The sequence below is a fragment of the Lonchura striata genome, chromosome 6 (assembly GCF_050655825.1).
Source record: "Lonchura striata isolate lonStrDom1 chromosome 6, ASM5065582v1, whole genome shotgun sequence".
Classification (NCBI taxonomy): Eukaryota; Metazoa; Chordata; class Aves; order Passeriformes; family Estrildidae; genus Lonchura; species Lonchura striata.
This window is the reverse complement of record NC_140708.1, coordinates 1,570,255-1,631,202: the sequence shown is the minus strand read 5'-3', so window position 1 is coordinate 1,631,202 and position 60,948 is coordinate 1,570,255. Positions and strand designations below refer to the sequence as shown.

The 60,948-nt window shown below is 41.6% G+C and overlaps 1 protein-coding gene and 1 long non-coding RNA gene across 2 annotated transcripts; both read right to left on the bottom strand.

Annotated features, from left to right (window-relative positions):
* Positions 1-1,314: 1,314 nt before the first annotated feature.
* Positions 1,315-47,664, bottom strand: LOC144246625 (catenin delta-2-like). Its single transcript, XM_085583773.1, has 4 exons — positions 46,869-47,664; positions 45,859-45,963; positions 16,872-17,187; positions 1,315-15,801 (listed from the first exon to the last, which is right to left on the bottom strand). Exons 1-4 carry the CDS (start codon positions 46,894-46,896, stop codon positions 15,777-15,779), a joined length of 474 nt encoding a protein of 157 aa, XP_085439899.1. The 5' UTR covers positions 46,897-47,664; the 3' UTR covers positions 1,315-15,776.
* A 1,465-nt stretch (positions 47,665-49,129) lies between these two features.
* LOC146766988 (uncharacterized) lies at positions 49,130-52,751 on the bottom strand. The gene is made up of 2 exons (XR_014956358.1): positions 51,439-52,751; positions 49,130-50,259 (listed from the first exon to the last, which is right to left on the bottom strand). It is a non-coding gene; the product is annotated as an uncharacterized LOC146766988 (long non-coding RNA).
* Positions 52,752-60,948: the final 8,197 nt, after the last annotated feature.

Below are 60,948 nucleotides of genomic sequence, written 5' to 3'. Positions count from 1 at the left end.
GAGAAGCTTCTTAGGTCTTTTATCTTGTCAGAAGATCATAACAGCTTACATGAGCCCAGTAAATCGTGAAAATATAATTCTTCTCCTTGTTTTTAATGTCTGGTTGGAAAATACAACATTTCCTGGCTCTTATAGTCTGTCATCACAGAAAGGCACCACACAGATTTTGCATCTGTCAAAGTTTGCAAATGAGCCACACGATGCTGAGCAAAACGTGTGGCAAACAAAGGCAAAAACTGCACTGAAACGTATTTGCTATTAGAAGCTCAGTAGTGCCATGCAAAAACCAGAAACGAGCTATGAACAGTATGAAGTACACTGTCCACTTGTTTCTTCTTGGATGAATGAGGCCATTAAAATACACAACACATGAAGAGAGAAAGAGAGGGAAGTGCTTTGTTGCTGTTCTTCAAGTGGCAGACCAGCACTGGGGAGGAAGGGAGGTTAGAAATAACAAATCTTCAAAAAGGAAACATCAGTCTCATCTCCCTTGAGCTATCAGAAGTGCATTTACCACACTATGTGGCTCTCCTGCCAGCATCCTCCTGAACACCCTGTTGCACTCAGAAGTACCTAAGGAGCCTTTCACTTCCCTCCCTTCAGCATAATGGAAAGGAATTACTTTCTGGTAGAGGAAGAGGATTGGAAGAGCTAAACTTGCAGATCAAAACAAGAGACAAGGTATAATCTCTCTCAAAATTATACCCTGCATACTGTTAAATAACCTGACAAATAAAATGACTACACATAATCTCTTCTACTCTGCTCATAGGTTAGGAACTGTAAGCTCTCCTGGACAATACTCGTCAATCAAACTGAATGGACCAGCACCATCCATGTTACTGTAATATCCTGAAAGTGTGATGTTCCGTGAGCACAACAGAGCAGATTTTCTAATGATAGGATTGGATTTCTTGAAAGACAGGATGGAAACATTACAGAGTGGCCTTCTGCGCTGTCACTAAAATGGCACCAGTCAAAAGGGAGAGAGAGTAGTAAGGACTTCATGAGCTAAAAGCAGAGTCATTTCATTCCTGCAGACTACAGTTCTAAAAGGATTTGCTTCAAATTTTCTGTTTCTTTGGTTCAGTTTGGTTGTGGTTTTTTTTTACTACCAAGCATTTATTCTAGAGAAAGAAGGTTGCTAAACAATATAGGGCAAATCCCAGTGAGAAAAAATAGCAAATACAGGTGGATAATTCTGCACATACAGAATTGCATTTGCTGTGCTGTGAGATGACTCCACCTGTGCCCAATGCCTCCCCAGCCATTTATAAACCACCTTGTTATAAACGAGAGTTTATTTTAGCCAGATTAAAAAATAAAAATAATTTTATTAGCGGTCAAATTCTATCTAGCCAGCCACACAGAAAGGACAGAGCCGAGCCCGGGGTCGACCCTGGGTGTGCAACAAGGAGTCAGCCTCAGCAGAGGTTTTCCCCTATGCCCACACACCTCCATCCTGGCACAGGCGGTTTTTATAGGGAAAATTCTGCCTGAGGCCAAGGTTTTAGCAATCAGTCCTTTCTTCTATTCGGAGTCCATATGTTAATAAGAATTTCTTTTTGGTGATGAGGAGAAAAATTCAATGTTAGGCGTTTACGGGAAGGCTTCTTTCATATGGATCTGTCTGAGTATTTCCATGATATCCATCTTGGACGATCAGCACAGACGATCAGCAGACAATGGCCCATCTCCCGGCCGGGCCACATCTGTTTACTTGTAAATCAGTTTCCAGTATGCACTCAAGTCTCACCTACAAAAGGGGGGGAAGGGGGGGGAGGAACTAATACAACGGGCATGATTTAACAAGCATCCAATATTACATATTTCATACAAGGAATGGCGCGAATTATATTTACTATACATAACAACCTCAATGTAAACAGTGGAAAGACAGGAACTGTTGCCACATAACGCAATGTGCTCAAATACACACAAAAATAAGTTTTACAAGTTCTGTGTATCAATTCTTTACCTCACTGTAAGTTGACACATGCAAGGACCTGTTAGATGCTTGTTTATTTTGCCATGCTCAAGCTGGAATGTAATACTCTCTGGGAAAATCTTTTCTAGACAAGGTTTCCAGCTAGGTCCCAAAATCCCAAATGAACAGACTGTAGGATAGTCTATGGATTCCATCCTCACCTATTTTAAGGAAGCAAGATTCAACCTTAATTATCTTCATCAGGAAAGGAAAACAGATTGCTGTTTATTTTATCATAGCTGCTATGTTTTTTAAAAACTAACTTGTGCACAAAGTAAAAATTTCCACCTTCCGTGTAGAAGACATCTGTATGAAGAATTGCAATGTGCTTTGGACTTGCTATTTTTGAATTGAGTGTATTTTTGTGCTATTTAGACTCCTCAAATTTATTCTTCTGGGGTCAGTTTTTCACACTGAGGAGGAGTATAGATTAAATCCTGAGAGACTGTATGATTTCTGTGTAGGGAAGGTAAACCTGGTATTTCCTTTCTGTATGAAAGAAATACTTAAACACAGACCATTGGTTCTGCCAAAACAAGGGGCCTGGCTTGAGTAAATCTGATGGAAAAAAAAAAAATCCAAAAACCCCAAAAACTTCAGGTGTTCACAGGACATAGAAAGTTGAACCATTTACTTCTGGAGATAAGCCCACACTGCCAAAATTTGTATTCTTTAATTCACTAAAAGTGAATTTCCCATGGCTATCCTTAGTACCACCACCTCTGGAGAAACCTTCCCCTTTACCCTTAATTTCAGGTATGGGTAAGAGGGACCAATTAAGAGAAAAGGAGAGCTGCCTATCATGCCTTGTGTCACATAAAACCTGTAAGCTCTGTTCTGTTTCATCCAGACTGGGAATGTCAACTTCAATCTTCTACACCTTGCATTAGAGAGTTACGCCAGAAACCCATGGATGCCACCACCAGTCCCTCGGGATTCTGAAAATCCCAGCCCGTGTCTCAGGCTTGAAAACAGCAGTATTGCACAGTGCTGTCACTAGCTATACCACAGTCACAGTAATGCCTTCCATTTTACCAGAAGTTTCTTTCTGAAGGTGACAACCCTTCCCAAAGAACTACCAGAAACATTCCCAGCAATGTCCCACCCATGCAGGATTACACTGTTATGTTCTTAATTCTTTAGACTCTAAGAGTGCCTGGCTGCTATTCAGACTTACAGCAGACTAACACTATTAATACCGAGACAATCCTTTAACAAAGTGAGATTAAGTATTTGGAGAAGACTCCTGCAGAAACATTGAATAGGCCATGTTCCAAACTCTGTGTGCTAATCTCATAAGCAGTTTTACATGAGCACAGAAATTAAACTAGAGTTTATTTTACTTCTATCAAAAGAGAAAAAAGATGAGTTTTGAAACTTACAGTTCACACAAAATGTTCTGATCTAATTTATATCCTCTCATAAGTGAAAAAAAAAGCCAGTTTAAAAGTTTAGAAGACAGACAGCACTACTGTTTTCTGCTTAGGAGGAAATTAGGGTCAGCAGAGGTAATGAAATGAGAACTTGATTCTGAAAATGCAAAACTGACCAGAAACGTTTCAGGACATTGCAGTTAAATCATGCATTTCCTGGAAAACTTTTGTCCCTGTGCTGACTTACACCCAGACAGTTCCAAAGGTGAGAACTGGTACAAGATGTTATAAACGAGCACAATAGGCTGCCAAATCCAATTAAAAGGATTTATTAATAGCAGAAAGCGAAAGCAAACCAGCGCGCGCTGGGCGGCAGTCATTTCAACTACCGCGCCTAGTTCCCCGTTTCCCCCCCACTTATTGGGTTGTCTCTCCCGGATGTGTGACGTTCTGGTGACGTTCTGGTGTCTCTTCTGCGCAGGCGCACCCTGTTGTTAGGTGGTCGTTTTCTGCCTCTTGGTGGCGCCAGTGGTCTTCTTTAAGGTTGTCTCTGCGACCTGGAAACTTTCTCAAAACAAGAAATGTTATCTCCAGGCACGTTTACATGTTTTGCTAAGCTCTGTAACGGAACTGTCCTTGAAAGATATCTATTCGCTTAGGTGTTTGGGTGCCTAGCAGCAACTTTCTCAAAACAGTTTCAACTCCCTAAAAAGTTTGTAACGTAATTGTCCTTGAGAGATAGTTACTGGAATGCCTGGCAAAATGAGAACATGTTCAGACAAGTTAAAACTCTATTCTGTGAATGTGAGAGATTCTATATTATGAACAAAAAGGCCTTATTTTTCTAACAATATCCCCCCTTTTTATTTTTAACCCTCTTTTTGTTCATTAAAGCGCTCTAATTCCCTCTTGCTCAATTCTAAATACTCTTCAGTCTCTACTCCGCTAAGTGGCTCATACTTTGGCCTTACTATCATTAAATGTGCAGCTTCTAACCTATTTTTCACTAGTGTAATAAGCTTGCTAAGAATACATGGCCCAAAGGTAAGTATTAGAATTAGTAAAATTACTGGTCCTGCAAGGGTGGATAATAGAGTGGTTAGCCAGGGAGAATAGGTGAGCCAGGATTCATACCAACTCTGCTGGGATTCTCTTTCTCTTTTTCGTTGTTCTATTTGTTTGCGTAACTCAGCCATCGTGTCTTTTACAATACCTGTGTGATCTACATAAGCACAACATTCTTCTTGCAAAGCAACACATAGTCCCCCTTGCTGTAAGAATAACAAATCTAATCCCCTTCGGTTTTGGAGGACTACCTCAGAAAGGGATTTTATTGATTTAACTAGTTCACTTATGGCTTTATCTATTCTACTCAGATCTTCATCTACAGATGTGCGCAGAGCTTTCATACCTTGGGTTTGACTTATTAGGGAGGCGACCCCTGTTCCTACTCCTGCTCCTCCTATGCTGAGCAAGATTGCTACTGTTAGTGCTGTAAGTGGTTCTCTTTTAACCAGGTAGTGTTCAGGGGTCCTCTGATGTTCTAATACGTATTCTTTTGGGTGGTATACGATTCTGGGGATTATTAGAACTTGAATGCAGAAGTCTGAATTATTAAAGGCTTTTACCGATAGGCAGGGTGTAACTCCAAGTTGTTGACATACCCATTTAGTATTGACTGCTGGCATAAGCCAATCAAAAGGCTTGTCTATTCTGCTAATGTTCATTGTCGTGTTGCAGAGGTGTCGCATATCTGCTGGAACTTCTCCTACACATCTTCCTTGCCCACTAACCTGGGACAAGGTAATGCCTGAAACATTATCTCCTTCTTTTTTCCAGAGACACTCTTTTGGATTTGTACCATTTATTTCCCTTGCCTCAGATGTAATCCCAATAGCTTCATAAAAGGGTGGATTTATCATATAGCAAAGCCAACATCCTTTAGTTAGGTTAGGATGGGTATGATTCAAAACTCCAAAAGTAGCTTGCATAATTTTCCATAAGGTTGTATACTTCTGCACTAATAGCTGAGGTTCTTGATTACTTTTGTTTATAACATTATCTCTGGTTTTATTACTCTTTTTTTTAAGTCATTGCTTATTACTGGATTTGGGCCTATAGGGCTAGGGTCATGTGGCGCTATCTCCTTTTTTATTTGAATTAGATTCCCTGGATCATGTCCTTCTATCCAATGCCTAACCCCCCATGTTTTGCCTATTAACCATCCAGAATCGCTTGGTTGAGTGACATTTAGGTAAAGAAAGGTGCAGTTCCCAAGTAAGTTTTTCCCAGTCCAAGGCCACTCTCGTGGTCGTTTACACCCTGCTGGTCCATGTCCTACTTTTAAATATCTGTCTAATCCCCCACCCGGAGCCCACGCTGATGCTATTGTTTCACAGCCCCAATAGGCACAGTAATAATGTTCGGGGTAATTACAGTATTGCTTCCCTGGGTTTGAAGCAGGGCACATATAGAAGCTTGTTAAATTTAACAGTCGCCCGCATTTTAAATTTCGAGTTAGATCACAGATCCCAACTTTGAAGCTTGGTGCTCCAGGTCCCGTTATTGTCTGTAAAATATGACGGGTATCGTGATCCTCCCATCTGCTTAAGGTCCATTTAAAGGGTTCATGTATATTAACTGTGGCACTCTGAAGGGGAAGCCATACAAACATAAAAACCCATAGGATTGAGTGATACGCACTGCAGGGGAGGATGTTACTTATCATGCTCAGTTTTACATTCCCATTTTTCCTCATTCCGTTGTCACCATTCTCATACTCATGATGATTTACGTTCTTTTTCAAGGTTTGGGAGGGCCCCTCATCCCCACTATCTACCTCTCTGTCTCGCCTGTCAACTTGGTTGCTACAAGTTAGAGGGCAAGCCATCTTCTCGACAGCAGAGATATTCTTCAGGGGTGGGATCGTTCCCTCTCTCCCGCTTTGATCTCCGGGAGTTCCAATTTTTCGTATTCAACTGTGGAGTGTCGCACCTGAGCCTTTTGACTAATTTGCGACACTTGACCTGGACTATATCCGTGAGGAACGGACCCAGGGGTTCATTGGAATGGTAACAGTGGAATTCAGGGTTTATTCCTTTTATGAAAACCTCCCACCACTCAGGGGATCCTTTAGTCAATTCCCGAGTGGCAACCTTGTAATTTAGTACTTCAGATGTCAATTTGCGCTGCTCCAGCCAGCAGCGTTGACATACACTTCTTGGAGCTCTCCCCTTTCTGCAGTGAGCCCACCACAATCCTTTACAGATTTTGCAGGAAAAACAGGCAAAAGGGTAACAATGACAATCTAACCAGCTACACCTTACTCTAATACTTTGATGTTCAGCATGGCCCTCCCCTTCCCAAGGTCTCTGTTCTTTTTCAAGTCGGATGAACCGATAAAAGGGCTGTTGGGCTGAATCCTCTAGACGTTTACAGTATCCTGGGGGCTTTGTTTCTCCAACTAGTTGTACTTGCAGTCCCCAGTTATCTCCAACCCAAATGTCCCTAGAGCTGATAGAGTTCATGAAAATTATTTGTAAGTCCTTTTTACTGTTAGCTTTAAATCCCCCGGCTTCCCGTCAATTTTCCAGCTCGTTTCTCTGGAAGCTGTATGAAATCGAGTTGGATCCACCGGCCCCTTTACTCTGCTAGCATGAGTCCATCCCTTCTCTGCTGTGCGGACTGCGGAGTCAGTGGTGATTAAAACCAGGTATGGTCCGTCCCACTTTGGGGTGATTGAATCTTCCTTCCAGCTCCGGATGAGGACCCAGTCGCCAGGTTGTACCTGGTGTAACACAAGATCTAGGGGGGGTCTTTGGGCCCACATCCCTTTTTCCCATAACTGTTTTTTATATTTCATTAAAATGGTTAAGTATTTATTAATACTTTGATCAGTAATGTTAGGATTGGTTTGAACTTTTTCTAGGGAATAGGGCATCCCATACAGCATTTCAAATGGGGACAGTCCTATATCAGCTCGTGGCTGAGTTCAAACATTTAATAATGCCAACAGCAAACATTTTATCCAGGATAATTTAGTTTCTAGTACTAATTTGGTGAGTTGTTTCTTAATTTCCCCATTCATTCTTTCTACCCTTCCCGAACTCTGTGGATGCCAGGGAGTATGTTGTTCCCATTTTATGCCCAGAGCTTCTGCTAGCATCTGTGTTATTTTTGAAGTGAAATGGGGGCCTTTATCAGAGTCTATTGTCTCTGGGACCCCATATCTAGGTATTATTTCTTCCAGCAAGGCTTTTGTTACTGTCCGAGCTGTCTCTCTGGCAGTGGGGATTACTTCCACATAATGTGTTAAATGATCCACTATAACCAAAAGATATTTTAATCTCCCTATCTTGGGGAGCTCAGTAAAGTCTACTTGCAGATTTGAAAAGGGCCTCTTTGCCACTGGCCTCCCACCCAGGGGTAGTTTTCTTAGGTTTCTCCTGTTTACCCGTAGACAGGTTGGACAACTTCTAGTAATCCCTTTCGCTAAGTCATGTAGGCCCACCGTCATATAATGGGTGGCAAAGTGATCCACCAGTCCTTGAGCGCCCCAGTGTGTTCTCTGGTGTAATTTACTGAGCATCCGCTGGGCTATAGCTCTAGGTAAAACCTCCCTCCCATCCTTTAACAGCCATTTCCCTGATTCCTCTTTTATTCCTAATTTTGTAAGCTTCTCCTGTTCTTCTATTGTAAATATAAGCTTATCCTGGGTAGTCGACTCAGGGTCCTTTGGGGTATCCACAAGATCCTTCCTAATTCCCTCACTTAAAGTTAGTGTTTTAATAATTGCAGCTTTCTTTGCCTCATAATCTGCTGCATTGTTACCCCTACTCCGGTAATCCATTCCCCGTTGATGCCCTTTTAAATGGACCACTGCTATCCTGGTAGGGCCTCTCAAAGCCCTCAGGAGGGCTATTATTAGTTTCTGATGGATTAAGTCCCTTCCCTGTGAATTCACGAGGCCCCTCTCTTCCCATAACTTCCCAAAAGTGTGCACCACCCCGTATCCATATTTAGAGTCTGTATAGATGGTCCCCTCTTTTCCTTCTAATAGTTCCAAGGCTCTTAGGATAGCGTATATCTCGCAGGCTTGGGCTGACCATGTTTTGTCTAGGGGTCCAGATTCAATTACTCTTAAGTCAGGCCCCCCCACTATGGCATATCCTGATCTCCTTTGACCCTCAACTACTCTGGATGATCCATCAACAAACAATTTTTCCCCAGTCTCTAATTCCTCTTCCTCCAGGTCAGGTCTAATTTTGGTTTGTTCTTCTATAGTAATTACACAGTCATGTATCAGTGATTCAGTTTCGGGCTCTCCGAAGAGGAAGGAGGCTGGATTTTGTAATGAGGTGGTTTCTAAAGTGAAATTAGGGGTTTCTAATAGAATCCCCTCATATTTTAGGAGCCTGGCATCAGAGATCCATTTGTCTGCTTTTTGCTGCATCACACTCCGTATGTTATGTGGAGTTAACACCTTCAGAGTGGCATTGAAGGTGATCTTCCTTGCTTCTTCTACTAACTCCGCACAGCCTGCAATTATTTGTAAACAGCCCAGCCATCCCCTGCTTACAGGGTCTAAAATTTTAGACAGATATGCAATAGGTTTCTTTTTCCCCGCCCAGTCCTGGGTAAGTACTCCATAAGTTACCCCATCTGTGATATTAACAAATAAAAAGAAGGGCCTCTTTAAATCTGGGAGGCTTAGGACTGGAGCATGGACCAGAGTTTCTTTTAATTCTTGGAACTTAGATTTTTCCTCCTCTGTCCACTTAAGGTGCCCATCTTGGGTAAGTTTTTGATACAGAAATCTTGCCTTCCCGCTATAGTTCTCAATCCACTGCCTACAATACCCTGTAAGTCCTAATACCGGACGAATTTGTCGTTTATTTTGCGGTAGAGGCAGGGATAGGATTGCTTGTACTCTATCTGGATCAATTCTCTTTTCTCCCTTTTTCAAATAATGTCCCAGGTACCTAACTTCCTCTTCTACAAATTGTAGTTTTGCTTTAGAGACTTTTAATCCTTTCAGTCCCAGGAAATTCAATAGTTTGATACTTTCTTTCCGAACTTTGTCTTCTTCTTTACCTGCTATTAACAAATCATCCACATACTGAACTAGCTTTACCTCTGGGTCTGTTTTATAATCTTGCAAAATTTGTTCCAGGGCTTGCCCGAATAAATTGGGTGATTCCGTAAAGCCCTGAGGAAGTACCGCCCACCTGAGTTGCTGTCGCCTCCCCGTGTCAGGGTCCTCCCATTCAAAGGCAAAATAATCTCGGCTGGATTCGTCCAGAGGGCAGGCCCAAAAGGCATCTTTCAGGTCTATGACACTATACCACTCGTTCTCAGGTCCCAGTTTGCTTAAAAGAGTATAGGGATTTGCCACTGCTGGGAATCGGGCCACGGTTCGCTTATTAATTTCCCTAAGGTCGTGCACCAGCCGATAGGATCCGTCTGCCTTTTTTACCGGGAGTATAGGGGTGTTAAAAGGCGACATACAAGGTTCTAGCAGTCCTTGGTTTAACAGCCTTTCAACCTCAGGTTTTAACCCTCTCCTCCCTTCTAGTGAAATTGGATACTGTTTTATTCTTACCGGGATCTCGGGATTTCTGATTTTTACTGTAAATGGGGTTATATTTAATTTGCCCACGGTCCCTGGATTATACCACACTTCGGGGTTTATTTTCTCTTCATCTTCTAAACGGAGGGAACAGAGTCTGATCTTTAACTCCTTTTCTACCACCTCAATTTGAACTCCTAATTCAACAATCAAGTCTCTCCCTAACAAATTGTAATCTGCTTCAGGAACTAATAGGAAGTCACCCATCCCCACTTTAGTTCCCGATTCTACCACCACCCCTTTAATAATTTGTACTTCAAAAGGTTCCCCCTTAGCCCCTATTACCGTGGCTGTCTGTTTTGATAAATTACAGCCCTGAGGCAGAAATTGAATAGTAGATCTTTCTGCCCCTGTATCGACCAAGAAATCTATTTCCTGGCCCTGGGGACCCACCTTCAATTTTATCAAGGGCTCTTTTTGATGTTTCCTGGTCCCCATAAAATAGAGCCCCTGACTCCCCTATTCGATTTTGAACTCCTCCTCGTCCCTTAGCCTCCTCCTGCACTCCCTCTTGAAATGTCCCTTCTTACCGCAATAATAACACACCCTTTCTCCTACCTTTCCCTTGTCACCCTCCCTATTCCGAGTGACTCTCTTCTGTCCTTCCTCCACCCGCCTGCTTTCCCTCACTGCAGCAACCATCATTTTCACCTGTCTCTTCTGACTTTCATCCTCTCTGCGGACATAAACCTTCTGCGCCTCTCGCAATAATTCTGCTAAATCCCTGTCCTGCCAATCATCCATTTTCTGTATCTTTCTCCTAATATCATCCCAGGATTTAGAGACAAACTGGACTTTAAGAATTTCCTGTCCCATTGGGTTATTCGGGTCTAACCCCGAGTACAGCTGAAAACTTTTCCTTAACCTCTCTAACCATTCAGTGGGGGTTTCATCCTTCTTTTGTCTGTCATTAAATGCTTTATTTATATTCTGGCCCCTAGGAACGGACTCTCTTATGCCATCAATTAATATGGTCCGAAAGTCCCGCATGTTAGCTCTATGGGCCGCATCCTGGTTATTCCAATTAGGATTCTGGAGAGGCCATTTAGTATCGGCCGTTTGCTGGGCATGTGCGGGTTGGGCATCCCAGGCCCGCATTCCAGCAGTTCTTATCATGTTCTTTTCCTCGGCCGTGAATAAAATGTTAAGTATAGATTGTAATTCCTCCCAAGTGTATATATTAGGACCTAAAAATTGATCCACCCGCTCTGCCACGCCCAGGGGGTCTTCTAGCAAATTTCCCATCTCCTTCTTAAAGTCTCTAACATCCCCCGAACTTAAGGGCACCGAAATAAATCCAATCCCCGGCTGTGGTCCCCCCATCGGCATTTCCCTTAAAGGAAATAGTTTGCCTTGCGTCTTACTTTGGGTAAGAGGACCACGCGAGCCTGAGCGTTGATCAGAGTCTGAGTCTGATTCTTCCTCATCCGATTGTGGAGGAGGAGGGGGTGCATTTGGCGCAGGGGGAATGTAGGGCGGGGGTGCAATAATTACTTCTTCCGCTCGCCCCTTCTTTTTCTTTCCTCCTGAAACCTCCGAGAGTTTAAACACGAGCACCTCCGGCTTTTCTGTCCAGACTCGGGCATAGGCACTCTCCTCAGGGTTAGGAGGTTGTTTAGCGTGTATCCAACCATTTAACAGTTGTTTTACCCAGTCCTCTGAGGACCCAAAGATGGGCCAAAACACACCTTTAGAAATCTCTTGTCCTCCCCATACTTCTATGCAATAGTGTATCATCTTTGCCTTATCCTTCCCAGGTGCCCCTGGAAAGTGCTCCCAATTTGTCAGCATAAACCCTAAGGGACTATCCTTAGGAATTGGGGAAAGTTTTACCCCCACCGGGGAGGGGGATTTATCCTTGCTCTTCCCCTGCCCCATGTCCTCCGGAGTACCTTCAATCACTCACGACAGCACAATCGCTTCCCCTGGTTCGAGGCCCAGGCCCTCGCGGGCTCTGGAAAACGCACTACTAAGGGTCCACACTCGCTTGGAGAATCCGGCTGCCGGTCCTCCTCTCATACACACACACACTCGCCGTACTCCGGGATCCCGAACCCCGCCCGGACGGATCCCCTTTATACTTACGCGTCCTGCGTCTTCGTCCGGACTTTTGTGCACAAAAATTACGGGGTACCCTGGGCCCGCTTCCCTCTCTTTGCTCTCGCTCTCTAGGCTTTTAGGTTCGTCGGCCGGGATGAGGGTAAAAACCCCGGTCTGAGTCCGCTCAAGGGAGCGGAATCGTGGCGCCCCTCTCAGAGAGAGGTTCCCCAGATCCCGATCCGAGTCACGGCACCAAATTGTTATAAACGAGCACAATAGGCTGCCAAATCCAATTAAAAGGATTTATTAATAGCAGAAAGCGAAAGCAAACCAGCGCGCGCTGGGCGGCAGTCATTTCAACTACCGCGCCTAGTTCCCCGTTTCCCCCCCACTTATTGGGTTGTCTCTCCCGGATGTGTGACGTTCTGGTGACGTTCTGGTGTCTCTTCTGCGCAGGCGCACCCTGTTGTTAGGTGGTCGTTTTCTGCCTCTTGGTGGCGCCAGTGATCTTCCTTAAGGTTGTCTCTGCGACCTGGAAACTTTCTCAAAACAAGAAATGTTATCTCCAGGCACGTTTACATGTTTTGCTAAGCTCTGTAACGGAACTGTCCTTGAAAGATATCTATTCGCTTAGGTGTTTGGGTGCCTAGCAGCAACTTTCTCAAAACAGTTTCAACTCCCTAAAAAGTTTGTAACGTAATTGTCCTTGAGAGATAGTTACTGGAATGCCTGGCAAAATGAGAACATGTTCAGACAAGTTAAAACTCTATTCTGTGAATGTGAGAGATTCTATATTATGAACAAAAAGGCCTTATTTTTCTAACACAAGATAACCGGGTTTTATTTATTTTTTTCTTATGAAGTTGCAACATGACTCTCTAATGATAATGTTTTTTTCTTTTTAAACAAGAGCCAAATTAATACTGCAGTCTGTTCTACAATGAATAATGGCCCTTTACAGTTTCATTCACCAAATTATCCCACTTTTTCTGAATAAATAGTTCTAAAGGTTCTGAAACACATGGAAAGTAAAGCCATAATAGAAAGTTTTCAGCACAGATCAATATAATTGAAGGCAATATGAAAATGGACAGTGAGCTCTGAACATCACTTTGGTACCCATGGTGGAGTGTATTCCACATAATTCTTCTTGTTATCTCATCTTTTTGCCAGCTTCTTTGCAGGAGATGACCTGTGTATATGTGTGTAAATAAACACAGGTGGGAAGTCACACAACAATGAAGAACACCTGGTGATTGGACATATCAAACCACACAGTTTGAGTTCATAAACCAGCAAAAACACTGCAACCACAAAACCTCATCAGTATGTATTTAAATGGAGGATATGAAAATGTTCTATTTTGCATCTGTTGTGTAGCAAATGTAACTTAGCTGGAGCAGTACATGTACAGGGTTTCCTACTAGGTTAAAACTTCAAAAAGTAAGTAATTTATACACATTTGGCAAGTTCAGAATTTGGAAGAAAATCTGGAAGGCACACACACTGACAACTGGAGCCCAACATTTCTATTTCTAGGATCCCCCAGTTCTCCTAAAATTTAGAAACAGACAAAATAAAACTGAAGAAAAAAATAATAACAAAACAATAACAATAATAATAAATATACACAAGCCACAGATAATTTGCTGGTGCCAACAGACACATTAATCTTCCTTCATGAAAATAGGCTGGAAAATATTACATTAACATGTATTTCTGATACTTCAAAATACTCAAGACTTCTCCCATTCACAGTTCAGAAGAAACCAAATAATTTAAAAATAAATATTATGCTCTTTCCCTCCTTATACCACACCTTCATATAAGAGATTATGGCATGAAACAGTTGATATCACAGCCCTAGTGCAGATTTATTTTCTTTTTTTTTTTTTAATGGAGTAAACATAAAAGAATGCTCTGAAAAATCAGTCAGTAATGATATGAACTTTTCCATTTCCCATACGCAGAACAGATGTTGAGCTAAAATTTCATTTGTCAAATGTCAGCTCAGAACACATATTTAAAGTTAAGAGCATCAGTAAGACAAACTACACAGTGAAAACAATGGAAAAAAAAAGTCAATTACATCAGTGCCTGCCAACCATTTTTCTGGGCCTCCAGACAGAAATTGTCTGAATTGAAGATTCCAGAATATTATGTTCAATTTTAGGAATGCCAATTGCTTATTAGGGTGAGTAAAATCTCTTCTGGATAGCTACTTTTTCATTTTGAGCTGAATGACGTATATAGGAAGTACTACTCAAAAGCCTGCAAATAGTGTGCTGTTGTCTTGCTGATTTTCCTCTGCCACTGAGTATTTTTTGGACCTCCGGTTAGGCAGGTAGGTTTGGTGTCTGAAAATGATGCCTACTATTGCCCTCTACAATTTGTGACAGTCATAAAACACTCCAACCAACCAGCCAACAAAAGCAGCAATATGTCTGTAAGGACACTTGCGACTTCTCAGTTGACAAAATGTAGCTGCTGTCAAACCTGTGTACTTTTTTCTTGCTGTCTAAGATATAACTGGTAACCCTCTGAGGCATACAGCACAACTCAATACAGCCACTGAAAGTCTACATTGCATTTGGCTTGTTTTCCTTTTCCTGGTTGTATCTCTCACATTCTACCCAAAGTAATTTCTATCCTTCCATATTATTTTTTGAAGTATCTGGAAAGTCTTTAATTTTATCACTTCCACACTTGTAATATATTGGCATTTTTGTAATCTATTCATATAAATCGACATGTTAAAAGCATTCTGATTGCTTTTGTTACTTTTCTCCAAACTCTTCTCAAATGTTTAATGTCTTTCCAACAGCTGAATGATCAGTAACTGCTGTAAGCCACAGATGGTTTTACAAGTCAGTCTGCCTCGGTGGAGTATGGTTTCTGGGGATTAAGGCATAACATAATCAAGTGTGTTTCTAACATTTCTTTATCAGAAATATTCAAACCAAAATGCAAGGGTGGAAATACTAATATATACCACACACAGCCTATGGATCAAATAAATGAAATCAAGAGTAATGCAAATCTATTTACAAAAGTTTTGTACAAATTTCCAATCCTTTGGACAGTAATCAGTAGTAATATTTAATGAACCCCTCTAAAGAGTTTACAAAGTTCATTTTATACTTAGATGTCTCCTCGATCCTATTTTACCTACAGAAATCAATACTCATGAATGTACAAATGGCACTACAAAGAAAGAACAAAAAAGAAGCAAATGCAAAATAATAACATATATCCTATACATTAACAGTAGCAAAGTGATAGCAAAGGAATTGAACAGGAATAACATTTTCTTAAAAAGATATTATGTCTAAGACCTGTAGAGATACTGTAAATGTCTTTCCTGTTTATAAGGAATAGCATTTTCAACACCATCATGCTTCTTCTACAAACATTTCATATAGATTACAGTCATTTCTCAGCTGATCTAGTGCACTCCTAATGTAATTTTCTATAACTTTCAATGTAACACAATTACAGAGCAAAGCTCTTTTTTCCACATGGGCTCTTATATTCTGGAATAGAAATGTAATACCACCGTTTCAGAAAAATACTTTTCCCCTCTCGTTACTAATATTTGCTTTGGCACAGGGGGAAGAAGGGGACCAATGAGATAGAATTTTTTTTCAAATTTCTGCAGTTAAAGCTAACGGGAACAAAAAAAAAGCTTGAAGATCAAAGTGTTCTCAACAAGTGAAACCCTGAAAGCAGTGATGTTCCTGATGTCCTGTTAAATGTTATCTGCTGTTCTATTCCTGGGTGAAGAGAGAGAAAGAACTGCTATAATGCTAAACAAGTCACGAATCAGTTTATGAATTAAATTTTTTTGTTAACTTTAGGAATGAAGTTTCTTCAAATTGTTACTTAAAGACCTCCAGCATTTTTGTTGCAGGCAAAGTTTTGGACTCTCCTATCATGAAATTACACATTACAACTAACAAATAAATAAATCACACCATCTGCCAAAGAAAAACATTGGTATCACCTAACACTTTCAACAAGTTTAAACTCAAGTTACCAAAGAGAATTGATTCCTTTTCCCTCAGAAAACTGAACAGAATCACAAAGCTTGTTGAGCATTCCAGCTAGCATTTCTGTTGCTGTTATCATAGAAGTCAAATAATTTCCCAGAAAATTCTCTCTCTAATCTATGTGCCTGCTTAGTCTGTAAAGTTTCCTCCTTGCACCTTCCCTAAGTAGATCAGGATGATCACTAGCAATCTTGAAAATTGTGCTAAATATTTGAAAAGCATGCACAGAAATAACCATTTCTGCAAAGCTGTAATCACATAGTCTGTTACCACATACGGGCACTGCAAGCCTATACAACACATAGGATGAAACACAACCCTGGTTACATGTTGCTTTCACATTGCTCAGTCTCACTGCACAACACCGAAATATCCTTTTTCTGCAGCATTTATAAACATTGCATATAGACAAACCAAGAACTGCAACAACTTCTGCCCAAAAAGCAACATGAAAATTCAATGCACAATGGCTAGAGAGTCAACAGTCACTCCGCTCTTCCCATTTCCAGAGAAAATTGCCATTCTTAAGCTTTTGAGAGGTGGCACTACCAAAAGCAGGCTAAACATACACACAATCAAGGCCACACCTATGATTTCATTGCACAGAAAAGCTCATGAGAGCTTTCCAAGGTGAGGCATTAGAACAATGCTGTCATGCAAACAAAGTCTTCCATGTACCACCAGAGGTGTTTTTTTTTTTTAATATCCAACAGCAGAAACATGCAAAGAAAAACCTCAATTACAAACCTCAGTGCAAGCAGGAAATAAAAGACAATGAAGAAGGTTTCACCCACCTGGGGTCTTTCTGAATGCTATCAATGGAAGGTGACCTAGCCAAGGTCCCTTCGGGTGGGATGGCTGTCCCAGATTTGCCGTATGGTGATTCAACAGGACAATACTGCAGCTGTTGGTAGGGGTCTGCGTAATTGGAGGTGGGGCCAGCCGCATAGCTGGCCCTCTGGAAGGTCGCAGTTGCGTTCTGTGTGCCGTGTTGACTGCCTGTGCACTGTAAGGGTATGGAGTCGACACCAGGGGAAGATGGGGCTACAACAGCAAAGTAGGGACAAAGTAAAAAATTGAGGACCTGTTCACAGAAATGGTTAACCAGGTCTAGGCAGAGGAAAAAATAAAACACACACATATAAAACGAGGGATCAAAAAGAATGAGACAAAAAAAAAAAAAAAAAAAAAAAGAAACAGGCAACATTGTCATTTTCCAAACCATAGAAGGAAATAACCATCAAACAAATTTCTAAATGACACGCCAGTTCCAGACTAGAAGATCTGAATTCCAATTAATGGAGAAATATTTTCACCTGGGGTTCTAACTGCACTAACACACAAAATGAAGTGCAGAAGCAGCATGGGAATATTCAAGCTAAGGTTCACAGCCACCACTAAGTGAGGCTTTTGCAGTTCTTACAGCACTGGAAGTCAGTCATATCCACCAACAGAAGGAGGATCAAAGCAGGCTCAAGAGTCCAAACTGAGACAGGTGGGTCTCCAGCAGAAGAAATACCCAGCCATCCCAGATTTGTAGTTCTGGTATCCATAAAGCAGGTAAAACCAGACACCTGCTACTGAGAATCACTGCATATGCTTTGTCAACCCCTCTCCTGGAAATTCACCTTATGACTTAGGAGAGTGTTATTGCTAACTCAGTCTGAAAAAGAGCTAAGCACAAGGTGACCGTGTAGATGTCTTAATGCATGCCAGCAGTGGCTGCGCTCATACACCACAGCTCAAGATTAATACATTACCAGTTCTGAGCAGCTTAACCAATAGCTTTAAACTGGCTTAATGCTTTTGCGACTCAAAAATCTTATTAATCTCGCTTGTAGCCCATTATCTTTCTGTTACAGCACTGGGTAGTGGAGATCCAGTCCACTGGATTAAACATGCAGTATTTTTGAACCAAAGTCCAGTTAATGGCAAATGGATTATCACTGTAAGGGCAAGAGGACCAATACCCACACGATCTTTGGTCTGGAGACAGATACAAATTAAATGCTGGCTCTACTCAGAAGAAAATATGGACTGTTTGAAATGGCACATGAACTCATGGTGATTGCCATTTCCTCCTGTCTCAAGACACAAGAATACTTTTGCCAAAAGTAGTGGCCCAAATCCAGGGCTATTTTTGGCTGGGTGAAATTCATATGCTAAAGTGCAGACAAAACCACATACTGAAGAGACAGGTTTTTATAACAGATTTTTCAAGCATTTTTCATTGGCATGCACATTTAAAATAAATATTTAATGCATTATACGTCCATGAAAGGGATTTTAAGCATTTTATCTCAAAGTGTCAGCAAATGAAATACAATAAGCTTTAAATACAATTACCATGGTTTTGTATGACCTTGTACTTGTCAAAATTACAACACCTGAAAATTTTTAATTTTTATTGAATTTTTTTAATTTTTATTTTTTTTTCTTATGGTTCTAAAGTATTTAACTTTACAATAGCAAATATCATAACTTCATTCCAAACATAAGAAAGTGGGATCAACCACTTATCTATTATGCCATCCCTGGAAGTGCTCAAGGTCAGGTGGGATGGAGTTTGAGCAATCTGATCTAGTTGAAAGGGTCCCTGCTCACTGCAGGAGGATGAAACTGGATGACCCTAAAGGTCCCTTCCAACCCAAGCCACTCTGATTTTGCAATCAAATTTACTCATATATATAGCAACATTTTACATGTATTGTTTTGGTTTAATTACTACTGTGTATATATATATATATATATTTTAAGAAATAATTAAGACACAGAAACCTTTTCATAAAACTGCATCAGTTCAAATACATTTAACAGTATCAGAATATTTATATATCCCATTGTCCAAGTTTTTTTTTAAAAAAAACGTTTTCCAATTCCCATCTGAGTAGGAGTTGCCTTAGAGCAGTTTTCCTTATCTGCTCTTAATGGCCCCATCAATGCCTGGCCACATGACTCAGAGATAACACTGTCCAGGAGGAGGAGGTGATTAAGGACACACCTTGTGACTCATGACCCATTGTGAGATGCTCTGCCAAAGGGGAGGAGCTAGGCATTCCCACCTGGATAAAACTGGAGATTTCTACACAGAGGGGAGCCTTTCCACAGGTTCTCTGAGAAGACACAGCAACTACATCTGCCATCCCAAGAGGACTGCAGCTACTCCAATTCGGACTGCTACCAGCACGCTGGCCAGGTTGTATTCTGACTTTGTCAGTAGCCTTTCCCTTTGTATTATTGCATGTATTTTTGTCCTTTTCCCCTTTTCCCAATAAATTGTATTTCTGACTTGGAGTCTCTCACTGGTTTTGCTTTCAAACCAGAACATATTTTTGGTGCCCAACGTGCGGCAAGAAATTCCTGAAAGAAGTCAGAATTACAATCTTGTATTGTAGAGGGTACCTCTTCACTATGATGCTTAACATGCTTTTTTGGGTCTTATACCTAGCTCTCTATATTTTCCCGAATGTGGGGAATTATTTGGCAATTGTAATGCTCATGTGTAGACTAGGGTATGGTAAGAGAATTGCTTTATTGGTCTACTATGTCTATTGCATTATGACCTCTGAGGCAATGAACATGATTTGGAATATGTACTCAATTCTGTTTGCTTGTCCTAATCTAGGCTGCTACATCTGGGGCCTCGGCAACCTCACCCAGCCCCTGGGGGGAGGGGTAAAGATTGATTCTTTCAAACCTTTCAGGCTTGACACAGCAGTTTTTGAAAATGTTAACTTCCCTCTGGATGCCAAGGACAGCATAATGTTGTTGTTAGTTCTTCTTTGTCTTCTGTGCACAATCTGCAACATGCTTAGAAACAAAACACTACATAGTGTGGTGCAGCAAAACATACATGGTGTAGTGCAGCGTCTTCTTGAGGAAGAGGAAACAAGAAGGAAAGCAGCAGTGTCCGTGCCTGTACAGAATACCACAACAGCATCCATGTCAACACAGGCTGCCATACAGAAAGAAGAAACCAAAAGAAAAACAACAGTGTCCGTGTCTACGCAGACTGTAATAGAAGAAAAAACAAAAAGCAAAGCAAAAGTATCTATGTCTACACAGACCGGCACAGAGGAAGAAAGAACCGAAAGCGCCATCAACATCTCCACACAAACCATCACCGAACCAGAGCAGCCTGAACCCATAGTAGTTGCCCCCGTTCAGAAGAAGAAATCGAAGAGCAAATCAGTCCGCATAGTGACTGATGAGGACACTGCAAGACCCTCGCACCCAGCAGAAGAGACGGAACCAGAGATCATCACTCACTCTCTATCCCTGGGTGAGCTACGTGACCTGCAGAGAGAATTCACCCGCCAGACAAATGAGTCCATCCTGACCTGGCTTCTCCGCATCTGGGACGCTGCAGCCAATGACACCATTCTAAATGGAAGTGAGGCCAGACAACTGGGATCACTATCCCGGGATGTGGTCATTGACCAGGGGATTGAGAGAACCCAGGAAACTCTCAGCCTCTGGCGGCGACTGCTCGCAAGTGTGAGGAACAGATACTTTTATAAAGAAAACCTCCAGGTGCTCCAAGGAAAATGGAATACCATGGAACAAGGTATCCGATGCCTGAGGGAATTGGCTGTGTTAGAGATAATTTTCGCAGAAGATGAGAGATTTCCTAAGAGTCCAGACTGTGTCCAGTGCACATCACAAATGTGGTTGCGATTTGCACGGCTTAGACCAGAGATGTACTCTCGTTACCTGGCAACACTGCAGTAGAGAGAAGGCGAGGACAGGGTGGGCATCTTAGCCAATAAATTAAGAATTTACGAGGATACGGTCACCGCCCCATTTCATACCCATGTCTCGTCCGTAGAAACAAGGTTGGCTGAGCAAGTCCGGGACTTGATTGAAGAGAGTCATAAGAAACTAAAAAAGGAACTTAAAGAAGAAGGCTACCATATTTCACCAGAACCAAGAAGAATCTCTGTCATTAGGAGCCAGCGCTCCCAAGCCAAAGAGAGAGGATACACTCCACGAGGAAACCTCTGGTTTTTTCTTCAGGAGCATGGAGAAGACATGAGGAAGTGGGATGGAAAACCCACCTCTTCCTTAGCAGCCCGAGTACGTGAACTAAAAAGAACACCTAACACAAAAAGAGTTAATGCTGCTCCAGTCTCTCAAACACAGAGTTCCAGACAATATAAGAATAATGATATAACTGATCCTCTTGAAAAAACCTCAAGAACCTATTTACCAGAAGAGAGCAACGTGTACCATGACCAGGAATAGAGGGGCCCTGCCTCTAGCCAGGTAGAGGACAGGGACAATCGGATCTATTGGACCGTGTGGATTCGATGGCCTGGCACATCTGAACCACAAAAATATACAGCTTCGGTTGACACCGGTGCCCAATGTACCCTGATGCCATCAAGATATGTAGGAGAAGAATCCATTTCTATTTCTGGGGTAACAGGAGGATCCCAGCAGCTTACTGTATTAGAGGCTGAAGTGAGTTTAACTGGGAACGGGTGGCAGAAACACCCCATCGTGACTGGTCCAGAGGCCCCATGCATCCTTGGCATAGACTATCTCAGAAATGGATATATCAAAGACCCAAAAGGACATCGCTGGGCTTTTGGGATAGCTGCTGTAGAGACAGAAGACATCTGGAAACTGAATACCTTGCCTGGTCTCTCAGATGACCCTTCTGCTGTGGGACTGCTGAGAGCTGAAGAACAGCAGGTACCAATTGCCATGACAACAGTGCACCGTCGGCAATATCGTACCAGCAGAGACTCTGTGATCCCCATCCATGAGATAATTCGTAAATTGGAGAGCCAAGGGGTGGTCAGCAAGGCCCATTCAGCTTTCAACAGCCCTATATGGCCAGTACGCAAGTCCAGTGGGGAATGGAGACTGACGGTGGACTACCGCAGCCTGAATGAGGTTACACCACCACTGAGCACCGCCGTGCCAGACATGTTGGAGCTTCAGTACGAGCTGGAGTCCAAGGCAGCAAAGTGGTATGCAACCATTGATATTGCAAATGCCTTCTTCTCCATTCCTTTGGCAACGGAATGCAGACCTCAGTTTGCCTTCACCTGGAAGGGAGTGCAGTACACCTGGAACCGACTGCCCCAGGGGTGGAAACACAGTCCCACCATCTGCCATGGACTGATCCAGGCTGCACTGGAAAAGAACGAGGCTCCCGAACATCTACAGTATATCGATGACATCATTGTGTGGGGGAGCACAGCAGGGGAAGTCTTCGAAAAAGGAGAAAAAATTATCCAGATTTTACTGAAAGCTGGTTTTGCCATTAAACGAAGCAAGGTTAAGGGACCAGCTCAAGAAATTCAGTTTCTAGGAGTCAAGTGGCAAGATGGACGTCGTCAGATCCCGACAGAAATAATAGACAAGATCACCACTGTGTCTCCACCTACCAACAAGAAGGAGACACAAGCTTTCCTAGGTGCCATAGGCTTTTGGAGGATGCACATTCCCGAGTACAGCCAGATTGTGAGCCCTCTCTACCTGGTCACACGGAAAAAGAATGATTTCCACTGGGGCCCTGAGCAGCAACAAGCCTTCACACAGATCAAGCAGGAGATCGCTCATGCTGTAGCCCTTGGCCCAGTTAAGACAGGACCAGAGGTCATGAGCGTACTCTACTCTGCAGCTGAGAACCATGGTTTGTCCTGGAGCCTTTAGCAGAAAGTGCCTGGAAAGACTCGGAGTCGACCACTGGGATTTTGGAGCTGGAGCTACAAAGGCTCTGAAGCAAACTACACTCCCACAGAGAAAGAAATCTTAGCTGCCTATAAAAGAGTTCAAGCTACCTCAGAAGTAATTGGCACTGAAACACAGCTGCTTCTGGCACCCCGACTACCAGTGCTGGGGTAGATGTTTAAAGGAAAAGTTCCTTCTACACATCATGCCACTGATGCCACATAGAGTAAATAGATTGCCCTCATCACTCAACGTGCCCGTATTATAAAACCGAATCGCCCTGAAATTCTAGAAATTATAACAAACTGGCCTGAGGGGGAGACTTTTAGATTGTCTTCTAAAGAAGAAGAGCAAGTGGCACATGCTGAGGAGGCCCCACCATATAATGAGCTACCAGAAACTGAAAGACAATATGCCCTTTTTACGGATGGTTCCTGCCGAATCATAGGCACTAGCCAGAAATAGAAAGCTGCAGTGTAAAGCCCCACACGACAAATAGCACAAGCTACTAAGAAACAAAGTAGATCAAGTCAGCTTTCAGAGCTTAAAGCTGTCCAGCTGGCTTTAGATATTGCTGAGTGAGAGAAGTAGTCGAGGCTCTATCTCTACACCGACTCATAGATAGTAGCTAATGCTCTCTAGAAATGGCTAAGTCACTGGAAAAAGGCTAACTGGCAGCGCAGAGGGAAACCCATCTGGGCCGCCGAGATCTGGCAGGACATTGCCTCCCGAGTAGAGAAGCTGACCGTGAAGATTCGACACGTGGATGCACACATACCCAAGAGTCGGGCTACTGAGGAGCATCACAACAACAAACAAGTAGACCGAGCTGCCAAAGTGAAAATATCACAAGTAGACCTAGATTGGCAGCATAAAGGAAAACTATTCCTAGCTCATTAGGCCCATAACACTTCTGGTCATCAGGGAAGAGACGCAACATACCGATAGGCACGAGACCGAGGGGTGAATCTTACTATAAACAGCATCTCACAGGTCATGCACGACTGTGAGACCTGCGCTGCAATCAAACAGGCCAAACGGATGAAGCCTCTGTAGTACGGTGGGCGATGGTTAAAATACAGGTATGGGGAAGCTTGGCAAATTGACTACATCACGCTTCCCCAGACCCGACAAGGCAAGCACTATGTACTGACCATGGTGGAAGCAACCACAGGATGGCTGGAAACCTACCCTGTGCCTCATGCCACTGCCCGGAACACCATCTTAGGCCTAGAAAAACAGGTCTTGTGGAGACACGGCACCCCTGAGAGAATTGAGTCACACAATGGAACACATTTCAAGAATAGCCTCATCAACACCTGAGCCAGAGAACATAGGATTGAGTAGATATATCATATCCCATATCATGCTCCAGCTGCCGGGAAAGTTGAACAATGTAATAGACTGCTTAAGACCACCCTAAAGGCACTTAGTGGAAGAACTTTCAGGAATTGAGAACTGAACTTGGCAAAAGCTACCTGAATAGTCAACACCCGAGGGTCCATCAATCGAGCTAGTCCTGCCCAATCTGAACCCTTGCAGACAGTGGATGGAGATAAAGTCCCTGTGGTACATATAAAAGATATTTTAGGAAAGACTGTTTAGATTAATCCCACCCCAGGCAAAGACAAACCCTTCCATAGAATTGTTTTTGCTCAAGGACCCGGTTATACTTAGTGGGTAGTGCAGAAAGATGGGCAAACCCATTGTGTACCACAGGGAAACTTAGTCTTAAGTGAGAACTATGTGTAAGGTTTCATCACGAAGAAGATGGAAATAGGAAAAAGGGGTGGATAATGTCCAAGTTTTAAAAAAAAAACGTTTTCCAATTCCCATCTGAGTAGAAGTTGCCTTGGGGCAGTTTTCCTTATCTGTTCTTAATGGCCCCATCAATGCCTGAGAGATAACACCGTCCAGGAGGAGGAGGTGATTAAGGACACACCTTGTGACTCATAACCCATTGTGAGATGCTCTGCCCAAGGGGAAGAGCTAGGCATTCCCACCTGGATAAAACTGGAGATTTCTACACAGAGGGGAGCCTTTCCACAGGTTCTCTAAGAAGACACAACAACTACATCTGCCATCCCAAGAAGACTGCAGCTACTCCAATTCGGACTGCTACCAGCATGCTGGCCAGGTTGTATTCTGACTTTGTCAGTAGCCTTTCCCTTTGTATTATTGCATGTATTTTTTGTCCTTTTCCCCTTTTCCCAATAAATTGTATTTCTGACTTAGAGTCTCTCACTGGTTTTGCTTTCAAACCAGGACAGATCCCAATGAGATATCTTTTCAGTGCAAAGTATGTCCACCATCCCTTCATGAGTTCATGAACTATATAAATATAGTGCATTCTGTTGGTACCATATTTATAGAAAGATTTATAAAGAAGATCCTTTTCCAACCTAATATACTATAAAAATAAAACAATGCATTCTCTGTCAATTGGGAAAAAAAAAATTCATCAAGCTTGGGACATACAAACACTTTAACTCAAAATGCTGAAATGAATGTTTTAAGGCATGTACCAGCCTTTTTGCCTTCTTAAATTTCTATGAAATTTAAGAAAATAGGTGTTAATCAAGCTAGTAGTAAACTGGCAATCCAAAGGAACAAGCATAAACAGTCAATTTTGATACTGTTCAAGATGCATAGTATTACATATGAAAATAATAAATACTACTAATAATAATTTGCTTTGATATTACTTTTAGAAGCATTTTTCCACATGGGAAGTATAAAATTTTAAAGAAATACATGGTTGAGGAAAACTGAAAATATTTACTGAAAGAGGAGAAAAATCTCTCCCCGTAATTGGTATTAGCAACTACTTCTAATGCAGTCAAGATTTGATAAAGGCACTATCATATCTTCTGCTCAAAATACACATTCTCAAGGAATTTTGTACTTCAGACATGCAAAGTGATAATCAAACAAATCGAAAAAAAAAATAAAGCAAATACTACAGGATTTCAAGGTTCAAAGCTTCCATTTAGACTTAAAATATTTAGGACCTTCTACAAATACCAATACCACAGGAGTTCTGCGGAGGTTGACATCTTTGCTATGTGACTTCTCATACTCAAACCAGAAAAAAACACCATGAAAACTACTACAACTTTCTGTTTCTCTTGTTTTCCATTTGCTCTCCCTCACTTTTCTGCACTCTTTATTTTGTTCTATCTAGTTTTTCTTGCAATCCAGTCTCCCGATTCTTAGCCAGAGACAAATGAAAAGGACTTTTCAGCAAATCTTCCTTTGCATCCTCATGAGATGGGCTCTTCACCAGCCAGCCAGCCAGCTAGCCTTTGATTTCAAACACATCAACCCTTCAGGGCTTCCAGGATTGTTCTGCCTAATTCTTTCTGCGGGCTCCAGTTTTCTCCAGACGCTCCTATTTTGTGTAAATCGGGGGAAATACAACCTCCTTCCCTCCAGTCAGCTTCCCCATGCTCTGCTCTGTTCTTTAAGCAGCTGGTCAAGGCAAAAGGTCTCCCTGCTGTACAAGGTATATCTTTTAAGGGAACACAGCACAATGTAAGGGGAAATGCAAGCAAACTAAAGAAACTGATACAAAACAGGATGGTGCATCGCAAAAAAGGCCTCTTTTCCACCCACAAACATCTTAGTCACAATTTCCTCAAGTACTGGTAATACCTAGCTGTCACACCTACTTATAATTACTATGTCTACAAGATGGTGCAAGGAGGTATTCAGTAATATTTTAATCATCAGATGTTTTCATGACATGGTGAGCAGAAAGCCTTTTTATCAAGGCAACATCCCTGTCTACCAGACACCATCACAGGAGATTTATATTTTTCTCACTTTTCCATCCCATCTTCAAAACCACAGCTGGCTGTTTAGCTGCTATGCTCCTACGGCTATGGGAAATACTCAGGGCCTCTCAGAATTATTTAATAGGCTCATTGCCATTGCTGGTAGCTGTAAAGTACTAATCCTAATGAAGGTCACAAACATATTTAACGTGCATGTACACTCCAACCAATCATCTCCTTACCACTGCAATATCTACACGCCATTCTTTTGCGGAAGAATTCCTTGTTTCAGAGAAACCAAGGAAGCATCACTTGTGCTCTGTATATTGTGTTCAATGAGTCTTTCAATACAAAAACTGACAATCTGTGAAGACCGAAGAACTGAACTTGTTACTGCACTGAGGTGTCCTTTCAGTTCCATTTTCTAAGAGTGCTCTTTAGACCTAACACTAATTGTAACACTAAGGCTGAACATTCCTTTGTTTCAAAACTGATGCTTTTTCTATAATGCAGAGTCAGTAAAAAAAATACTGCTTCCTTGGTATCTGAGCTATTCCTCTATTTATATTACAGCTATTACCTGGTCACTTTGAAGGCCTTTGTCTATCTTGTTCCACTTCAATTTGCCCACTCTGACATTGTCTCTTAGTTACTTTTTTTTTTTTTTCCTATCAGGGGAAGTTGTATAACTGCCACTGCCTAACCCTCAGCATGGAAAATCATGGAATGGATTTCTTCATCACCGATTTATATTTCGCATTTCTTTACTACTTATGGGTTTGTTAGGTGATTAGCTTGTGTCAATTTGAAATCACCTGGTGCCACCAGGGTTGGCAATGGTAGCAAATGACTTTATGAATGATCTATTAAGATTTTTGTACTTCAAAGCAAATGTTAATGCAGAAACAGGTAGATGAAGTAATTCAGTGAGCACCAGTGGTGATAGAATTTGTATTTTAGAAAACTCTATTTCAGTTCAACAGATATAGTGGCTGAGATGAGTGAGTTCCTGCCCAAGCTAATTTTTTAACAGTGCTTAATCAGTCTTCAGGGAAGCCTAAAGTCCAAACCTGAATGCAGGCTCTTCCACAACCAGGTTTGTCACAGACGTCACTGCTGTGCCCCATCTCACCTCCCCAGCCACATCCATAACCTTCTCCAATTCTACATCCTTCCCTCCAGTCATTTACCACCATGAGGTTCCAGAGTTAGTGTCCAACACAGCCTGCATCTTAAAGGCTGTATCTCAAAAGCACATACAGTTAAAGAATAATTTTAAAATCCACCAAGTCCAAGTGGACACCAGGGTTTTATGCAGATATTAGAATTTCAACTATATATTTTCATTGATTGCAGATCTCCAACTCGAGATTGGAATGACTTTCTTCCTTGTTTACAACCAAACAGAGAAGAAGTCTCATTTTTCAAGTTGTCAATATTAAGAAATATAACACTCCTTTCTACTTCCAGGAACTGACTTCATTTTAAATCTGCCAGATTTTAATCTCACTAATATATGCAACTTTCATTCTCAGGCTCAGCTTCTACCATGTTTTAGTGATGCTGCTCTGCAAGTAAAAAATGGTGCGTACACACAATGTGATAATCAGATGCCAACTTTGGCTGCTGAAGACGTTATTGCCAAAATCTTTTCTCAGATTGCGTCTTCTCTCTCTGAGCTGCGTCACTCGGTTTAGGAAGAACATGCAGTTTAATTAATTTGTTACATGAGCATTTGAACAGCGAAACCAGCAACTGCCCTTCCAGAATTTGACATACTAAAATTCATCGTCGGAATTTCCTCGCTAGAGATAAAATTCAACCCTGAGCAATGGCACAATATAGGAGATATATATATCGCTTCGCTTCTCTTTGCAGTAATACATGATTTCACATTCTGTGCGTGGGACAAAATGACCCAATCACAGCAAATCCACACAGACCACACTGCTGTACTTAAATGAGCCTACTGCAACTAAATCTCTGCTTTCACTCCTAAAACAACCTTCTCTTGAAATTTCTGAAGTTTCCTGTGCATCTGGCCAGCATAAAGCTGAACACACAGACAAAAGTCACAGTTAATATATAAAATTATATATAAATAGTATGAGACAATAACAGATTAACAGACTGTTCTGCATCATGCTACAGCCATCAAGCACACGGACATCTTCTCCTTCATATTTTGACTTTTCCTTATTTAGGGCACTATAATCATAAGTAGTAAAGTGGCTACTAAATGCTATTTCTTAGAACACCCTAAAAAACTTCAGCTATTTTAATTAGTAGTTTCTGGAATAGACAGCTGTTTTGTTATTAAGGTAATCACCTCATCCGGCACTGGTGCTCCAGTGCCAGACCACATGATCAGGTGGTAACCTTAAACATTAACCTAACCCCTGCAAATGATAGTTTAAAAGTTGTTGAACACATTTAAGTAAAAACTACTCTATTTGTATACTTGTACTCATAAAAAACTACATGTGAACTGCTGAAATTACAACTAAGGGATGGTTCTAAAAGTAGCCAGTCTTCTATTAAGAAAAAAGAAAGTGTAGAGCTTGAGAAAAAAAAATAATGGGCCAGTGATTTTTAAGAGTGCCTTTAAATGCAATATTACAGAAGGAATGATCCTCTAACAAAAGATTTAGTCACCTTAAAGACATGAACCGGGTAGTTACTTGAGGCACAGCAGTGTTTTTGTTCAGCAAATATTTACAAGAATGAGATTTATGAAAGGTGTTTGAATTGATTTTTTATTTTGTGAATGACAACCTTGCATTTCTATGCAACACTGAAGCATATAAATGAAAATGGATGTCCTGCATCACTAAAATCTAATGTGATGAATCTTTAAACAGAAAATACACCTGTACAGTAAATAGGTGACAAATACACCTACAGTTTCTGGCACACTGTATTGTCTCAGTAGTGGCAGAGTGGGTGAGATTTACAGAGTTATATACTGCCCTGAGCAAGATTTTATAATCACAGCTCTCCCTCAATAGGTGGCAAAAGTCAAGGTGCATTTGAGAAATGCTAAGACATGTTACAAGTCATTCTTCTATTAAAAAAGGAGGACAGAAGAATTAGAAAATATATAGAACAAAACACAACCCTCTGGAGGTATCCTGCTCACAGGACACAGGAAAGAGGTCACGGATATTAACCATTCTAAAAGGTTTCTAAATTTCTAAAATCTTGACTGTATTCATATGGGTGCAATTCCTCAATGGAACCCAATCATGGGCTCAGTACTTTGAAACTACAACTATTTTATTTTGAGAAATGCGTCTGCACTATAAGGGAGGTTATTGCTTTCAGATTACAAAGTGGATTCTGAAGTGTTTTAACCTCCAGCCACCTGCCCCTCCATTCCTGTCCACAGGATACTGCTGAAGTTGAAAACAATGTATTTTGTTATTCCTCTGACAATTTTTTAATAGAAAGGAAATAAAATAGAAAATTCTTTCTCACAGAAGAAAAAAAAATCACCTAAAAGCATATATGCAAGACTACAACACAGATAAGACTATATGAGTGAACTTGGATCTGACAAATGAAATGGGATTATGACTTTGTATTGCTTTGAGGTGATTTGTTATTCCTTATGCGGATTACTAAGGTATTTTCTGCTCAATTTACTTTGTACTGAAGATTTGTTCCCTGCTTGCTTCCTATAATTCTCTCTCCCAAAACAATGTTATCAAGTGGATGTCAGTTAGAAGTACAGGTCTATTATCACAACATTACCAAACTGAAAGAGATGCAGTCATAGGAACAATTTTTCTTTTTAATTTCTCTAAAAACATTATGTCCTATAGCCAGAACTCCATGCTGTGTGATTTATCAGCATGAGCCTCTATTAATCTGCAGCTGTGCCATCACAGCACATCCATGTACAGCAGCTTGTGACACAACAAAACAACCTGTCCCCCAGCCAGAAAAAAATATACTACCTAAGCAGAAAGAAGCAATATTTGGTATTTATAATCTAGCTCTTGTAGACCAGGAAGAATAAAAAAAATAAACAGAGATTTGAGATGCAGCATAAAGGATGAAGGGTTTACTAAATGGGGCAAGTGAAAGTTGATATTTCTGTTGCTCCTCCTTTTCCCCCAAATTGATAATTTTAGAGACAAATAAAGAAAAATATATATTTGAAAACAAAGTTCCCTTTTTACTTTAAATCAAATATTTGTAATACAGGAAAGAGCATGTAACAGGTAACTTTTCATTAACAGCTAGATGACATTCTGAAATTAATTACTATACCAATGTACTCATTGGTGCTCCCTGTAAGAGCCTGAAAATATCTAACTCCATGTATAACTGACTTTTTTTCTCCTCTAAGCCCCTTTAGATTCCTTTTACTCATTAATCTGAGGTCTATGGAATTAGAAGTGATACATCTGGTTAACTAAATTCCAGTTCCCTGCTGGAAAGCAATACTTAACCTGAGAAAGGGTAACTGTCCATTAAGTGGGATATAAAGTGCTCTTTGGAAACTGCCACTGGTGATACGCATGGATCAGACTTCTGATTCCCAAAGCTGAAGTTATGTTTGCACACCTTACAGGTGCACAAAACTATGAACTAAGCTCTCTGTATGTGATTCATCATGACATTAAAATTGCAGTCCCTCGATGTAATTTTACATAGTCTCATTTTATTTCATGATGTGTTAATTTTCTTCAGCATGTTTAAATTATAAGATGATTTGAAACAGCTAATAACAAACAAGTTACTAAGGGACCATCAAAAAGACGTATTTCCAAATAAAGTTCAAAACACCCCACTTGTAATTGTTTCAGATATCATCTGAATGTTGAGTGTCAAATGCAAGGTGCAGAAAACCTGTGGTACCAATACAGGTTGGGAGATGAAGGGGTTAAGAGCAGCCCTGACAAGAAGGACTTGGGGATGGGTAAGAGGCTAGACATGACCCAGCCATGGGCACTCACAGCCCAGAAACCAAACATATCCCGGGCTGCATCCAAGGCAGCGTGGGCATCAGGGTGAGGGAGGGGATTCTGCCCATCTACAGTGCTCTGGTGAGACCCCCACCTGGAGTGCTGCCGCCAGCTCAGCACAAGAAAGACATAGACATGTTAGAGCTGGTCCATAGCGATGGTAAGAGGGCTGGAGCAGCTCTCCTATGATGGAAGGCTGAGAGAGTTGGGGTTGTTCAGCCTGGAAAAGAGAAAGCTTCAAGGAGACTTGAAAGGGTACCTGAAGGGGGACTGAAATGAAACTGGAGAGGAACCTTTTAGCAGGGTTGCAATAGGACAAGAGACAATGGTGTTAAAAAGAGAGGCTAGAAAGAAGGAAGGTTTTTTTTTACAATGAAGGTGGTAAGGAGCAACTGGAACAGGCTGCCCAGAGAGGTGGTAGATGCCCCATTCCCGGAGGCATTCCAGATCAGGTTGGAGAGGACTCTCAGAAACCTGGTCTGGTTGAAGATGCCCCTGCCTACTGCAGAAGGTTTGGACCACAGAATCTTTGCAGGCCCCTTGCAACTCAATCTATTCTATGACTATCATTCTGTTTTAAACTATTTCATAACCATTTAAAAATCCAAACAAATTTCAAAGGTCAAAAGAGTAAGGTTTAAAACCTTAAAAATTATTCAAAAACAGTTTATCTGTAAAAGCATACAGAAGAACACAATCTGTTTGTGATAAAACACAACTACAATAAAGTAGCTTAATTGTTCTTGAAAGAAGAGTAAAACACTCTAAAGGATTCAGACATCTAAATTTTTCATATGTCAAAATTTTGAGTATCAGAGAATTGCTCCACAATATGTAAAAAATGTACATTGAAATAATGACTTCTAAAAATTTCAAAGATATTCACTACTTTATTACATACCAAGACAAATATTTACAGTCTTGTGAAGATTGTGCTTTGGCTCATTTCATGCATCCTTTGTATCCTCATTCTCCTTTTGCATGGGACAACAAAGGAGGTAAAAGATATGACAAAATGTTGAGAAGCAAAGAAAGGCTAAGCTGGACCAGCATAAAAAACATGCAGCAAATCAAGCCCTTGGGTATTGTAAAGCAGCATTAAAAGCCCAGGTGACACCCTCCTCCATGCTTGCTGTAAAAATCTGTTTAAAAAATTCCTTGGACCTACTCAGCAATTACTGTTCCCACAGACCTCTGGTTCTCTTGCTGGCAAGGCAGGGCCATCAAGCACCAGAGCAGCACTCCCTTCCAGGAGAAGGCAAGGTCTCTGCTCCACCATGCCAGCTGCAAAGGGAGGGCAGGACAGAGGCAAAGAGATGGTGGCCAGTGCAGCTTTCCAGAAGCCATTCTACAATGCCAGACTTCTGTCTATCAGGTCAGTGAGATGGAAGTTTGAAGAGATCAGGCCTTTCATACAGGGAGGGAGCCCCCAGGGAACAGGGGCAAATGACATATGAACCTGGCTCTGAGAGCCTGGACTGCCCCGTTTCACTTGTGCAAAGCAAATGAGAAGAGGAGGAACCATTTGAACACCCCACCCCCAAGAACCAAAACTAGTGATGTCCCTGCTCCACAAAAAAAAACCAAACCCAAACAAAGAGTACAATTCATTTTGTATGGGTTGTTCCTGCCTGGGGCAAAAGAAAAATGGGCATTTGGCTTCTCCCTCCTACTTCTCCTTTAGGTCATGGATAGAGATATGATCCTCACCACGGACACCTCATCAGACAGAACAAGAAGACAGCTCAGTCACACTGTGAGAAAGCCATCAGCCCAATGACAAAAGAAGGACTAGGTTTTCTTGTACACCTCCTTGGACACTGCTTAAATTCCAGGCCAGCAAAAGCCCAGGCCAAGCGCAGCAGGCACGAAGCAGCAAATGCTGCCACTACCACCTGGCTCCTCTTCCCATCCCTCCAGCAGTGTCTAGTCCATGAACAAAGACTGCGCTCCAAAAACAAACACTGCTTCTACCCTACTGAAGCAAACCACACGTCACAGGAGAAATGCAACTGAATACGAGGAAGGAGTGGGATGGAAGGTGGCGAAGAGGACAGGAGCATCTGTCCAGATACACAATGACAAGTCTCACCTTTGGCAGCTTTTCCTGAGCTACGTCACAGGACAATGAAATATTGTGCTTTTCCCTGCCGCTGGCAAATGGCCAGGAGCAACAGATAACTCCTTCCTTTGAAAAGCAGCTGCCTTGGCTGTTAACTGCTCTCCAGTCAGCATTCTTCCTCCACACAGAAACCCACCTTGCAAATAGACACATTTCTGCTTTGCATCTGCCATCACAAATTCCACAGGCCTCTTCTCTTGGATTGGTACTCAGTGCCATGGTGCCCAGGATGTGGTGCAGCCTATGGCAGCACAGCTTTTGGGAACAGATATCTTCAGAGGTGCTGGTGTACTGGTGGAAGCACTCAAGCATCAGTGGGAGGAATCTCAGGGAGATGGACCTGACCTGAAGGAATAGAGGCCATCAGAGAAGCCTGAGGGCAGCCTGGCAACTGCCTGCACACACAGGGGCACTGGGCAGCTCTGAGGGTAGCAAAGGAAGCGCTGCAGGTGTGCACCTGCCACAAATACATTCCCTGATAGGTAACCCATTGCAAGAGCATGCCGGATAAGCCCTGCATATCCCACCCCAAGCAACTCTTTGGAGACAATACAAACTTTTACTGCTTAGCCTTCTACTATCCAACCTCCTTTCAATAAATCCTTCCTTTCAGAGCTCTCTTTAACTTCAGCAGATCAATCACAGATTCCCCATTCTCCTAATGCTCTCAGAATGGTCTTTGCAGTACCTTGCAAGCCCAGTCTTCATCAAGGAGGCAGCTCACTCCATGCACCCAGCATTCCAACGAGCACCAAGTGGTTGTGTAACCACACGAAGCTGATGGACTTTGAAGTCCATTCAACTACGACTGAAATGCATCACAACACCTTCCCCATGGTGACTTTCTGGAGACTGAGACAGAGATGATTCTCAGGCTGTGCATTCTGAGACCATTCCTAAGCTTTTATCCAGGCTGCCAAGAAGGTTCCCCTGACACCAGCAAGATGCATGTACCCTTCACAGAGCTGAGGAGGACAGGTTCACTCCTCTAGTGCATCCTTGTCACTTTTGTAAGGTTGGGGTCAAAAGTATTTGCCCGCAGCCCCTGAAACCAGTGAGTGCTCTTAAAGCACAAGTACTCTGCAGATTTTAAGATCTAAATTCTCACAGTTCACCAGCAGCTCTTACACAGCAACACTTTCTTCATCTGCTTGCTCTTTGCAGAGAGTTCAGAACAAGCACAGCTCTCCCATTTCTGATCCCTGCTGCCCAGACCACTGTGGACAGTACTCTTTCAAGACTTTTACAAACTTTATCTGGAAATTACATCCTTTTTACAGAAGAGGGCTCATCTTTTTCTCTGAGGGACCACAACAGAAGCATGAGCTTCCAGACAGTGATGCCAGCCTCCGGACGGTGATGACAATTGTTCACACAGACCCCAGAGCTGCCAAAACTGTGCTCCTGAGCTGCAGCTCAGCACTGGCAGCCCACAACCAGAACAGTGAGGATGCTTTGTCCTCAAGGCAGCTACAGAAATCCAGGCTTGAAAAATAGTGTGAGTTTGCCTGTTTTGCCTGGTTTCATGTTTGACGTGGATTAAATGTCAATAACTGTAGACTAAACCTCTAGTTCAAAATTCTAATTCTGCAAATAAGCAAACAATCATTGATTCTATGTGCCACTCTGGCTGAAAGGCAACCCTTCCTCCCTCTTAATTAATAGCCCTCTTCAAATTCCATCAGTGTTCATGTAAACATCCCATCAAATAAGCTTATCTCTACTATATGAATAATTCAAAACCTTTAAGTTTATGAGAAAAATCAGTAACAAACCTGCCTGAACAAAAATTATTAGTGTTATTTAGTTGGGTTACAAATACAAGCTATAAATTGCTATTCAGTAAATAAATTAATCTGCTTTTTGTATTGTGTCTGAGTACTCCCTCCAAGCACATCCTTTGAGGCTTCCCATTTCAAAAGGAAAATTTCACACTTAGTGCTTTTAGTGCAAAAGTTTGGGCTGGTACTTTTTATACGAGAGAAGGCATTACCCTTTGAAGAGCAAAAGGGATTGTTAAGTAAAAGCTTAACAACCAAAAGAGCTTTTACAGCTACTGCTGTCAAATTTGAAACAATATTTTCAGCTTAGATAGCATGATGGTAACACACCCAGTTATAATTTACATCACAGGTACAGGTTGGCTGGAGAATGGAACAAGACTAGATGTGGGGAGACAGACTTGGGAGCGTTTGTGGTTGAAAAGCTCAACATGACCTGGCAATTTGTGCAGTCCAGAAACCCAACCATGTCCTGGGCTGCATCCAAAGCAGCTTGTCCAGGAGGGCCAGGGAGGGGATTCTGTCCCTCTGCTCTGGTGAGACCCCACTTGCAGTGCTGCATCCAGCTTTGGGGTCCTCTGCACAGGAAGGACAGGGAACTGTTGGAGCAAGTCCAGAGGAGGCTACCAAGATGACCAGAGGGCTGGAGCACCTCTCCTGCGAGGCCAGGCTGAGAGTTGCGGCTCTTCAGCCTGGAGAAGGCTCCAGGGAGACCTTAGAGCAGCCTTACAGTACCTGAAGAGGACCTACAAGAGCTGGAGAATGACTTTTCACAAGAGCACTAAGTGATAGGAAATAGACTTACACTAAAGAAGGACAGGTTTAGATAAGACATCAGAAAGAATTTCTTTACTGTGAAGGTGGTGAGGCAGTAGAACAGGTTGCCCAGAGAAGCTGTGCACTCCCCATCCATGGAAATGCTCAAGACCAGGTTGGATGGGGCTGTGAGCAACCCGGTCTAGTGAAAGGTTTGCTGCCAGTGACAGGGAAGAAGGAATGTGATGATCTTTAAGGTCCCTTCCTACACAAACCATTCTGTCATTCTATGAAGAATTCATCTTATCTAAAGCTACCAGGGGAAATGTTCAGACACGTTTTTTACCTTCAGCAGTATGTAGTGCATAACTATCACCATGCCTTTCATTCTCAAGTGAAATACAAAGAAAATACTAAAGATAAGAACAAAAACATCACCCAAAAACCACTGAGTATATAGAGCAAACTTAATTTAGTTCACCCCATTGAGAAACTTAAAGTTATTGAATTTTGCTTAGGGAAGATTCATTTACCTAGAAGATGAAAAACTCTCGCGAGGGCTTTAGCCTCAGTTGTGTAAACATACTTGAATGTAATATGTATTTAAGGGCTCATAAAAGAGAAAGGGTGATGCCTATAGTAAGTAACCATTCTTGGTTACTTTTTCAAAGCAAGTGAAATTTTCAAATTTGGGAATAATGTTCTTTAAAACCAAACAAAAACCCCATCAAAATCCCCTCAAACCCCACAAAGTACAACAAAACTAAAAAAAAAAAAAAAAACAAAACAAAAAAAACCACCAAAAAAAGGGCAAACAAAACAAAAACCAAACAACCCACTATAAATTTTTAAATGGTTTGCAAGTAGAACTAACTTAAGTTTTATTTCCAATGGGCAGTGTTAACTGCAGACAAAAAAATTCAGGTTTTGGACAACATCTTTAAGTTTGCATTCCCTTTTCTTTTTGTCAGATGTTGAAATGCATGCATCATCTTCAGGATTAAAGCTATTTTTGTCGTACATAAAGGGTGTGAACTATGGTGTACAAAGGAGTGCACTCAAGTCTTAAAGCCCCTCACTCTGCCATGACTTATGCACATAGAATATACAGGCTGTGAATCCTAGGCACATTATCTTCATGGAGTACACAGTAATCTACATCCCTCCTATCTTACACCGAATAGAAATCTAGTAAAAAACCACAACCAATCAACACTTAAGAAAACCCAATAAGGAAAAAGAAGATTTATGTGCAAAGGTGAACTCCTTTCCCTCTTTTCTGCTAATTTGAAAAAAACTGTATGGTCTCCATCAGAAAGGATATGTTCCTATTGGTATCTGTGCTAGAGGCAAGAGTCTGAGAGCTGATCCAATCCAGCTCAAAATTCCCTCTGAGCACTGACAGCTCTTCAGCCTGGCTGTGTGAAAGGCTGACAGCATCTGTGGCTGATAGCTACCAACAGAGCAACAGAGTGATTGAACTAGCACACATCCATCTACTTTCATTTCCCCTGACCCTGATGATAGGGGTGCAGGGTGGAAGGCATGGGAGGATCAACTCAACGCAAAGCTGGACTTACAGGGTCTTTCTTCAGAGTGAGCCTGCACCAACGTTCAAATCCACATCCCAAGTGGGAAAATAAAACTCACCTTCACAAGGCATGTTTCTACTACCCATATGACTGTGGGTTTGTTTTTTTTTTTTCCCTCTTTCCTTTTGAAAACCCATCTCCATGTGTAACCAACTAACATCCCTTGACCCAGTTTAATTCACGTTAATTGTTATCTGTGGTGATTAGGTTTCCTTCCTTACTGAGGTGCTTTGAACAGTACAGTCATAAGATAGTCTGCTACTTCAGCACAGAGAACCAAAGGGATATTCTGCAAGCAAAACAAGAAACCCTATTCAGGGCATGTCTGGGAAAGAGAGCATCATATAGGCAATATGATGCAGCCACAGGTGGAACAGAAGGTTTAAAGTTCAATAGAAACAGTAGTTTCACTCACTGATTAAGCAGAGATTTTTCTCCCTTTCATGCAAAGAATAGTAATTTTTCCTCATATCCATGTGTGACTCTATACAAAACATGAGACTGTGATCGTTTCTTTAACAGGAGGGCAATGGTGCAATGGTGCTCTTCAAAAAAGCATAAAGCTGTTACAGGTATTTTGCTAGATAATTCTCTGGGTAAATTTCCTTAAGACCTCCTCTTGTACTCCGAACTCCCAAACTTGCATAACATGGTAGGACACGCAAAAACTGCCAGATTTTCCCTTGGGGAAATAGATTTTTTAAAGAAGTTTTAAAAAAAAATAGTTTTAAAAGAAAGCAAAGTATTTTGCTCTGAAAAGTGCACTTAACTTTTCCTTAATGAAAATAGGCATGATCTGAAAATGGACATAATCTTCCCTCTTTGATCAACACAGCAAAGATGAAACACCAGAAATACTTGTAATTCCTAAGGCAAGTACATCTACATCTGCTTTAGGCTATTTTGGCTGTAGCATTTATATACTCTAATTATTTTGTGCATTAAATACCATAAATATCCCTGTTGATTTTTGATCTATTTGTGGGTTCTAACATACAGCTGTATTTCATTTCTCCAAGTAGGACTCTTCATTCTGCAAGTAGGACTTGTACACCAATGCATTTCAGGGACAATCATTATTATGCTACCAGCTTTTTCCTATGTTATCATTCAATTTTATGTCTGTGTACCTACACCAAAGCATACCTCTGTGGAACAGAGGAAGAAAATTTACTTATGATTTACTCTGAAAGCAAGTGAACAATCACTTAGCTTTATGTAGCAGGAACTTTGCAGTCCACTTGCAACACAAAAAGTACCTAAGCAAAAAAAATTCTAGCAATTTCTTCAAAGACAACAGATCTTTCTCCAAGACAATACACTTGATTAATAGAAGTATTTTCTCTCTATGAGTAAGTTCCCTCCCCAAATTAGCTTAATCTACTGTACATGTAGCACAACATTAAATATTTCTCCCTTCTATGCACGTATCTGGGGCCCTATTGATAGCTGCCATCTGCAAAAAGTACTTTATTTGACTGGCATGCACAGAATACATTTGGTTAAGCACATAAGGAAGAGAAGAAGAGTTAGTAGCAGAGAGTAAGTTACATATCTCATAGAAAGACAATAGTGCAGGTTACATCCACCCACCTGTACTAGTGCAATATGTGCCTGTGTGTGCTGGTTGCAGAGGGTCCCCCTGACTCTGGCTGAGACTCCTCATAGGGGGCTTCTGATAAACTCTGTCTTTGTAAATAGATCTATATGGTGTTCTGGAGACTGCAGTGTCCTTAACTTGGAACCCAGGTGGCTGTGCTGGCTGCTGTAAGATGCCCCAGACCCAGCTGCAAACAGATTTACAAGAGACGTTTAAGAGGGAGAAAACAAGAGACAAATACAGGATCTGACTATTAAAATTTTACCTGAAAGTAGCATTTAAACAACCAAAAAAAAAATCCTCAAAGCTAAGTAGTAAGTGTTTTCAACAAGCAAATAGAAGTAGCAAACAAGGGCAGCTACAGCTTCACTTAATCTCTTTTAGCTGCATCATTCAGCTGCCTGTATCTACACAAATTATCCCATTTCTTCCAAGGAAACTATTTTGGTGAGATAAGTATGGGCTTAATTCATACTCTGCCAACAGTTCTGCACTTGCAAGTGATGATATATTAGTCTAAACAGAAGCTTAATATTAGTTTATTATGCTAATATTGAACAGAGATTTATTTGCAAATTATACACCTAATTAAGACTTTAACACTACTGTACTAAACAGTAAGTACATGCATAATCAGATAAACTTCTTGACCAAAAGATTTAACTAACCTGATTTGACTGAAAACAGTTAAGTGGCAATCTAAAAACAACTTCAACGTAGCTGAGTAACAACATTATGACTGAGCATCCCCCTCCCAGGATTTTCAAGAATTAAAACCCTATCAGGGAGTAACTGTCACTATCCCTCTAACACTTCAGAAAAATGAAGATTTCTACAGGTAACTAAAATATTTTCATTTTAGAAAAAAATTAAACCACTCTCAAATCTCAGAAATTAAGGCCATTATAAAATCATGTCTCTTAAACACTTTAAGTTTTCAGGAAAAATTATACTTTTCTGTATGCAATTTTACTACACTATTTCCAAATTATCAGATATCAATATTTAAGCACAAAAACTACCACCCTTTAAGGTTCCTAAATCCAATTAAAAAGACAATAAATAAGAAGATTTATAAAAAGATTTAACACCATCATACTTTTTAATGTTTCTATTAAGTTGATATTTAAAAAACTAGAACAGCAAGTTGATTTAAAATTTCTTTTCAGTTGCTCCTAGAAGTTTTTCCACGTATTAATTTATTCAAGTCTCAGCTGAGGAGCAACACATTTTTATTGCATATTTTATTTAAATATTAAAATCAACTAGTACCTGTCATACCAAGAGTTCTATCCAGGAAAGGTCACACAGTTAACTTGGGGTTTTCAGACAACTGAATCCCACCTCATCTACACAATCAGCCCTCCACCCTATTCTGCTCCTTAGGAAGGCACTGGACAGACAGTTGAGATAACTGATCAAAACAGAGACCATGAACTCAAAGAACTGATGTTACTGAGAAGGAGAGGTGTAACAGGTCTCCTGCCCGTATCCCAGGTTAGCAGCCAACAGCTACATCCTTTCCTACTCAAAGCCGCATGCCAATCTGTATCACTGCCTTCAAAAACTCTTGCATTAAAGCAATTTGAAGCTCAGAGTGGCCGGAAAAGCAACCAGGTCAGAGTGGAAAAGCAGCAACCAATATACTACCAGGATGCAATAGAAGACAAGATCGGCAAGGCCCACAAGCAGTCTCGCATTAAGGAGGCTCACTGCCCTCAGAAGTGGTTTCCCCAAACCTAGAGGTTTGAATGTGGGCTCCCCCCAAACTGTACTCGCCAAGGCCAGTTCTTATCCAGCTGCCAGCCCTTCACCCCACTAATAGCACTGCACCTCTCCAGGTTTCCTGAAATCAAACCAGTGCTATGCATCAAGGACACGCACCTTTCTCCTACATATTCTGAAATGGACTCAGCCCTACTCCCTGACCAGCCCACCCTGACAGCAGCACTGTTTTCCTTTCAGAGACCTAATCAGGCATCAAGCCCATTCGCAGGCAGGTCTGTGCTCAAGTTCAAAGAGAAGTCATTATTAAACTCTCAGTCCTGCTAGTCGTTATTTACAGATGATGTATTCAGCACCAGAGCATAGCTAGAACTCTCGTGATCATGGTGGTCAAAATGTGGGGTAGTAGATTAATTTAAAAAGCCCAAACAAACCAAACCAAACCACCAAGAACTAAACAATTATTTAGAGGTTCAAGAAACCATCCATTAAACAATTATTCCAACAGTCCAATCTTGTTTGACAAAAGACTAAGAAATTATTTGATTGCAATGCCAGAGATGCATCACAGCAGAAGGTATATAGACTATACAGCTCTAAAATAACTGTAAGAGGCACCAAATTAAGAAAAAAAAAAAGTTAAATAATTTTTTTAACAGAAACTGATTAACTATATGAACAACAGCATATAGTAAGGAGAGTCTTCTTTGTCTTCTGAAACCTCCAAGACTGAAACCTGAAAGCAAGTGGAACGTCCTATTTTCTGCATCACTGTGGAGCTTTTCACAAGAAATCCCAAAGAGAAACGTGTCCAAAACCTCACAGAGAAAGTTTTCAAGGCACTCCAGTGCACAGACAGTTGCTCATGCCTTGTCAGGCCACACCAGTTCTGTCACATCCACCTGAGCTGCGCAGCTGAGGCAAAGGCTGCCCTTCCTCCCAGGGAACACTGTCTGAGACGACAGATAGCCATCCTGGGTGAAATGAATGAAATGAAAATGTTTTCTGGCAGAAAATGAGTGTCTGTAATCAGAACTTCTGAACAGATTTAGTACCACCACTTTCATATGATAAATACAGGCCATGCCCATTCTTCCAGCCCAGGTGAAAACAGGAAGGAGAACTACAGGAAAAGCAGGAAGACAGAGTCCCTTATTTGGATATATATAGAATGCCCCTGGTTTGGTGGTTTGCCTTTGCTCCTAAGCTTTGGCTTCACCCCCTCTCCAGAGCAGCAGTGAATTCCTCCAGGGTGAGGGGGAGTCTGGTCCCACTCCAGGATGTGTCCAGTAAAGGAGGGAAGATGTTTAGAGTAACTGACCAGTGTTTTTGTTACACACAAAAATCAAACCAAATAAACACTGAATAGGACTACACTGAGCTGCAACACAAAGTGTTCACAGCAGGCAGAGGCCAGAGGAGCACACAGGACCCAGAAGTACCATTTCACTTGGTTCCTTCTGCTCACATGCATTTTAATTCTGCTTCGCTTCACAGCTGCTACTCTGCCAAGGCCATTTCCATTTTCAGAAGCCTGTGTCACATGTAGCCGAGGCTGGACATCCTCACTTAGGATTTCCATGTCACGCCTGAATTTGCCAGGAAGCACGTGCACACATGTATGCCCATTTCTGTGATATGTCAGTCAGAAGTCATGCAACCTAGCAACTTGATCCTCTGCACCACTTAGAAATACATTAAAAAGCCAGGAAAAAAAACCCAACCAAGCAACAACCCACAAAAGAGAGAGCTTAGTGCAGCACCATATTAATGTTCTGCTCAGTGGTGGAGAGAAAGAAGGAGGAAAGCTGTTCTTCCAGCACTCCCAGTTCTCGACCAAGAAATGCCAATATTGCCCTCACCTGCAGCTTCCCTCCTTGCTTCAGCTGTGCCCTGACTGCTGAGGGACCACACAACCCAAAACTGCCAGCACCCACACCCACCACTGGTACGGACATCTTCATGTTCCACCTCTGGCCAAACAAACCCCAGGATGTTTCTGCTTTCCTGACAGACTTGGCAAATTTCATTGACACTTACCAAGGCAACAGAAGCCCTGTGTGGCTCTGGGGTCAGATCCCCTTTGGCACAAAAACCCGAGAGAAGATGGAGGGAAGACTCCAGCAGGAAACTGAACTCCCAGACAGGCAGTGAAGGCTGCTTCTGGCAGGCTCCTTCTGGCTTTTGGGGCACAGGAAAGGCTTTGAGACCGTCTGCATCCACGTGAAAAGCCCACACTGAGCACTTGGTTTTAAAGATGTTACACTTAATGTTACAGACACAGAATTGCTCTGGCGTTTGTCATTTCCTGCACCCACACAAACACATTAAAAGAATTAAGTGCAGAGTCCTGAAGTTCAGTTATTCCAATTCTGTTTTGGTAGGGTCACTTGACATACCAAAACCCACAGCAACACTTAAAAAATGAAAAGCAACTTCCTCCCCACCCTTAAACTTTCAGTTTTCCAGTTCAGGGGTCCTCTTAAGAGCAGGTTAAAGAAAAGAAGAAGAAAAGTCCAAGACCTAACATCACCTAGTGCACCAACCACCTCTTCTCCACAGATTTTCATTACCCCAATGGCTTTTCTAAGAAAATAAATTTGTACGTGTAAAAATCCATCCAGTAGGCAGATGTTTCTGAGCCAACACCTTGCAGGTAAAAGATCAGAGGAGAAGTGGCACAGAGGGATCCAAAAGTGCCCAAGAGAGGTTCAAGCTGATGTATTTGGGCAGGATTATTTGAACCTAAAGTGCTCTGCAGCTGCCCCAAGCCTGGAGTTTGCAGAAACAAAATGAGCTTCCCCTCCTGCCTCATTTTCTGCCCTCTCTGCTCAAGGGAGAATCACACCATGCAAATGATGGCAGAGGAATGGTGAGACCTGTCCAGTGCCCCCAGGAGGGCTGGCACCAGGGCTCATTCCCTCCTCTGGCTGATGGAACTTAAACTCAGCTGTTCTGGGATTTAGGGAGCAAAACCTAACTTTGCCACTTGCTGTTCCACTCCCTGTCACATCTGCATAGCAGGAACATCACTGTGTTCTGTGTCACACCCCAAATCAACAGCCCTGGGAGTTCTGCTGGAACCCAGACACCCTCCCCTTCTCAGACACCAACCTGACTAGTCAGCCTCACACTCCTCCAAGGTCACAAAAACCACAAACCACTAAAAATGGGTATTTTATACCAACAGGACCCATTTCAGAGGTCAAACATCCCACGCTGTGTCCCTGGGCATTCCCAAGGCTTTCTGACACAAAAGTAGAACTTTGCACATGAAGGACCATTTACCTTATAACAATATCCTCCATAAAACTTCCCACGGAAAAGCCCAGGCACTTGTAACACCCTCGGGAACACATTCCACATAAAGCATCCTCTCCTGCCACATTCCAGCCCAGCTTTCCTCCAGGATTCCAAGGTCAGCACAACTCTTATCTGTAACTTAGGGAACCCATGGCCGCAGCAGCCCCGGGAAGAAAAACGGCATTTGGTGGAGCCAAGGAATGGAGGAGCTGCCCTGTCCCAGCTCTGCCTCCTCTGCCAGCAGCAGGGGAGATGCAGCTCTCAACCATAAGATCACTTCAGTTCAACCTTACAGTAATTACCTGGCAACGCTATTAGCCCCAAAGTCCAGTGCATCATCTGTGTGCTATTTCAGGAAGTTCAGTGGATCTTTGTGGGACAAAACCTGTTTTGGGCCCAAGAGCTGACTCTAATCCCTGTTAGCTGAACTATCCAGCTGTAGGATCAGTGTTCAAAATAAACATTGGATCCTGAAGGGCAGAGTTTGTAATGCTCTGTAAAACCCCAGGGGAGAGCCAGGCTCCAAGGGCAGCCCTTGGTGCCTCCAGCAGCTGCTGCTGGAAACACTGGCAGGACTGGTACAGACGGGACTGAACCTTCACACAGCTCTGTCCAGTGGGACTGAGGGTGCCAGACCAGAGAGACTTAAATCAAGCTTGTGTCATATTTCCATCAATGGACACTGATGGGACTGAAAGCCCTGCCCCGGAATGTGGGAAATGGATTTGTAGAGAATTCTCAAAGCTTGACAGAAGGCTCACATAGTGTGCATAGTGTGCATCTGTATGCAGAATTTGAGATAAGAAATGCTGACTTAGAAATGCTATAGAATAGGACATTGAGAGAGATAAATCTTCCTCACACAATGCACCAATTTATCAGATTATGCCCTTTTCTGACACAGAAATAAGGCAACTAAGAAGTGTTTTTAAAAACTTTTATTTCATTTTCAGTCTCACATGAAGGGTGAGACAATACAGATGTTATAATTCACGCCATCACAATCAGAAGCCAACTATTTCCTAACTACATTATAAGCGTTTCTTGGCCTTTTAGCTTTTGCTACACTATGCTGTCAATGCCTTGAAACCAATCATCTAAAATTACCCCTCATTAATCTTATTACAATGCATCTTTCATAGTTCTATTTCTCTAAAGCATCTAGTCTTATTTACAAACTCATCCTTTAACACTTGTTTCTAGTTCCATTTCTCTCCCAAAAATGTCTGTCCTATTCCATGCCATTTCTAAGTCAGTATTTCTTATCTCAAATTTTCCATTCAGATACATACTATGTAAACCTCCTGTCAAACTCTGACAATTTCCTGCAAGTCCATTTCCCACAGCAGAACTGCTCCCAGCCCAGCACAGAGCTGCAAGTGCTGTTGCAGGGCACAATGACTGAAGGAACACTGGAGCTGTGACATTAAAACCAGCAAAAGCACTTACTAGTAGAAAGAGCTCCTCACCTGGTCCAAGAACTGAACCTCTGTGGCTCATCCTCACGGGGTGACCCTGCTCCAGGGAGGAATCTCCATGCAGCCCCCGAGGCCTGGGGTCAGACGCTGCCCTAGCTAAGAAGAACAAGGGGTTAGTGAAGCTTTTTGGACACATTCTGTCCTCAGAGTGGTTTGACAAAACATCCATCAGTGTGGATCTTTAATAAAGGCAGCTTGTACCTATGCTTGCAACAGACTTTCATGTGTTATTTCCTCAAAGTCTCTGTTTGAATGCATTTTGGAATTAAAAGTGTTTAAACAAGATTTAACATGAGCTCTGCACCCTGTCATGCCCCAAGCCCTAAGGAAGAGCTGGACATCCTCACACTCGCCCAAGCTGAGGCAGCTCTCATGCAGGGAGGGAGCTGCTGCAGCATTTAACACTTAAAAATCACCCCTGCCTTGAGGGTGTCCAGACCTGGGAGAAAGCCCTTCCCACCACCCTCTTGGATTTCCCTCGCTGCCACTGGCTTTTGCTTCCAGCTTGGGAAGATTTGTCCTGGGGCCATTTCAGCACCACAAAGGGCTTTTCCAACCTCAGGCGTTCCACGGGAGCCCAGTGACTGACCCAGCTGCGCACCCAGGCACAGGGGAAGCTCTAAACACAGATTATCCTGCCATGAGCCAGAGCACTCCAGGGCATCCTTGGAACAGCTGCGGAGAGCAGGAAAAAGACACAGCTGCAGCACTGATCCTGCTCCCTGCTTTCCCAGAGGGCTCCAAGGGAAATCCCTGTTAGGGTGGCACTTTTCTGGCACCCTTGCCTTAGAACCACGGCCCAGCAGGTTTCTGTGGGAGTGGGGATTATTGCTGCAGTTCAGAAGCTGCACATCCCTAAAGCATTTCCTTAGGAGCATGAAGCTTCCCACGTGCATTTTGTAGTCCACTTTGTAATTTCAGCGTCTTTCAAGAGAGTTTAAATCGCAATGAGGCGACTCGGTGCCAGCACAGCATTAGCTACGGGACATCGGGAGACTCACCAGACGACATTCTTGGCAGAGCCTCCATTCTCAGCGCTCCAGCTGCAGCGTTCGCATCTCTCACGGACTCCGAGCTCCGTTCCCAGGGCTCCCATCGGGAAACCGGCGGCCGCTCCCAGATGCAAATGCCCAGGGCACCGCCGATCCCAGCCCCTGCTCCTCTCCCCCCCGGACCCCCCTTCCTCCAGCCTTTACCCCTTTTAGAGCCACGGCCCCGCCCAGGACACAAACGGAGGCTCCCAGGTGCCTCCTGAGACCCAAATCATTCCAGGTGCATCAGGAAATAAATAGAAATAAGCTCGTCCCTTCTGGGGTAATGAATTATCTTTTTCTCTATTCCCCCTTCTGTCTCCTGTTCCTGTTTCCTAAGGTAAAACACCTGGACCAGGTGGGGGTCAGGGGGAACATGTCAAGTCCAAAACCGAGCCAAACTTGTTTTTCCATCGGTTTCCATCAGGACTGTTCAGGTTTTCCCCCTGACCCTCGGCCGTACCACGGGAGCAGCTTCTCCGTGCGACCCCCGGGGGTGGCACAGGCACCCCATCCCGCTGCTTCCGGGAAACAGAGGCCAGCCCGGCCCACAGAACCGCGGCACCGCAGCTGGGAGCGCGGCGCGGGCTTCATTCCCTGGCACACGGTCCCGGGGAGCCTCAAGTGCCAGGACAAACCCGTCCCGCAGCAGCGGAGCATTTGCTGCAGGAGATGTTTCTGAGGGGATCGCGCCCACGCTGTTCCGCCCTGCCCTGCCCGCGGCCCTGAGGCGAGCGGCAGCCCCGGCTGTGGCTGCGGCGGTGCTGCCGCCGTGTGGGAAGAGCGCGGCACTGCAGCCCCGCCGAGGGGCTCGGGACGCGTTTGAGCTTCCCAAGATGGCGGCAAAAAGGGCGGGAAAATCGAGGCGCCGAGTCCGTCCATGGCAAAGACAAGGGAGCGGCAGGAAGGGAAGGACACGGAGGTGTCAGTAAGGAAAGGCAAGGCTGGGAAGGGAAAAGGCAAAGGAAGGGTAGACAAAGCTAAGCAAGGCCAGGGACAAAAGTTGTAAGCAAGGCAAGGCAGGAGATGAGCATGCAAGGCAATGAAGTAAGTGCCAGGGAGTGGTAAGAGGCCAAGGCAAGTCTAGGGTTGGCTTTGTCAGGAAAGCCAAGAAAATTGTGAGAAAGGAAGAAAAGGGGTGTTCCTCTGGGAAGGTGACATGGCTGACAGGCAGGCTGAGGTGCCTTCAAATCAACATAGCACAGACAAGAAACAGGAGGAGCTGGAAGCCACTGTGCTGCAGGAAAGTTATGGCCTTTTGCATTTCTGGAATTTGGTGGGATGAATCCCATGACTGGAGTGTCACTACTGAGAGCTACAGCCTGGTCAGAAGATACAGGGGAGGAAGGAGAGATGGAGGGATTGCCCTCTACATCAAGAAGTGGATTCCACGTGAGGAGCTGTGTTTGAAGAACAGCAATGAGCAAGTCAAAAGCCTGTAGGTAAGAACCAGTGACCAAGGCAGCCAAGGAGCCCTGTGGTTAGTATCTACTACAGGCTGCCTGATAAAGGGGATCCTACTGACAAAGGCTTCTTTCTAAAGCTACAGGAAGCATTGCGCTCATAGGCTTTTGTCCTGCTGGAAGGCTTCAACCACTGTGCAGTGCAGATCCTTTCTTGACAGATGACTGAAACAGAGTTTCAGTGACCTTTTCAGTTAAGGTCTGTCACATGCAAAGAAATGTTGCTTTTGGCATCAGTAGAAATTAATGCCAGCTGTAGATATGACAAGATCACAAGTCTCTTGCCCACTGAAAATTTTGAAAGAAAGCTGATTGTCTTTAGCAAGATTTAGGGTCAAATGCCAGAGCATCTTACCTGATTAATTTCGTATCCACGATTTCATGTCTTTTGACTCTTAACATGGATAGTCTTAAGCTGTACTTTGTCATCATTTGGTCAGGTCATGAGGTTTTTTAGTTTTTAAAATTGTATTTTCTCAAGGCAGAGAAACTGCAACTATCTATCTTTGAGTAGAGGAGCCCATACAAAATGTCAGGGTGAAAGATTACTATACCAGTGTGAAAAACGCTAATCAGTTGGTTTTTAAAATTTTAAAAGTTTAATAATAATAAAATGGTTATAAAAATAATAATATCACTAGAGTACTAAAGTTTAGAGTTAGGCAATTACAAGACAATAAAAAGTAAAGAATTACGGACGTCCGGATGTTCTCGGACACTAAGTTACGAAAAGCATGCCTTGTGAATAAAGGAATCACCCCTAACCAATACACTTGTTGCATATTTATATATCCTTTATGGTTATGCATACATTCTATTTTAAACAAGAAACTCTGTTTGTTGTATGTTAATTGTTTCCTTTAATCCCTTGGCGTCTTCGAGTCTGAGTAAGGCTTGAAGAAATCAGCTTCTTCTGATAAGAAGCCATAAATTCCTCTTCCTTGGAAGATTTAGGTGTTCTTTGAAGTAAGTATCTCATTCCTAAAAAAACAACTTCCCCACATACATAGTCTCTATTTTAACATTATGTCAGAACCTAAAACTATATTTAACACACTACTTAAGAGAATTAATACAGCATAACTTTCTAATATTACACATATAATATTCATTATAACCTTCGTGAAAAGCCAATCATAAAATATGCATTTTTCACACCAGCAAGGACAAAGAGGTATTGAAGGAGACTGTTGAAGGAGAGGTAAAGTCTTAAATGCTAAAACTGAAGACAGAGCATCACTAAGTCAAATAAAAGATTTGTCTATTTGCTTTTAAACTGATACAAAGCAAGACAAAGTAAATTATTATAACTACTTCAAATCTAGTAAAAAATGTGCTGAGGTGTGCATTAAGACAAAGGTGGAAGTTTACAAGTTACAAATGCTTAAGACACTTCTTGCTAGGGATACATAGCATTGCATCAGGCAGTTTACTATTCCAACCATTCTTGAAAGATTTGCATCTCAAAAAGATATGGCATATGAATTCTTAAATTAGACCAATAATGACATACACCCAAAAAAGAAAAACATTCTCTCTTCTCCCTTTCTTTTCTGCTTTCTTGTCATAGAGTGTGACTAAGGAGAAACTGAAAGAATCTTTGAGTGACAGAGCTGACTCAGATCAATCCTCCCCGATGGAGTGATCAAAGGCTAACTGTAGTGGACAAAACAGGGCTTTACCCTTTGAAGTATATTTCATCCTGTTGAGATCAGCACAAACACAAGGGATGAAACCGACTTCCCACGGCTGCCATCCAAGCTATGAAACTGTAACTCAGTACCACCTGCACAATTTTTTGCTTGAATCCTTAAAGTAATGATTCTCTCCATCTCCATCCCTTAAAATCCAATTCTGTCAGCTTTCCAATGTTCAAAAATGAACTAGTTAAGATAGCACTGAGGAAAAAAAGAACAAAATAAACATATTTTATTGTGTAAGTAAGTAGATTTGAGATGGAATTGCTGAAAGGTAAGTATATATGGACCCCCCACACACAGTTCTCTTTTTACAGTTGCACTTAAGGATTGTACTTCAAATACGGTTACACAGATATCTTCCCCCCCTCCACATTGACTGCCTCTTAATATTAGAACCTAATCTGCCACAAAATTACATGAAATAAAACAGTGAGAAATATACTTGAGAATGACTGTTGTTTACAAAAAAAGGTTAATTTATGGTATACAATTACTGATAAGGTATAACAAGAGTTCAAAAACTGGACTGCATTACAAAGCACTTCTTCAAACATCAATTTTGGATTATTGCTGTAAGGTACTAACTGGTCTGTTATAGACTAATTTACAGACATTCCTAAAATAATGAAAAATGCATGCTTTAGAAACCTGGAACATTTCGTGCCTTTGTGCTAGCAGAACATGAAAACGGAAGTGATTGGCATTTTTCAATGTAGGTTAGTAGCATTTAGAGTTTTTATTCTGGTGTACTAACTGATTCTTTGTATTTTTTCTCTTTTTTTTCAGGTGATTTTTCATCTTCAAGTTTAGTTCATGGAGGGCTGTGAAACTTATGTAAAGGTAAAAACATGGTGTATAGAATACATATTTACATAAACAGAAATAAAAAAGTCTGTTAAAATTCCATGGCAATGGAATTGTCCCTAGAAAAGGGTCCTGATCTCTATTAAAGAAAGCATAATTAACAACCTTCACAGTGCAAAACCATACAAGTCTGATGCTACATACAGCTTCATATCACTGCATATTTTATATATATATATAAAAACAACCATATATGTATTTAATATTTACTTATTTTGGAAAACTCTCCTTATTCCTGCTTCCAGGGCTATACACATCACACTGTCAAATTAAGTAATTTGACTACTAATTCATTTGACTACCAGCTTTCTAAATATTTAACAGTTTGCAAATTGTCACCAGCCAGAAAACATTTTTAACAGATCAGTTACAATCAGACGCAGTCAAAGTCTGAATTAAGTAGTCTTCTCTTTTGAGACAGAATTTGGTGAAGAATGTGTAAGTATACTTTAAATAACTGAATCTCACAAGACCTTTTAGTAAAACCCCAAAAATTACTCTGGAAGAGAATACCTGAAAGCTTGTCTCTGTTTCTGCTGCTTTCAAACGAGATGTTGAATCATTATGATTTCACAAACATGTCTTGGCAACCTGTCAATAGAAATGTCAGAGATAACTACTTCATATTTTTTCCAAAAATATTTAGTTTAAAAAAAAAAAAACAAAAAAAAACAAAAAACCAAAATACCCAAAAAAACCATTTTGGGTCTTCTTTTAAGCCTACTTGATGAAATGGAACAAAGTTTTCATAGCTAAACTTATCCCAGACTCCCATCATCCTTGTAACAGTCTTCAACAATATAGTCCTGTGACAGCAAGTTTAACAACTTGATACTTAACCAGTTTTTTTTCTTTATGTTTAAATCTCATCACCAATAGTGAAGTTTACTTCTACAGGTGGTCCTAGGGAACAGAAAATTAATTACAAGTGTCTTTTATGGGTGAGGAAATAGTTACAAACAGTAGAAAATCAGCACTACAGTTAGACCTTCTCTATTACTATTCTCTTGGCTATACTCTAGATCTCTTAGGTCTAATAATCCCTGAATAGGAATATAAAGTCACTGAATGGAGAAGTCAGGTGACTCTCAAGGCAGAAAATCTTGTTGCATTACTTGCTGTCATTTTATTCAAGAAATAATGTTGTATTCTTTGTCAATATGCTTTTTAATATCTGGGAAAAGCAGAGTTGCACAGCATAAATAAAATTAATTACAAAGTGGATTTTTGAACTAAGGAGATCTTCAGATATGAAACCAGAGATTTACTCAACACTGAAAATTCTACTGTACTTAAATCCAAGTCCCTTCAGGAGTAGGATTAAGGATGCCATAAGAAAAGGAGTTGAAAGATTAAATACAGTCAAATATTCATAATACTTGGTCATTGCTCTAAAATGAGTTCCCACTGGAATTTCTCTACTTGTTTTGCTATTAAAAGTGACACATTTAAATGGAGTGAAAATGACAAGATTTTTTTAAAGCTTTAAGTCATCAAGACTCCAGTGTAACAGTGGGAGGGCTTTAGCCATGTTTAAGCTACTGAAGGTAGCCTCTGAGATGATGCAGATGGATTTGATGTGGGGAACTCTTTTTCATGTTTTCCCACTCTAGACAGTAGAAATAAAAATTGGATTCATGTAGGGAATAATCAAGGCAGTATTGATTAAAACAAAGTCTATTGATAAAGCACCTACTCCTTTTATGACAGAAAATCAAACAAAACATCAAACAAACGTGGTTGATGTCTTAGATAAGACTAAAAAGTCAGATGACAGAGTAGCAATTTTTTTTGTAGTATTGTAATACTTCAAAACCTTATACATGTGGTCCTGTCAAAACTTCCATTTAAATTATTTACTCTTAATCTAGATTTAAAAAAAATATTTCAATCTGAATTATCTTCAGAAAAAAATGAAGATTTAGGTGACTTCTAGGTGTGTGGCTTGAGGACAAAAGATACTATAGGTCCAACAAACAATAGTATTGCAAAATGTGTAATGAAGAGGATAGAAATAATGCTAATTAAATATGATAATTTACATATCCAGAATTTTCTCTGACTACCTACTAGAACATGAAATCAGGTGACCTATTTCACCAACATAATTTATAGGAGATAGGAAGCAAAAACTATTAATTGCATTAATAAAGCTAAAGGTCAACTTCTTAAACATATGCAAAGGAAAAAAAAAACAGGTCTGCTTTAGAGAAAATAAAAGTGAACAATAAAACAATGTTGTATGAGTGAGTAGTCTTGCATACTCTTTTCATAGGCCAGATAACAAAGGCTATCTTGATAGGAAAAGAGCAATAAAGAATTATGTCTGTATTATTTCACATTTGTTCACTCAGAGATCTTTTAGTAGCACACCATATGGATCACTGTTGGAGAAAGATAGGGACTTTTTCTTACGGATATCTTTATGATGTTAAAGCATAACATATTCATTATTGACTCCTTGTCACTATGAAACATTGTATATCATTACCAAATAAATTACAGCTTGAACAACAACAGTTCAATAGCCAGGACTGTAACCAGCTCCTATGGATGAGCTGTAAACACACACACACACACAGAGAGGGCTGGGTTTAACAGAACACAAACTGAATCCCATACACATATGACCTCAGGCATATATATATATATATATATATATATATATATATATATACACACATACACCCCCACGTGTGTATTTGTGTTTTTATATGTCTATATCTATATGCATATATAAACACATAAATATGTAAACATACATAACACATATATCTTTGTGTCCCTCAGCTAAAGATCAGTGGCAGAATATAAACTCAATGAACTAGAATACCTTTCACAACCTTAGGTGACAGACAAAGAAAGCAAAATATTAAACTTCTGTTATTGTTGTTAGTTCCCTCTATGCTAAATAGTGGATTGTTTTGTATGTTTGTCTGTGTGACTCTCTTTCTGTCTGACAGATCCCCTCCCATGAGAGGTACACTCATTACAAAAGGACAGAATGAGAGCTTGACGTGGCAGAAACTATCAAAAAAGCAAAAACTATTTGCTGTGTTGCTTTCCTCAGCTTAGCATGCAGCCCAATTAACAAATTATCTGTGTGTGAAATTATGGTTATAAAATCTGCATATTGATTGGTAATGTATACAAAATTCGGGAAGTTATGGTATTCAATTGTCCTAGTAAATAACATTGCAAAGCTGGAGAGCTTCACAGCTGGATGTATAAATGACAAAGGTGGATAAACAAAGGGTGCATCTTTATTAAAAAAACTTTAACAAGCCAGTCAGAACTCAGCATGTCCATTGGCTATTAAATCATGCAACTTTATCTGCGAACAGCTGAATAATGTAAATATAAGTATTTTCTACTGCATCAACTCAGAAAATCAGAACTGGCTTTATGGTCAAAAAAATCATAACAATTTAAGGTCAAATAATTAATTCACAAGTGAACAGGAAATCAAGTTTAAATAAGTGGTATTATAACAGTTTTTGCAGTTAGAAAATAATTCTGGTGCTCCTAAAGAGCATCATCCAGATTTAGTTGACCAGACATTGGAGTTTCAGTGTTCCTGTGCATCACTACTCCTCTTGGCTTCATAGGGCACAAAAAGCAGATACGGAGGTTGTTTGTAAAGCATGATGGGGGAGAAAGTACCGAGTTAATTCTGAAGAAAATAAACCAGATACAGGAGAAAAGAATGGTGTGGTTAGATCAACTGACAAACTAGTTATCTTAGTTGTCAGGTTAGGTTCACAGTTTACTCAAAGACATGTTTTATCAGATTTGCTCATGAATTTGCTACAGATCTGTACTGGGAGCTGCTTTAATCACTGTTTAGAAGAAAGATACAGAACAAGAAGTATGTGAAATGTGCATATACCTTCTCAGAAGACACCTCTGCAGTTTTTCATACACTTTTCCTGTTTTAGATCAGTGTGCTAAGGGGATGGTTAAACTCAGATGATGTAACTTCTTATGATCTTCCTCTTCCTAGTCCTCATTTACAGAATCAAATTTACTTTAAGGATTTTATTCGCTTGAAATTTCATTATAAAAATGGGGTTTTTTTCCTCTTATTACGCCCTTTGGAAAACAATTGGAGAGTGCAATTTGACCAAAGCCCCGAAACTGAAACCGATTTAAGAAAATAAAGCAAAATGTTGTAGTTGTTTAGAAATGTATACAATTTTGGCTCCAATACTGAATATCCTTTGTTATTGAATGATTAATGAACATATAGTGGTTTTTTACTGCAGGAAATTAAGGCAGTAAATAAAAAGCACTACCACTTCTATTTATCAGAGAGGATTCTGTAAAGACAAAGCAAAAAATCTAATATGACAACAGAGAACACAGAATAATTTTATAAATTGTTTGATGTGTCAGCAATACCAAGTAGTTGGTTTAAAATTATATGTTATGTGCATAAGAATTGTGACATGAAAATGCAATTAAGTAAATTATGGTGTAAAAGCCAAAATCCCAAAAGCTTTTGGGAAGACAGAAAAAGGAAGGGATACAGGGGAAAAAGCTCTGCAGAACTCTGGTTCTGCACAGAGACTTTCAGGAGTCAGACATAGGAAAGCATCTCCGGATAAGACTAAGAAAAAGTAGTATTGACAAGATGCCTTTAATAAAGTACAAATAATCAAAAGAATGGGAACTTTTACAGCAATACTGAAGATAATTTTTTTTTGCGGGGGTGGGGAGGGGGGTATGAATTTCAGATGCTGTATCACAGGATATTCTACCTACTTCTGGCTATTACTGGTCCTACGACAAATTTCATTACAGATAAATATCAGCAGTGTCTGATTTCCAAATTTGCTACTCTGTATCCCATTTGCCAATAAATTTTCATTCTTTGTATTTCAGTATTTGTTCTAATGTAAACAACACTCATTACTCTGAACAGGCATAAACCCCATAAATACAAAATTGCAGAAAGATCACAAATTTAAGACAGAGATGCTTAGCCATACAGACTTAACAATACCAGTTGGAACCAGCAACTAACCATTTTGCTTTATTTTTTGCCTCAGTATCTGCAAGGTTGCATGTTCTTCTCTAGCTAGTCTTCACCACCTTAATTCTTTCTAAATGGAAATCACATTTTATTTATCAGAGACACAATAAAAGGATCTTTGTAAAGTTCTGAGAAATGATTACTGAAATATTAGGTTTCTAAGCAATGCAGTTTTTAGTACATCTTCACTAATTTTTCTTTAAAATGCTGCATTACAACCTTAACCATCCAACCTTAATCTTCCTTCATTTGAATGTAAGAAGCTGTAAAAACTTCAGAAAAAATTACACACAGTCAAGTAATGAAAAAAACAATTAAAACTCTTCCTAAGTGTTGCATTTTCTCCAAGTGATAGTGTTCACAGGTACAAATGGCAGCTTTGAATTACCGAAGAACTACAATCCTTTGAGTATAAATTCCGTCCAGTTCTTTCAGAACTTAAAGTGTTATTTCTAATGCCAATATATGAAGGCTAATTGTGGAAAGAAGATTTTTATTTCAGTCCTCAAAACTAATAATTTGAATTCTTCCTTGTGTCTTTCTTTCTCTCTATGTTAATGTGAGATGATGATGATGATGATGATGATGATGATGATGATGATGAAGAAGAAAAGGTTGCTAGATCAATGTCATCACCTGCACTATTTTTATGGCCATTTTAGCCTATGTTAAGATGGACAGTGTGTCTGTCTACTGACGAACTAAACAGTTGCTGACTGACTAAACAGTTAAAAATATGAGCTGTTAGAAGGACAAAAAACAACCACCTAAATAACTAAACCACCATCTCAATAACTAAAACCTTGATTTTATGGAAAGGTGAATCTTTTAGGTGTCTTTCATTGCAGAACTTGGTACAGAAGTTAAATACTGGTTTGACTTTTGAAATATATTACCAGTTATTTTCTTTTTCTTTCTCTTTTAATGTATCCACTTCTGTATAAAAGAGCTGTTTAAAATTTCTGACGCAAGTATTTAGCCTAAATTGTTCCAGTCTCAACTGAAAGTATTCTACTATTTCATCAAGCTTTACACAACTTTTCCAAACAATAACTAACCTCTAATCATAATCTAAATGGAGTTCACTCCAACTTCACAGTTTTACAAGATTTTCTTCCCTTTCTTTAAATGTCATTAATAACTGAAGTTTCCTTTACCTTTAGGTATTAAGAAATGTGCAACAGCAAAGTTGCCCCTGAGGGGGCTGCCTGCAAAAAATCCAAATGGTGAAGGATGTGTCCCAGACCCAAGCTGCCCCCACCTCAAACTTGTGCTGCCCTGACAGTCCCAAGGGAGTCCTACAAACTGACATCAGGAACCTGGGCTGCTGAATTTGCTTTCACAAGGTAAATATCCCTCATTCGTGGCCAGGGCCCTGTACTCCCCCTGGGGTGTCAGGCTCTGAGTGGCCTTTTGCCTCCTCAGTGTCCAAACGGCGCAGGATTTCTCCCAGACAGATCTGCCACCCCCAAGTACTCTCCCATAATACTCTGCATTTTCAGCGGGCATCCTGTCTGACCCTCATCCTGACCCTAAAAATGCACCAAGGAATTCTAAAATAGCCTCAGGAAGGTGTAACAATACTCTAAAAGACACCAGAAAAGTCCTAAAAAGCCTTCAGAAATCCCCTAAATATTCCTAATAGTCCTGCAAAAAAAAAACCTCAAGGAAGCCTGCTCAGCTTCCAAGCCCCTTCCTGTTGCTCTCTAGCCCACAGATGTCATCCCTACCTTTTTGCAGCAGGTTCTGTTGTCCTCTGAGGGTTCTGGCATTGTCCTGGTGTGAGGGTCGTTGCCCTGTCCCAGCGGGAGGCTTCCGGTGTGGTCTCGCTGTGCTGTGCTGCTGTTGTTAGGTGTGAAAAGGGAAAAGGCTGCTTAGGGTGAGGTTAGGGTTAGGGTGAGGGGTGCTGCACCTGTACCCTAACTTGCCTCCTAAGCTGTACCCTGTAGCCCTGATCCCCACTGGACTGTCCAGCCCTCAGACCCTCTCCCTTCACCCCTCAACCCCTCCTTCTGCCCCCCAGCCCTCAGGCTCTGGGTGTCACCCTCGAGCCCCCCTTTGCCCCTCAAGCCCCCTCTCAGCTGCCCCTCAGCTCCTGTGTGCCACCCTTAATCCCTCTCCTCTGCCCCTCAGCCCCCAGCTTCTCTGTGTCACCCTCCAGCTGCCCCTGCCCCCCTCAGCATCTCTCTGTGTCACCCACTGTCCCCTCCCCTGTTCCCCCCTCAGGCCCAGCCTCTGTCACCCTCAAGCCCCCACAGTGCCCCTCAGCCTCTATGCCATGAAAAGGCCCTAAAAACCCATAAAAATGCCCTAAAAAACCCTCCTCTTCAAAATGTCCTAAAAACCCCACAAAAACATGAAAATAGCCTCAGAATACCTAAAAATACCCTACTTAAAAAAAACCCTAAAACATCCCCAAAGAACCTTTAAAAAAATCCCTAAATATTCCTAAAAGAGCTCTAAAATAGCCCCAAAATCCTTAAAAAACACTGATAAGACCCTAAAAAACATAAAACTTCCCTCAAAAAATCTAAAAATACCCTAGTCCTAAGAGTCCTCCACATACCCCCAGTAGTCCTAAAAAAGCCCTAAAAATTTTAAATAGTCCTAAAAAAGCCCCAAGAACAACTAATAAAAATCCCTAAAAATTCTAATTAGTACTAAGAAAGCCCTTAAAATAACTTTAAAAAATCTTTTAAAAGCCCTGTAAAAGCCCTAAAAGTATCCTAAATGTTCCCAGAAAGTTCCTAAAAAGGTCCTGTGAGAAAGCCCCTCAAATATCCTTTAAAAACACTAAAAAATAAAAACAAAAAAAAGTGCTCAGTCCCCAGCATCTACCAGTCACTCTCTAGCCAGCAAACATCACGCCTACCTTTTAATTAGGGTCACTGCCTGCAGCTCCTGGGAGGGTTCTGGGGCTGTCCCAGCATTAGGGTCACTGCCTGCAGCTGCTGTTGGGGAAAGCTGGTGTTCTAGGGGTGCTGTTTAGGGTAAGCTTAGGGCTGGGGTGAGGGCTGCTGCTGTACCCTAAGCCTTCCTGGTACCCTGTGTCCGGTCCTTTGCACCCCTAAACCTCAGTGTCAGCTCTCCACCTGTCAAGTCCCCCATCTTTGCCCCTCAGCCCGCCTTGTCTGTGTGTCACCCCAACCCCTGAAACTGTCCCTCGGCCCCCTAACCTCCACCGTGCACTCCCCACCCGGGGAGGGGTGGTTTTTAGGGTGAGGTTAAGGGTGGTATGAGGGCTGGTTCACCTGTCACCCTCAGGCACCCCCCACCTTGTCCCTCAAGGCATCCCCTGCCCCTCACCCTCCTTGTGTCCCCCTCCATTCCCCCACCGCAGCCTCTCAGTGTCTCTGTGCCCCGCTTTTTACTCCTGAAGACTCCTTCTGCCTCTCAGGTATCCCCACCCTCTGTGTCACCCTCCAGGTCCCTGTGTGACACCGTGCAGCCCACAGATGTTTTCCCTGCCTGTTTTATTTTGGTGGTGTCCTTCTGCCAGGGCTGCACTGTTATAAATTGTGACACAACAATTTGAAGTGTCTTAATTCAATAAAGCAATTTTATTTAAAATAGCAAGCGAGTAAGGCAGGCAAAGCACAGCGCTGGGCGGCCGGGAGTCTCCTGCTCCACCAACGGCGCGCGAAAATGTTCTGTCCCAACCTTCCTTTTATCCCCCCTCCTTCTCCTTGCAGACGTTACTCTCCAGATGTAGTCTGAGTCTGGTCGTTGTGATAGCTTCTAAGTCTCTTCTTTTGAGATACAGCAAGCAGACCAGATACACACACCCAGGACTTTAATCTCAACCTCCTTATCACCTTGTAAGCAAATAAGCATTTCAAAGACACACCAGTACATTCTTATGCAAACCAAGGTAAGCAAGCATACCACAGTCTTGCTTCAGTGAACAAATGATCTTCCACTTATCTCATGCACTACCCCACAAGTTTGGGCTCCCATGTGGTGCTGCTGGGAGTCACAGGTGGGTGGTGGGGGGAGTGAGGGATGGGGCAGGGACAGGATGGGGAGGGGTGAAGGGTGGAGAGAGTGGGGCAGGGTGGGCTGGAAGAACAGATAGGGGTGAGGGGGGGAGACAGGGACAGAGAAGAACAGGGGTGAGGGGAGGACATGAGAGAAGGGGGTGCAGCCCAGATCTCCCTGACCAAAGCTGCAGCAAAATACAATTCTGGTTGCCAGGGCAATGCCAAAAACCTGCTGCAAACTGACATCAGAAACCTGGGCTGGCGAGTTTTCTTACCCAGAGAAAAGGGCGGGTGTTTGCGTTCAGGGCCCTGTGGCCCTGAGGGAGAGAATGACTGACAAAAAACTGAACAGCAAAGGATGTGTCCCTAAAAAAATCCACCAGAAAAATATCCATGTTCCTAAATATAAAACTAATAAAAACCAAAACCAAAATACATCAAACTAAAAAAAAAAAAACAAAATAATTATTCCAAAGTCAATAAACCCATAATGCCTCAAACCATCAAAACACAAATACCACCTAGAAATAAACACATCACCATAAGGAAAATGTAACCACAAACAATATCTCCCAAATTCTCTCCAACAATAAAACATACACGGCAATCAAATAAGCAAAATTTAAAAAAACCCTAAAACATAATAAACAAGAATGCAATCATCAATATTAAAAAAACCTCACAAATTAACTATAGGACACTACCTCAAGCCCACCAAAACAAACACTACGCACTCATGCTAATAAAAGCCTCCACAACCGAATTAAAAACCTAACCTCTACTTCATGCTACGACCCATAAAAACCATTGTAAACTTCTAAAAACACATATTTTAAAAACATAAGACACGATCAAAAAGAAATCCAACAACACTCAACCAAAAAAAACCCTTGTCATGAGCACCTGAAGCAAGAACCGTAACAACCAACAAGTACCCCATGGCCCTTCTCCTACACCAACTACGAACAAAAGAAAACGATCCAATAAGCTCCTCAAAACCACCGCAGC

Excerpts from the sequence above, each read along its gene's own strand:
- LOC144246625 (XM_085583773.1), bottom strand. The coding sequence starts at position 46,896 with ATGGAGGCTCTGCCAAGAATGTCGTCTG. Across the intron at positions 45,964-46,868 it reads TCTGCCAAGAATGTCGTCTG|CTAGGGCAGCGTCTGACCCC; the intron begins GTGAGTCTCCCG and ends TGTTCTTCTTAG. Across the intron at positions 15,802-16,871 it reads AGCATTCAGAAAGACCCCAG|GAATAGAACAGCAGATAACA; the intron begins GTGGGTGAAACC and ends CTCTTCACCCAG.